Below are 72,089 nucleotides of genomic sequence, written 5' to 3'. Positions count from 1 at the left end.
CATATAAAATGATGTGGCAGGCCGAATTTGTAAGTTGGACGCCCCTGGTGTGTTTGCTGTATGGGATCTCCCTCACTATAAGTTAGTGGTAATGCATTAGGCTTCTCCGCACATTATTATAGTCAGTACAGCATTATCAGAATATACTGTACTTTACAATCTAAAATGAGTTGCAATCACACAACTGTTACTGCTGTGTGTAAAAGCCATGTATTTGGTGGTAGAATGAGACTGAAGCCCGTAAATAGTAGGCCGGAAAATAACTTCCCTGGAAATCTTTAGAAAACGTTTTCCCACATCCCGTTAATGGATTGATGGTATTTATGTAGCTAAATATATGGCATTTACATGAAGCAGGGACAGTCCCATGGCTATAAGGTCTTTATGGGTACGCCTGCATTTAGATACCACTTACAGTTTACTTACTATATAAATATACTAATAAAGGTTAATTTCCAAATACATTGTACATTTTATTGTGTTAGCTGAATTATATTCTAGAGCTGCAATCACTGGCTATTGTGATTTTTATAACCTATTTGGACAGTAAATTTACAGACCAGCTGTCCAGACATTTAGACACCCAATGCATTCTGGGAAATTTCAGCTCTGAAGCCTTGTTGTGATAGCAGCTCTAGACTGTGGCCTTGGCTTTCATGAATGTTCTTCTATGTTCTGGAATAACAGTCCTGTTTCTTCTGTCCGCAGGTTCTATTGTATGAAGAGAAGAACAGCTCCGTCTCCTCCGATGTAACAGATTACCAGTACTCTGAAGCTGTTGTGGAAATTATACATTTCTTTTTAACCTGAGCCTTACAAAAAAAAAAAAACTTGACCATGAATCTTAACTGTACAGATCCATCACGGCTCAAGAAACTCCTGCTTCAAATGTTGCAGGAGCTAGAGCGGATGAATGGCACCAGCACCCCGCCGCCAAGTGACGATGACAGTGATGACGCCTACTTGTATATCCTACTCATAATGATATTTTATGGCTTCTTGGCTGGGGGACTTATTTTTGCTTACACCAGGTCAAGGAAGCAAGAATCTAAAGATGACCCATACCATATATACATCGAGCGAGAATGGGGACGAAATGCTAAGACCGTTCCTCCCACGGATGATGGCCACCACAGGGATAGTGTAGAAAGTGAACATTTGCTGTAAAAGATGTGTATATAGAGGACTGGACACATTTAACCGTTTGGGAACCACCTCTGCTCATAATAAACATTTGTTAGTGCCCATTGCAGTGTTCCATTCTTCAAGAAGTAACATTTACAAGCTCTCATATCTTACACCTGGACGACGCCATGAGTTCCTGGGATTAACACACAGTCATTATTTACCGTCTCTTGCTGTTCTCTAGCGCCAGAGTCTTAAGGTACCATCACACATAACGAGATCGCTAGCGAGATCGCAGCTGAGTCACGGTTTCTGTGACACAGTAGCGATCCCGTTAGCGATCTTGTTATGTGTGACACCTACCAGCGATCAGGCCCCTGCTGTGAGATCTCTAGTCATTGCAGAATGGTCCAGGCCATTTTCTTCAAAGGCGATGTCCTGCTGGGCAGGATACATCGCTGTGTTTGACACTGTGTGACAGGGTCACAGTGACTGCTGAGATCGTTATACAGGTCACTACTGCGACCTGTATTGTTCCTGCATCGCTGGTAAAGTCTGAGTGTGTGATATCTCACCTGCGACCTCCCAGCGACTTACCTGTGATCTCTATCAGGTCACATCGTTTTCGGGATCGCTGGTAAGTCGTTGTGTGTGACTGGGCCTTTACTTGATTTCTGGAGTCATTTGACACCAGATGATTAGTTTTGTACAGTTATGTTACTGCCGTCTGTTGCGTTCTTATATGACCAGTATTATCTTCATCAGTACAAAGTGAAATATCACAAGGAAAGGAGCAGATCTGCTCAGTGAGTTCAGAAAGATTGATCGGCTTTCCTTGGAAATGAATAGAAGGTCCTTTTCCTCGTGGGCGTTTTTAACCCTACCGGTATTGTTCACGACAGCTGAATGTTGTAGGTTTGGTTTTACAATTGGCTGCTGATGTTTGATGGTTGATCGACTTAACTTTACCATTTTAAGCTGAACTAAAAAACAAAATGTTGCGTTCTGAGTGATATCATGAAGAAGCTATACCTTAGTTTATTATCTAGAAAATATGTAATTGTGCTATTCTTCTCATCAAGTCTGCTGTCATCTGTGACTGTGTCGGATGTAGTTTTGAACCACTGCCTTTGGTTTATGGCTTACCTTTTTAAAAGAAAAAAAGGAAAAAAATGTTTTGGAAGCTTTTTTTCACCTAATTGGAGAGGTTGTAAGTAGTTACACTTGTCCAGTCTAATTTTGATCTTGTGATGAGGCCATCAATATCAAAGTCTAGAAACGCCCCGTTAATTCCACTAAACCTATACAGTCAATTGTAGCTTTGGCTAACATTAAATTCACACTCTTCCATAATTAAAAGGGTTGTCCACTACTTGGACCACTCCTCCTCATTCCCTACTTGGACCACTCCTTTCCCATGTTTGGCCACATTAAAATAAAAAAGCTTATACTGGCCTCCCATGCTGGTGCCGTTCCAGTGGTGTTGGTGCTCATGTTCAGGGGCCTCATGTGAGGTTGTGACGTTATGCGAGCCCCACTCCCAGTCACTGCCGTCTTCTCTCTCCCCGTATTTGGACGTATGAATGATTGACAGTAAGTGAGTGGCAGCAGCAGCTCTCACTTTCTGTTGATTACTTACGTCTGTATATATCCAATGATCGTTGTGCACACCATTTTTTGTATTGGATTGTTCCAGTATCATATTTAATCGAGCATGGAAAGCTACCTCAAGGGATTATCCCTAGTGGTGAGCAAATACTAAATATTTGGTTTTGGATTATTCATACCGAATACCTAGTACTATTCCGGTATAATGAGCCTAATGCAAGTCAATGGGGAACCCGAGCATTTTGCTTGAAGATTTCCCAGAAAAATGCTCGGTTTCCCCATTGACTTGCATTAGGTTCATTATTCGTGACGAATACTGGAACAGTACTAGGTATTCGGTGCGAATGATCCGAACCGAATGTTTAGTATTCACTCGTCACTAATTATCATGTGACTGCCAACTTCTTGTCCATAAGCACGGATAGTGCTGCATCCAATTTTGATGAAGGGCAGCATGATTCCTTGAAATTTAGATCACTGGGGTGGTATACATTTTCATAGCATAAAACACTAAAATTGGTAACAAGTTTTACCAAAAAGTGGGTGAAGAATTATTTTTTTTCTTTTTTACTCCAAGGCCCCCTACTGAGCTAGTGTTTATAAAGTCGGGGTCACACTTGTGTGTGACTCGCACAAGAATCGAGTTATCACCTGGCGTGGCTTTCCACTCTCCGGACAGGAGTGTGCAGCTACATAAAAATACATGCAGCTGCACGCTCCTGTCTGGAGAGCGGCTGGCCGTGCCGGGTGCTGCAACTCTATTCTCTCTCGAGACGGCCTACCAAATACAAAAGCGCTACAGTTTACCAACCTTCCCAAACAACTCCCCATATATCACCCTCACCAGTGTCCAGGAGGATGAGCTGAGATCAATAGCAAAAAAAAAAAATGTTTACAGGGTTAGCCTTAGTTTTCTTGCGGAGTTATTAGTTCTGTGTCATTTTGGTTCCCCATAATTGTATAATTAGAAATAGTGACGTCCATGAGATAAGAGACGCGCTCAGGCCAGGATGCTGCGCAAAGCCACATCCTAAGCTGCAGATAACAATACACTGCTCGTATTATTTACTGCACAGGATATAATCCATTGCTAAATAACCTCTTATTTTTCTGACCTTGTAATCTTTTTACCATGTAAATAAACATTTTTTTTTTCTTAAGTGTGGTGTGTGTTGCTTTCCAGGATGTCAGACATATCTTTGGTGTCCACAATAAACAGAACATAAATATTCTTTGGAATATAATCTGCTCTTTTATGTCTCAGGATGGATTGTATATCATGAAAATGCAAAAAGAAAACTACATCAAGTTTTAATTTTATCCTTTATTTGATCTTTAAAATTGCGCAGTGAAACAAATCTAGGAGATTGTTGTGAATGTAGCTGATCTCAGGGAGTCCCTGATCGGAGAACCTCCTGCAGAGGTGATGAAAACCATTGTTTATGCTGAATTCTCCTGCGAGATCGCCCCAGGGAAAACCAAGCATAAAGGGCCATAGAGAAAGTGCAGCCGTCAATGGAGCCCTATTGTTCACTCCTGCATTAAGTGCCCCCTTTATGACCAGCACCTGGACCCTCTCTTTCTTAAGGGCCCTTATTCACAATAAAGGATTACCCCACTCCTCTTTTGGAGGAAGCCATTCTATTGTCACATAGAGATTTTAGACTTAAACCGTTTTAAAGTAGCTCTGATCAAAAATATTTGAGAAAACTTTTTTGTTAGTGGAAGAACTCGCCGTCTGCTGCTCTCATTTTAAAATACTATATATCCGGGACTGTAATGTGTAGACTTATTGCTTTTCTGTGATCAGACCACCATGATATCATACAAAACCATCCAGATATTTAGTGGAAGTGGACGTTATTTTACTAATTTACACCTGACTGCTTTTTATTTTAGCTCCTTGTTTACCCCCACCCTCCAAATCACACCATTTTAAATTTAATTATTACATCCATTTCTCAATTATAATATATATATTAGTGCCCCATTGCATCTAAAATAAAAATATTGTCTTTTCTTGGGTATAAACGTCTTCACATATATTTTACTTTTCTACAGTATGACAATTGATTTTTCTGGCTAACATGGTACTACAATATTACCCTATATTGCACATTGTACGGTATGTCTAGAACACTTGTGTGGATCTTTATAGTTTTCCATGCTAACATATTGCAATTATCTTTTTTTTGTTTTTAAACCGTATTGTCATTCGTATATCTTTTTTTTCTTTTTTTTTTTTTTTTTACATTAATATGATTTCTATTTTATATATCAACCATTTAAAATATAATAGTCCAAATCCAGTTTTCTATGTAAATAAATGACATGGTTTTGAAAAAAAACAAATGCTGTACACACTGTGTCCTTATGGATTCCATTTTATTTAAATTTTTTAACGCTCTCATTTAGCTTAATAGATTGGGGGTGTTTTTTTTTGTAGTTTTACACATGGACCATGTGAGTTGCACTGACAGTGTGGTGTATATATGCTCTGCTTCTTTGTTTTCCATGCGGACAGATATATCATCTGAACAAACCCGTAGTAACATACATTGGACATATTAGAAAATTGTACGTTTTTCAGTTTAACAATCTTCACCCCTCGAAGAGCACTTTAGCCTTAGGAATGTATCTATAAAAGGTTTAAAGAGTAGCATAGCCCCCTTCAGTGCTATTTTGTGCCGTATCTTTACATTAAAGCTGTTTCTACAACTAAACCGCACCAGCTTTTTAGCATCTGAATCCCCTGGGGGGTCTAAGGTGTCTGATCTTCTACTGTTACTACAGCAGCTCTCTGTGCACCAAATGTGTGACTCCTCCCAAACAATACAAACCAATTACCAGGATTCTTTTTGTCCACTTTTTACAATTCTTGATTGGAGGGTCACCCCCCCCCCTCCCAAAAAAAACCCAATATAATGTTCCTGCTAATGGATGTCTATTAGTCAGCTATAACCTGTTAGAGAATCCCACAAGACAGTAAAGGTCCAGCAGCGGTAGAGAACTGATTATTAGCAACATGTTTGCTGGTTGGGGTCATGTATTTGACTGTTTAGATGTGCACAGAGCGATCAGTAATACTTTGTTCTGTGCAGATGGCCTGTTGCTGTTCTCGATTGCATATCCTGTATATTTAGGAAAATGTGCTGCCGAGAATATTGATCTTTTAGGAAAATAAAAAGATTTTTAATCTGCAGAATAAGCTATTTGCTTGTTCAGCGGGTGATTGGCCGTCTATTTGCGATGCATGATTATTGTAAGCTGGAATGCGTTTCCCCATAATCGTGCAGAGTAAATGCGGTATCAGAGAATGTCTTTGAAGCTTCCCATTTCTCTGGCGGCTGAAGATCCTAAAAAGGAAACGGCCACCAGTTTTTTGCTACCTAATCTGAAAACAGCATAAGGCTATGTGCGCACAGTGCGTTTTTCGCAGCGTTTTTGCGTGTTTTTCGGGTGCGTTTTTGGCCTCAAAACTGCAGGACTTTGCTTCCCCAGCAAAGTCTATGAGTTTTTATTTTTGCTGTCCGCACACATCTGTTTTTTTTTACCTGCGTTTTTGAGTTTAAAAAAAAAAATGGACATGTCAGTTCTTTCCTGCGTTTTTCTGCGTTTTCCCCCCATGCAATGCATTGGAAAAATGCAGCAAAACGCAGAGATCAAAAACGCAGCCAAAAACGCACAAAATCGCGGCAAAAACGCATGCGTTTTTTGATGCATTTTTTTCGACGCAGGTGCGTTTTTGTGCGTTTTTAGCGGCCAAAAACGCACAAAAACGCAGCGTCAAAAAGACGCAGTGTGCAAACCTAGCCTAAGGCTAAGTTCACACACTGCGTTTTTTTGACGCTGCGTTTGTGTGTTTTTGGCCGCTAAAAACGCACAAACACGCACCCGCGTCGAAAAAACGCGTCAGAAAACGCATGTGTTTTTAACCGCGATTTGGTGCGTTTTTGGCTGCGTTTTCCTGCGTTTTTGATCTCTGCGTTTTGCTGCGTTTTTCCAATGCATTGCATGGGGGAAAACGCAGAAAAACGCAGGAAAGAATTGACATGTCCATTTTTTTTTTTTCAAGCTCAAAAACGCAGCTTAAAAAAAAAGTTGTGTGAGGACAGCAAAAATGAAAACTCATAGACTTTGCTGGGGAAGCAAAGTCATGCAGTTTTGAGGCAAAAAACGCACCCGAAAAACGCACAAAAACGCCGCGAAAAACGCACTGTGCGCACATAGCCTAATGTAGAGACAGAGATCCTGATTGCAGCAACGTGTAAGTTACTGGGCTGCTTAGTGTAGTTATATATATATATATACACACGCACACATATATACACACACACATTATATATATATATATATATATATATATATATATATATATATATATATATATATATATATATATATATATATATATATATATATATAGTGTGTGTGTATATATATATATATGTGTATATATATATATATGTGTATGTGTGTGTGTGTATATATATATATATATATATATATATATATATATATAATATATGTACAGTTAGGTCCAGAAATATTTGGACAGTGACATAGGTTTTGTTATTTTAGCTGTTAACAAAAACATGTTCAGAAGTACAATTATATATATAATATGGGCTGAAAGTGCACACTCCCAGCTGCAATATGAGAGTTTTCACATCCAAATCGGAGAAAGGGTTTAGGAATCATAGCTCTGTAATGCATAGCCTCCTCTTTTTCAAGGGACCAAAAGTAATTGGACAAGGGACTCTAAGGGCTGCAATTAACTCTGAAGGCGTCTCACTCGTTAACCTGTAATCAATGAAGTAGTTAAAAGGTCTGGGGTTGATTACAGGTGTGTGGTTTTGCATTTGGAAGCTGTTGCTGTGACCAGACAACATGCGGTCTAAGGAACTCTTAATTGAGGTGAAGCAGAACATCCTGAGGCTGAAAAAAAGAAAAAATCCATCAGAGAGATAGCAGACATGCTTGGAGTAGCAAAATCAACAGTCGGGTACATTCTGAGAAAACAGGAATTGACTGGTGAGCTTGGGAACTCAAAAAGGCCTGGGCGTCCATGGATGACAACAGTGGTGGATGATCGCCGCATACTTTCTTTGGTGAAGAAGAACCCGTTCACAACATCAACTGAAGTCCAGAACACTCTCAGTGAAGTAGGTGTATCTGTCTCTAAGTCAACAGTAAAGAGAAGACTTCATGAAAGTAAATACAAAGGGTTCACATCTAGATGCAAACCATTCATCAATTCCAAAAATAGACATGCCAGAGTTAAATTTGCTGAAAAACACCTCATGAAGCCAGCTCAGTTCTGGAAAAGTATTCTATGGACAGATGAGACAAAGATCAACCTGTACCAGAATGATGGGAAGAAAAAAGTTTGGAGAAGAAAGGGAACGGCACATGATCCAAGGCACACCACATCCTCTGTAAAACATGGTGGGGGCAACGTGATGGCATGGGCATGCATGGCTTTCAATGGCACTGGGTCACTTGTGTTTATTGATGACATAACAGCAGACAAGAGTAGCCGGATGAATTCTGAAGTGTACCGGGATATACTTTCAGCCCAGATTCAGCCAAATGCCGCAAAGTTGATCGGACGGCGCTTCATAGTACAGATGGACAATGACCCCAAGCATACAGCCAAAGCTACCCAGGAGTTCATGAGTGCAAAAAAGTGGAACATTCTGCAATGGCCAAGTCAATCACCAGATCTTAACCCAATTGAGCATGCATTTCACTTGCTCAAATCCAGACTTAAGACGGAAAGACCCACAAACAAGCAAGACCTGAAGGCTGCGGCTGTAAAGGCCTGGCAAAGCATTAAGAAGGAGGAAACCCAGCGTTTGGTGATGTCCATGGGTTCCAGACTTAAGGCAGTGATTGCCTCCAAAGGATTCGCAACAAAATATTGAAAATAAAAATATTTTGTTTGGGTTTGGTTTATTTGTCCAATTACTTTTGACCTCCTAAAATGTGGAGTGTTTGTAAAGAAATGTGTACAATTCCTACAATTTCTATCAGATATTTTTGTTCAAACCTTCAAATTAAACGTTATAATCTGCACTTGAATTCTGTTGTAGAGGTTTCATTTCAAATCCAATGTGGTGGCATGCAGAGCCCAACTCGCGAAAATTGTGTCACTGTCCAAATATTTCTGGACCTAACTGGATATATATATATATATATATATATATATATATATATATATATATATATATATATATATATATATATATATATATATATATATATATATATATAATATGTGTGTGTGTGTGTGTGTATATATATATATATATATATATATATATATAATTACACACACAGTATATATAATAAATATATCAGCAGGGGATTATAAGTAGAGGACTAGTAAACCTGCTTGAATATAGTCCTCCATATATATAACCCCCACCACTGATTGGTAGCTTTCTGTGTACACTATGCATAGGCAGAAACCAGACAGTGATTTGGCAGGGTTATACAGAGCTCAGCTAGATCTGCAGTAGATGAAACAGCTTTAAGTCTAAGACTGCACTTTTCGTTCTCTTACTTGCAGTTCTAAATGCACGTTTTGAGCTTAATTGATTTGACCAAAGTTGCCTTTTTCAGAACTTTAGCGCTGAAAACGCATGCGTATTTACCGCTTTTTACATGCTTTTTCACCTGCACTTTGAGAGATGCGTTGTGAACATCAAGACTGCTAAATAAAGATTAAATAGTCAAACATCATGAAAAAAGAGAAAAAAAAGGAAAACCTATATAATTTTGGTATTAATAAAGAAAATATTTATATTTCATGAAATTATAGCGGTTTTATAATATTTAATGTTAAAATAGGAATAAAATAAAAATTTTCTTTAATTTAATTGTCGGACTATGTGTGTGTGTAAAGGGACATATTATTCCATTATTTTAATGTCATAAAAGTATGCGTTTTGAAGTACAAAACGCATGTTTTCAGCACCTAAAAAGCAGGTAAAACGCAGGAAATTTGAAGTTTCTTGTTTTTTGCCATTTCTCATTGACTTCAATGTAAGCAAAACGCACCCAAAATGGCAAAAACAATTGACATGCTCCTTCTTTTAACGCATGGTTTTTGCCACAAAATATGCAAATTAAACGCAGCGTTTTAAAACGCAAAGTGAGGTCTAGAAATCCCCATTTACCATTGACTTTGCTGTAAAATCAAAACGCATGCATTCTGGCATGAAAAAGGTGCTTCTCAAAACGGACCTAAAAAGCAGCAGAAACGCAAGTGGAAACGCAAAGTGCGGTCTTAGCCTTAGGCTTTGTACCCACGTTGCTTTTTACCTGCTTTTTTGCTGCTTTTTCAACTGCCGCGTTTAATGCCAAAATGGATGTGTTCTGCTTTTCAAGCAAAGTCTATGGGAATTTGGGTTTCTTGTCCGCACTATGCAGTTCAAAATTTAGTGCCCAAATGGCTGCGTTTTGATTGTGGTTGATCTGGTTTTCCTGTGCCCACCATGCATTTGAAAACGCTGCGTCAAATTTGCATATTTTTTTACAAAAAAACATGCGTTTTAAAAAGCAGCATGTCAATTGTTTTTGCCATTTGAGGTGCGTTTAGATAACATAGAAGTCAATGAGACACAGGGAGTAACCAAGAAACATCAAAATTCCAGCGTTTTACCTGCTTTTTAGGTGCAGAAAACATGCGTTTTGGACTACTAAAACGCATGCTTTTTGCACATCAAAATAATGATTTCATATGTCCCTTTACACACACACATAGTCCGACAATTTATTTAAAGAAAATTATCATTTTATTGCTATATTTCCGTTTTTTATTAAATAACCGCTATAATTCTATTAAATCTTGCTATTTTCTTTTTTTTCATACAAATATTTATGTGCCCATTTTTTTCTCTTTTTTTCATTTGGTTTGACTGTTGTAACTTTATTTATCAGTGTCTTGATGTTCAAAACGCATGTGTCAAAAAGCATTTGAAAAAGCATTCAAACAGCGCTAAAAACGCATCAAATACGCGGCAAATACGCATGCGTTTTCAGCGCTAAAGTTCTGCAAAAGGCAACTTTGGCTAATTCAATTAAGGACAAAACGTGCATTTAGAACTGCAAGTAGGGAAAAGCAACGTGGACACATAGCCTAAACGCTGCAGTTGAAAAAAGCAACGTGGGCACAAAGCCTCAATCAAACCTGCAGCAAGTAGTAAATGAAGTGATCACTGGTATTAGGCCACTGCATTTTCTTGCTTTTAGGGTTGTAAAAATTTGTGAGAAATTCCCTGAGCCAGAATGTCCTTTTATAGGGTCTAAACCAAACAACTGCTTCTAAGTCCATAAACCAGGAAGATACTTTTGTTTTTTTCTCTTTCATATTAAAATGTACTGTTTCTTTAACCCCTTCACGACCATGGATGGAAAGACCCGTCATGGTGCCCTGGGCCTTAACGACCAAGGACGGATCTTTCCGTCATGGCGTAATCGCGGCACCAGAGCCTCCGGTGACTGCGAAAAGTTAGCATAAACCGCAGATTTGGGGAGGAGGGGACCTGTACCTGACCTCAGGAGGGGTGATGCCTCCTCCCCGGACCTACAGAGGCTGTGATTGGCTGACGAACGCCGCTCAACCAATCACAGCCACTGTAATGTTCCAGCCACTTAAAGTGACTGAAACATTGAAATCCAGCCCTGGCCAGTGCAGCTATAGCACTGGGCATTGGCTGGAGCTGGGTGACCTCACTGGATCACCCTCCCCCAGCTCCAGTAGCTCTGATTGGAGAGATCGGCCTTGTGACCGCTGTCTCCAATCACAGTGGACTTGTTGCCGGTGACCGCCCCATCAGCTTCACTTCCCGTTCCCTGCAGCACGCCAGCACAGTGAGTGTACACAGTGCAATGGCAGGGCGAAAAGCTCCGGTCCCATGCTGTTATGTGACCGGAGCATGGGACCCGGAAGTTGCCGCGCTGCCATTGCACTGTATGAAACCGGCCTCCCGATCCGCCGCCGCTGCCCTCCGCGATCTGCCACCCGCACCCCCACCCCTCGTATCTGCTGCCCGCACCCTCACCCCCACACCTCCCGATCCGCCGCTGCCCTCCGCAATCTGCCACCTGATCTGCTGCCCGCACCCCCACCCCCACACCTCCCGATCCGCCGCTGCCCTCCGCGATCTGCCACCCGATCTGCTGCCCGCACCCCCATCCCTCCCGATCCGCCGCTGCCCTCCGCGATCTGCCACCCGATCTGCTGCCCGCACCCTCACCCCCACACCTCACGATCCGCCGCCGCCGCCCTCCATCTGCCACAGTGCCACCGGTCCCCCCCAATCTGCTGCCCGGCCCCTTTCCCTCGTGATCGGCTGCTCGTCCCCTCACCTCCGTGATGTGCTGCCAGTCCCCTCCACTCGAGATCGGCTGCCCGCTTCCTCCTCCGTTATGTGCTGCCCGGCCCCACCCCCTCTCCATTATGTGCTGCCCGGCCCCGCCCCCTCTCCGTTATGTGCTGCCCGGCACCGCCCCCTCTCCTCCGTTATGTGCTGCGCGCCCCCTCTCCGTTATGTGCTGCCCGTCCCCTCCCCTCCGTTATATGCTGCACGCCCCCTCTCCTCCGTTATGTGCTGCCCGCTCCTCCCCACCTCTCACCCCCGTGATCGGCTACTCGCCCCCTCCCCTGTCACCCCCGTGATGTGCGCTCCCTCCCCTGTCATCCCCGTGATCTGTGCTCCCTCACCTGTCACCGCCGTGATGTGCGCTCCCTCACCTGTCACCGCCGTGATGTGCGCTCCCTCACCTGTCACCGCCGTGATGTGCGCTCCCTCACCTGTCACCGCCGTGATGTGCGCTCCCTCCCCTGTCACCCTTGTGATGTGCGCTCCCTCCCCTGTCACCCCCGTGATGTGCGCTCCCTCCCTTGTCACCCCCGTGATGTGTGCTCCCTCACCTGTCACCCCCGTGATGTGCGCTCCCTCCCCTGTCACCCCCGTGATGTGTGCTCCCTCCCCTGTCACCCCCGTGATGTGTGCTCCCTCCCCTGTCACCCCTGTGATCTGTGCTCCCTCCCCTGTCACCCCCATGATGTGCGCTCCCTCACCTGTCACCCCGTGATCTGTGCTCTCTCACCTGTCACCCCCCGTGATGTGTGCTCCCTCACCTGTCACCCCCGTGATGTGCGCTCCCTCCCGTCACCCCCGTGATGTGCGCTCCCTCCCCTGTCACCCCCGTGATGTGTGCTCCTTCCCCTGTCACCCCCCTGATGTGTGCTCCCTCCCCTGTCACCCCTGTGATGTGTGCTCCCTCCCCTGTCACCCCCGTGATCTGTGCTCCCTCCCCTGTCACCCCCGTGATGTGCGCTCCCTCACCTGTCACCCCGTGATCTGTGCTCCCTCACCTGTTACCCCCGTGATCTGCTGTCCGCTCTCCCTCACCTCTCACCCCCGTGATCTGTGCTCTGCTCACCTGTCTTCTCCGTGATCTGCGCTGCGCTCCCTCCCCCACCTCTCACCCTCCCCGATCTGCTGCCTCCTTCATCTCCTGTGATCCAGCTGCCTAGATCCATCCTGTAGGGTAACTATCCCCAATCTCACCTCCCACTCCCCTTCCCACCCATCCCCCCTCCCCCCATCCGCTGCCGCTCCTGCATCCACTGCGCCCTCTCCCATCCGCCCCCACCCTATCCCAGCCGCCGTCTCACAATCACAGATGCTCCCTTTATATGCCGCTGCCCCCCCATCTGTTGCTGCCCCATCTGCCCGCCCCCCCCCCCATCTGCCGCTGTTTTGTTTTTCTATGCCATGGGGGTCTAGTTTCCAAAACGGGGTCACATGTGGGGGAGCTCCACTGTTTCGGCACCTCAGGGGGTCTCCAAACACAGCATGGAATACGCTAATTATCCCAGACAATTTTGCGTTTGAAACGTCAAATGACGCTCCTTGCCTTCCGAGCCCTGCTGTGCGCCCAAACATTTTATTTCCACCACATATGAGGTGTCTGTGTACTCAGGAGAAATTGCACAATACATTTTATGGTGCAATTTTTCCTGATACCCTTGTGAAAAAAAGCTACCTGGTTGAAGTAACAATTTTGTGGTAAAAAATGTTTTTTTTATTTTCACGGCTCAACTCTATTAACATTTGTGAAGCCCCCAGAGGTTCAAAGTGCTCAATAAACATCTAGATAAATTCCATGAGGGGTCTAGTTTCCAAAATGGGGTCACATGTGGGGGAGCTCCACTGTTTCGGCACCTCAGGGGCTCTCCAAACGCAACATGGTGCGGCTAACGATTCCAGCTAATTTTCTGTTCAAAAAAGTCAAATGGCGCTCCTTCCCTTCCAAGTCCTGCCGTGCGCCCAAACAGTGTTTTTTCGCCACATATGAGGTATCTGCGTGCTCAGTAGAAATTGCCCAACAAATTTTGGGGGTTCATTTAATCCTGCTACCCTTGTGAATATGCAATATTTGAGGCTAAATTAACATTTTTGTTGCAAAAAGTAAAATGTTCATGTTTTCCTTCCACATTGCTTTAGTTACTGTGAAGCACCTGAAGGGTTAATAACCTTCTTGAATGTGGTTTTGAGTAGCCTGAGGGGTGCCGTTTTTGGAATGGTGTCACTTTTGGGTGTTTTGTGTCATGGAGACCTTTCAAAATCGCTTCAAATGTGATGTGGTCCCTAAAAAAAGTGGCTTTGTAAATTTTGTTGTAAAAATGAGAAATTGCTCATAAACTTTGAACCCCTATAACTTCCTTAAATTTTTTTTTTTTTCCCCAAAATTGTTCTGATGTAAAGTAGACATGTGGAAAATGTTATTTATTAATTATTTTGTGTCATATGTCTCGTTGGTTTTAGAGCATAAAAATTCAAAGTTTGAAAATTACAAAATTTTCAAAATTTTCGCGAAATTTCCGTTTTTTTCACAAAGAAACGCAAAAAATATCGGCCTAAATTTACCACTAACATGAAGCCCAATATGTCACGAAAAAACAATCTCAGAATCACCGGGATCCGCTGAAGCGTTCCAGAGTTATAACCTCATAAAGTGACACTGGTCAGAATTGCAAAAAATGGCCTGGTCTTTAGGGTCAAAATAGGCTTGGGGCTGAAGGGGTTAACTTTTATGTCAAGTTTTTTTGTTTTGTTTTTTTGTGCAACCATCATATGACTTAGTTTTCAGAATATCACTTGCACAACAGCAGAGCAGAAGTTTTTATATAGGAATCTTGTATACTCCCACATCACACATTGTAGTAATGTTTTACAGTGGATGTGGTGTGCCTTGGATCATGTGCCGTTCCCTTTCTTCTCCAAACTTTTTTCTTCCCATCATTCTGGTACAGGTTGATCTTTGTCTCATCTGTCCATAGAATACTTTTCCAGAACTGAGCTGGCTTCATGAGGTGTTTTTCAGCAAATTTAACTCTGGCCTGTCTATTTTTGGAATTGATGAATGGTTTGCATCTAGATGTGAACCCTTTGTATTTACTTTCATGGAGTCTTCTCTTTACTGTTGACTTAGAGACAGATACAGTTAGGTCCAGAAATATTTGGACAGTGACACAATTTTCGCGAGTTGGGCTCTGCATGCCACCACATTGGATTTGAAATGAAACCTCTACAACAGAATTCAAGTGCAGATTGTAACGTTTAATTTGAAGGTTTGAACAAAAATATCTGATAGAAATTGTAGGAATTGTACACATTTCTTTACAAACACTCCACATTTTAGGAGGTCAAAAGTAATTGGACAAATAAACCAAACCCAAACAAAATATTTTTATTTTCAATATTTTGTTGCGAATCCTTTGGAGGCAATCACTGCCTTAAGTCTGGAACCCATGGACATCACCAAACGCTGGGTTTCCTTCTTCTTAATGCTTTGCCAGGCCTTTACAGCCGCAGCCTTCAGGTCTTGCTTGTTTCTGGGTCTTTCCGTCTTAAGTCTGGATTTGAGCAAGTGAAATGCATGCTCAATTGGGTTAAGATCTGGTGATTGACTTGGCCATTGCAGAATGTTCCACTTTTTTGCACTCATGAACTCCTGGGTAGCTTTGGCTGTATGCTTGGGATCATTGTCCATCTGTACTATGAAGCGCCGTCCGATCAACTTTGTGGCATTTGGCTGAATCTGGGCTGAAAGTATGTCCCGGTACACTTCAGAATTCATCCGGCTACTCTTGTCTGCTGTTATGTCATCAATAAATACAAGTGACCCAGTGCCATTGAAAGCCATGCATGCCCATGCCATCACGTTGCCTCCACCATGTTTTACAGAGGATGTGGTGTGCCTTGGATCATGTGCCGTTCCCTTTCTTCTCCAAACTTTTTTCTTCCCATCATTCTGGTACAGGTTGATCTTTGTCTCATCTGTCCATAGAATACTTTTCCAGAACTGAGCTGGCTTCATGAGGTGTTTTTCAGCAAATTTAACTCTGGCCTGTCTATTTTTGGAATTGATGAATGGTTTGCATCTAGATGTGAACCCTTTGTATTTACTTTCATGGAGTCTTCTCTTTACTGTTGACTTAGAGACAGATACACCTACTTCACTGAGAGTGTTCTGGACTTCAGTTGATGTTGTGAACGGGTTCTTCTTCACCAAAGAAAGTATGCGTCGATCATCCACCACTGTTGTCATCCGTGGACGCCCAGGCCTTTTTGAGTTCCCAAGCTCACCAGTCAATTCCTTTTTTTTTCAGAATGTACTCGACTGCTGATTTTGCTACTCCAAGCATGTCTGCTATCTCTCTGATGGATTTTTTCTTTTTTTTCAGCCTCAGGATGTTCTGCTTCACCTCAATTGAGAATTCCTTAGACCGCATGTTGTCTGGTCACAGCAACAGCTTCCAAATGCAAAACCACACACCTGTAATCAACCCCAGACCTTTTAACTACTTCTTTGATTACAGGTTAATGAGGGAGACGCCTTCAGAGTTAATTGCAGCCCTTAGAGTCCCTTGTCCAATTACTTTTGGTCCCTTGAAAAAGAGGAGGCTATGCATTACAGAGCTATGATTCCTAAACCCTTTCTCCGATTTGGATGTGAAAACTCTCATATTGCAGCTGGGAGTGTGCACTTTCAGCCCATATTATATATATAATTGTATTTCTGAACATGTTTTTGTAAACAGCTAAAATAACAAAACTTGTGTCACTGTCCAAATATTTCTGGCCCTGACTGTATATATATATATATATATATATATATATATATATAAAATAATATAATGTGACGCCATGGCAAAACCAGGTAGTCCCACATAGGCCCAGTCGACTGACATACAGTGGACCTGAAACCCTAGTTATCCCCCTTAGGGCAAGAAAGGCACACCAGTGGGCGGGACCAGGCGGTAAGGAAACGCCCACCTAGGGGTCTAGACAGCCCGGGGCGGGAAAACAAACAGATTAGCTTTGAGTTCAAGTTAAGAGGAGTGTGAGCTGGAGCTAGGTGTAGCTCCAGCAGAGGAAGTTCAAGTTGAATGGTGCCAGGGTCGGAGCCCTAGTACCTTGGCTAGGTGGCAGACGGTGGTCTCCGTCAGCAGGAGACGGGACCGAAACCAGCGGCCTAGCTAATTAACCGATTGAGGGCAGATATACAGGTCCTGTCCCAACCAAAGTCCCAAAAGCAGACAACCACCCACAGAAAGGGAGATAGGGCAACCGCCAGGGTCTATAGATCCCACGGGTCAGCATCAGCGGGCACGGCTCTTTAGGCACACAGAAAGCCGGGAGCGGACTCCTGAGTTCCAAACCAGGCAGCCCACAATACACAAAAACAGTGCAGAGGAAAGGACAGCGACCACCAGCCCGGATGGGCGGACCAGAGTACAACCGGCCGCGGCGGCCGGCCACCAGCACCTTGGTTTACCAAAAGACTCGCATGATTCATTCAATTGTGAGTAACCAACTATCCCCTGGTCCATCTGGGCGTGCAAGCCCCTACCATCGCCATACCCTGCACAGACACACTGGGCCCCGGGGCAACCATCCCTACCCACGGAGGGGTTAACATCCGGCTGCCCTTACATCTCCCCCGGGTATCCCACAACAGCAGCGGTGGTGTCCCACTTCACCACACACCGTGGGTGGCGTCACAGACATTCTACATTCAATCCTGTACAAATACGTCCCCCCTTTTATTCGGAGTGTCCGCGCAACCCCCAGGTCCGGGGAACCTCTTGAGCCGTACCGTAGGCCCCGGATCCAAGCAGCGCCGGCTGCTGGCACGGGGGCGGCACACCCCAAAACTTGGCGTCACGAACAGGATTCAAACCCATCTACCTACCTGGTGGACGTGCGCCTTGAATTGGACAGTCAGCGGTGATCCGCTGAGAAATTTTCAGAAGTCGCCATTTTTGCCGCCATTTTTAGGCGCGAAAAACTGCAGCCCAGCGTCTTCTCCCCGAGAAAGGGCGCAAAGCTGAAGCCCCGCCCCTTGGGAACACGGCCGGAAGTTAAACCCCGAGGCCGTAAAACGAAACTAATTAGCAGCACAAGGGAGTGCTTGCAAAAGACCAAGGGGGGGGGGCAGGTGAAGAATCTGCAGCATGTGACCCGAGCGGTTAAAGGGCAGAAACGCCAGGACTCTGCCATCTTCTTGTTCCTGGATCCCGACAGAGGAAGATGGCCGAGCAGTCTGGCAAGTCCATCATGGAGAGATTTGTGCCCAAAACAGCCGACTGGGTGGAAAATAGAAAAAAAAAATTGAAGCAAAAAATGTGGTGACTCGTCTTCAGTGTGGCTCGGTCCCGGTGGCTTTTAAAGTGCTGCATGGTTTTCTCTGAAATACTACAGCATTTCTGGGTAAAGCTAGGTTCACATTTCCGTTGTTTTGCATCAGTCACATGCGTTGCTTGACGCTTTTGACTGATGCGTTGTTCAACGGGTGACAAGAATTGGAATTCATTGTCACGAGAAAGTGGATTCCGTTGTAAAACGAGTGACCGTTCACAATAGCCGGCCACCGACTTTTGAGAGCAATCAGATGATCTCCCGGCGGCCGGCTAATGAAAGCGATCAGCTGATCTACCGGCCACCGGCTTTTGACAGCGATCAGCTGATCTCCCGGCCGCCAGCTTCTGTGAGCGATCAGCTGATCTCCCGGCCGCCGGCTTTTGAGAGTGATCAGCTGATGTCACAGCCGCCGGCTTCTGTGAGCGATCAGCTGATCTGAACGCTCTCAAAAGTCGGCGGCCGGGAGATCAGCTGATCGCTCACAGAAGGCGGCTGCCGGGCGATCATCTGATCGTTCGGCCGCCGAGAGAGAGCATGCGCAGCAAAATCAAAAGGATTCCGCTGCTCAAAAAACGCTACATGCTGCGTTCCTGCCGCCCGACGGTCAGTCGTTCCACGGCATCAGTCACAATCTGCTGCTCATACAAGTCTATGGAAAACAACGGAATCCGCCAAACGGATTGCATTGTTTATCAGAGCGGCGGATTGAGACTGATCATAAACAACAGAAATGTGAACCTAGCCTTACACATACGTGACTGAAGTCATACTACCAGTGCTTGTTACACGTTGTGGTTCCCTTTAAGATCCCATAGGTGCCATTCATGTAAAGTGGTTGATCATTATCCTTTTACTTTTGAGGAGCAGTATAACTCTGAGCATGTTCTGCAGATCCTTTGGCATGCTAGGAGTTAAAGTTCACAGGAGTGGGACAGTGCTTTTATTTACAGTACTTTTTTTGTTATTAGTACTTAATTCTTACTTCCTAGTAGCTTCTCCTCTTCTCTGTGTGCTTACATTAATGACTTCTCCCTGGCCCTGCTAGACAGGAAGAAGAGAGCGGTTTCCCATCCAGATCAGGAGCTGCAGTGACCTAGTGAAGAGGCAGGGTCTGGGGACTGCGCGCTGTGCTGCGCTGCTCTATTCTTGCCTCTTCATTACATCACTACAGATCGTGATCTGGACGGGAGACCCCCACTTCCTCCTGTCCAGCGCGGCGGCGACAGTGATTTCAGCAAGGCCAGGCAGAAAGCATTAAAGTGAGCCCAAGACTGATGTTGTCTTGTGAGTTGGCTGCTGAATACAATTTGCACAGCTGCAGTGCTAACAGAACTACCGCCATGGGCAGCCTGCCTCTTGTTAACCCAAAATGAATATTCACTGCTCCCCACGCCCATAATCCTGCCCACCTCTCGGCACCAGCTTCTTTGTCAAGAGGCAGGCAGGATTATGGGTGTGGGGAGCAGTGAATATTCATTTTCTTAAATTGCGGGCACACGTGTTTGCCCTAGCCGCCGGCTTCCTGCAGGCGACCCCCGCTAAACTGCCACCGCATGTTCCATTATTTACAACTTTTTTGGCTCAATTTCCAGCATAAACTAATGTAAACTGATTGATACATGCAGGCCTTTGTCTTTACAAATCTTTTACATATACATTATCAGGATACCTAACTGCTATATGTTATCTTACATTACTCTGTTCCCTCCATCTTCTCCACATCTAATATGTCTGTGAGAAAGATAAAAACATAATTTTTACCGCAGCTTGTACAAATTGATTCAGATCTGATAGAAGTATTTTAGGAACTTTTGTTTGTCATGAAAGATGCTACATCTTTTGTTACATTTTTCTTTGCTCTCACATTTTATTCCCAGCGGGGGAGTGATCACAGTTACTGCGTGTTGACAATACATGAAAAAAGAAATACATTGACAACTATTGAATGTATCAATACAAGTAGGAGAAATATTTGGCTGCTGAGCAGGTTCATCCACGTGGCCTTGATTCTCAGCATTCTGCAGTGTTGTTATATTCACACATAATATAATAGTGACAATAGACATGTACTGTAATATTATCAGTGTAAACTAACCTAATTAATATGCACCGGTCAGCTGTGACATGAAAATAGCTGACCAGGGAAGTAAATAACATTGATTATCTCATTACACTGACACCTGTCAAGGGATCGGATCAGTTACACAAGTGAACATTCTGTTCTTGAAGATGATGTGTTGAAAGCAAAAAAAATCAGTTGATGTAAGATGTGTCCAAACCATGATGGCCATGGGCGTTATTGCAATAGGTGCAGGGTTTGCAATTGCACCCAGGCCCTGGAGCCTAGGAGGCCCAAAAAGTCCCTTTAGCTTATATATGATAAGAGCAATACTATTAAAGACTTGCAAAAATTGGGGGATCCGTTGGAGTTTTTGCATTGCAGCCCACAAGCTTCAAGTTACGACACTGGTGATCTGGTGATGGCTGGATTACATTTCCAAAAAATCAGATCTTGTTTCTGGTATGCAGCGGTGGTTAGCAACTACTAAAAGTGAACTGAGAATGGCCAATTTGTAACAAGGCCATTGTTATGGGCACCCAAAGCATAGAACTAGTTTAGTGAATCATGTTTCTCCTTATATTTGTCACAGGGGATGGGATGACTGGACAGAGGTACCTAGGCTGGCTCTCAGACTGAGGACCCTGCGCTGTCCTTTAGCTCAGAGGAACACTTGATGGTATCCAGGTCTGAGTTGCCAGCTTGACCCTAACTCTTGTCTGAGCCCTAGTGTAATTCCCCTGGCCCTCCTCCACCCAAGGGGTGAGCCGGGACCGTAGTCACAAACCCCACAACTAAACACAGGCCGGGGAAAAAATAAAGCTCGTGCATGCGGCAATCGAACAAAAAGGAGCGACAGTATGTGCACAGGGGTAAATTACATAAAAAGGGAGGAAATAGACAACCGGGAAATGTCAACACCGCACAGTAAGCACACCACAGTTCACCAAAATTGGATCACAACAATAAAACTGGAATCGCTGCACAAGCTAGAGCTATAATCGTCACTGAGCCCCATGATCAAATATCTTAAATAGGAAGGAGATAGCTGTGATTGGTAATTGGTAACCTGAGCTTCTATCAGAGTTCCCCACGTCAGCAGCAATTAATTCCTGCAGGACTGAGGAACAGAGCACATGAAACAGCCAACGCCCAGCTCTGGCTGAAATACTGGTAGACATCAGGTTGCTTGTCAGACTCTGCAGTATGAACAGAGCCTGATACTGCCGTGGCACCTAGTGAATTTAGAACCGAACATCGCAGGACAATATTATATCAACTGTCGACACGTCCAGGGAGATGAGATGCCACCAGGATTCACTAAAGGAAGCAGGAAAGCCCATGAGGCAGTGTGACGTTCTGGCCAATTTTTGTTCCTGGTATTTATTTGGATATTGCTTTGACATTTTTATTTGCTGACATATATAATTTCCCCCATTGTAATATGTTTCCCAGGGACACAGTGTTTCAGTTTCCTTAATATAGCATCATTATTGGTCTTATTGAAGGATTTTCACACTATATTTCCTACAGGCTTTGGGGTTCAGAGGGATATAGACAGAAAAAGGCACAATGGTAAGTCCGGTTGTGTGTGTGTGTGTGTGTGTGTGTGTGTGTGTGTGTGTGTGTGTGTGTGTGTGTGTGTGTGTGTGTGTGTGTGTGTGTGTGTGTGTGTATATATATATATATATATATATATATATATACACAGTATTTTTTTTATATATATATATATATATAAAAATAAATATATATATATATAAATATATATATAAATATATATATATATATAAATATATATATAAATATATATATATAAATATATATATATATATATATATAAATATATATATAAATATATATATATATATATGACTCCAGCTTGACTCCAGCTCTTTGTTGCACCGACCCAAAGACTCCCAAAAATCTAATTACAACAGAACAGTTCATTCATTGGAAGTGACATGCTAATGACCCCCTGCTGCGAGCGTCAGCCGAGGGTCATCCGAGTATGATGCGACCTTGCGATCGTATCACAGCTGCTGACAAGAGGTAGGGAGCACTTACTCCCCATCTCCTCTGCTGCCTCTCTCTGCGTACATCGCACTGCAGTTGGATTACATGCGAGTGCAGTGCGATTTTTCACACGCTCAAATAGACTTGTATGGGGTGCGTGAGCCGAGAATCGCTGCCAAACGCAGCATGCTACAATTCATTCCGCATGCCGCTATGGCATGAGATATCAATTGCAGATGGATACTATCCCATAGTTTTGCATGAGAGTGAGAGCAATCTCATGTTTTATTAGATTGTACTCGTCCATGCAAAATGCAAGTGGAACCAAACCTTAACGCCGAGGATCATAAAGCAATGTGAGTAGTAACTGTTCGTACCTGGTTCTCATTTCCACCTATTGCAGAATAAATATTAATACGTCGTGAGATTATACATAAAACAATACACCTTTTACAAACTTTGCTATCATGCCTATGAGTCATTATACCTCCAATCATAAAAGCCTGATATGCAAAGAAAAACACTGGTATTCTACCTGCAATGACGTATGTAAGGTTCACAGTTGCTATACCCCAGCCATACTCAGATCAGTCTTTCATGCACTTAGCCAAATACTTACTAGAGATGAGCAAGAAATAATTGTATATGTAAGATGCTATAAACAGGCGTTTGCAATCAACCAATGTATTACTTATTTATTGATATTACTTATCATCATGTACATTGTGTCAACAATTTCAGTTTTTGCCGTCTTCAAGATAGAGATATGCCACTTTTGATTTCAGGGTGCCTCTTAAGCGGGCTTTACACGCTGCGACATCGCTAATGCGGAGTCGTTGGGGTCACGGATTTTGTGACGCACATCCGGCCGCATTAGCGATGCCGTTGCGTGTGACACTGATAAGCGATTTTGCATCGTTGCAAAAACGTGCAAAATCGCTAATCGGCGACACGGGGGTCCATTCTCAATTATCGTTACTGCAGCAGTAACGAAGTTGTTCCTCGTTCCTGTGGCAGCACACATCGCTGCGTGTGACGCCGCAGGAGCGAGGAAGCTCTCCTTACCTGCCTCCCGGCCGCTATGAGGAAGGAAGGAGGTGGGCGGGATGTTACGTCCCGCTCATCTCCGCCCCTCCGCTACTATTGGGCGGCGGTTCAGTGACGCTTCAGTGACGTCGCTGTGACGCCACACGGACCGCCCCCTTAGAAAGGAGGCGGTTCGCCCGTCACAGCGACGTCGCCGGACAGGTAAGTATGTGTGACGGCTGTTGTGCGGCACGGGCAGCGATTTGCCCGTGTCGCGCAACAGATGGGGGCGGGTACCCACACTAGCGATATCGGGACCGATATCGCAGTGTGTAAAGTAGCCTTGAGCCAATCAGCATGGGAAGCACTTTATTTAAAGGGGTTGGCCAGTACTTTTTTAATATCTAACTACTATAGTAGCCACGGCCTGGTACTGTAGAGAAACCCTTAATTAAAAGAATAGAGGGCGGATCTGTAGTACCCAGCCACGGCCACTACACTTTTTATGGAGCTGCTGTCTGCTGTGTTCCGGCAGCATCCAAGAACTTCGAGCCGCTGCCGGTAACAGCTGGCCGGGTGTTGTGTCCCCACTGATCACATCTAAAAGATAGTCCATCAATAAAAAGTAGTGACAAAACCTCTTTAATATACGTGGTGCATATTGAGTTGCTTCCATTATTGAGAATGTAGTCTTGAATTATTATTAATACTTTTGGACCACTAGGAAATATTTATACATTCATTTTCCTATAGATTAGAATGATAGCTTCTAAAAATATGTAAAATTGCTTTGACTTTGATGTGGAGGCACCTCATGTCCACTATCCGTATGTATATGTATATCACATGTGATCCTATTATCTATTAACCACTGTGGAGTGGAGTGAAAAGAGTGGCTCTTATTGTGGTGGACTCATCTGTGTATACTGTGTAATTCCATAACTTGGCAGGGGTCAAAGAAATCGAACCCACAGTAGTCATGTCCTAACCATTTATACCACCAATATCTTTAATAAGACAAACCCTTTAAGGCCTCTTTCACACGTATGTGCCTCCGGTACGTGTTTGGCAGTTTTCTCACGTACCGGAGACACGTACACACGTAGACCTAGGTATTCCTATGGCTTTGGACACACGTAAGTATATGCGCACGGAACGTGTGTCCGTTCCGTACTTACGTGTGTCCGTGTGGATCTCACGCCGACATGTCCGTTTTCTCTCCGGCATCATGGGTGTCACACGGAACGCAGACGTGTCACACGTAATGCAAACGGACCACACGGATGTGTTCCGTGTGACACGCACCGGAGAGAAGACATGTGTCTGTGAGAAAAAAACCCAAAAACTTTACTCCCCTTCTCCTGCCCTCCTGTCTCTGCCGCTGCTGTCACTTGCTGCTGACCGCCGCGCATTATGCTCATTGAATATTCACTTCACTGCGGCCTGAAGCAGCAGCAGCGGGGAGTCGGCAGGACTGGAGACCGAAGATCAGCACCACGGACAGCGACACCAGGAACAGGTGAGTAGAAAGTTTCCGTCCTCTGTGTGTTATCACAGATAACACACGGAGAACACACGTGTGCCATACACACGGCACACCGAGGGCAATATACACCTTTGACACGTCCGTGAAAAATGTGCGTGATTTTCATGGAAGTGTAACAGAGGCCTAAAGTACCATTCCAACATTTTGTGTTCAAAGCAGGAGTGGTGTTTAAAATCGAAGTCCCTGCCCCCGTCTTGTACTTACTTTCCAACATTTTCACCTTTTTTCGTCACCGCTCCTGTCCTGCGGCAGCATTTTTGCCTTTAACTTTTTTTTCAACTTTTTATTTTTGAATTTTTTTTTTAAATATTTTACAACCAAAAAACAGTTATACAAGTGCCTTTAACGTTTTACTGGCCGGAAGTCTGAAGTTACATACACTCAGTGCATCTCTATGAGAGCCAAAACGAGGCTCTCAAAGACTTGTTTTGAGTTGTGACCTCCGGCTCTATGAAACACTGGAGCTACCGGCAAGTCACAAATCGCCATAGACCATCCCGAGCAGCGGGGATAGAAAATGAAAGAGCCAGAAGGGGCAGGGGATTTAGATTTAAAGTGAACTTTTCAGAATGAGAAGTTCTGGGTGCATATTTCTAATCCCTGCCTAACTGTTCCTGTATCTAGTAGTATGCATAAAGAGATCCTTAGAAAAAGTATTTCTAAAGATCCTTTATGATATGCTAATGAGGCCAGGGACTAGTCGCAGGGGTGTTATTTCCCCCCACTAGTCCCCCTTCTTAGCATGTTAACACACCCACAAGGGCGTACTAACATGCTATTCAATGCCCATTGCTCAGCATCATCGGGGGTGATGTGCGTACCTGTGACCGTTGTCACCACCTCAAATGCCGGGTTTAGGCTCAGTGCGCATGATTAAAATGTCCCGCACTTCTGGTCTTGCGCACTAGACATCTCTGAAGCTAGAATGTGTACACCCGGCTTCATAGTGTGCATGGCCGGAAGTGCGGGGCATTCTGATCTTGCACACTGACCCTAAGCCCGGCGTTTTGAAGTGGTGACAACGGACACAGATACGTCACCGCTGATGACGCTGGGCAATGGGCATTGAATAGCATGTTAGCATGTCCCTGGGGGCATATGTGGCGCCCCTGAGGCTTCAGCCGCCACAGGGTACTGCATCTCTTTTAAGATGTAGTACTCATCCTGGGTAAGGAGAGGTTAATCGCTTCGCTAGTGATTCTCATATTCACACACCACTAGTGAGTGCAGGAAACATGCGCAACCCGATCCATATTCCACCTACACCGGGATAGGAGGGACCCCGACCAGACAGCACTCACAATGGGAACACCGGCGGTGACCTCGAATTGCTCGGGATCGGCTGGAACCCATCACATTGGTGTCCGGTACTTCTGAAGCGGCAACCGAGTTACTTAAAGAACTGTGAGTAAAACACCTGGCACGCACAGAGACTGTGTCCGCCTGTCATTTCTGACTTCCACCATTATTACTCCCCTCATCATCTGCCCCGGGGCCCATTCTACCTGTGGGGAGCAGAAACACCTTAGCTGCTACTACCATCCGCCCCGGAGGACAGCGACAGCAGCGGCGGCTAATTCCCTGGCCGCATACCGCAGGTGGCATCACGAAATCAACCTCCACCATCATCCATCACCACCCCTCTCCCTCCGTGTACACCTCGGGTTCACAAAACCAGGCAGGGCCACTGGTGACATCCCTCTGATCCTCACCGGTCTGTTGACGAGTATTTCCCCTCGACCCCCTGGGGTGCTACACATACTAACATGCTAAGAGGGTGGAATAGTCGGGGGAACTAATGCCTTCGGGACTAGCCCCTGCGCTCATTAGCATATTGTGACGCCCTGGGCAAGCCAGGGGTCACAGGTCACAACATCACCACACACCCCACATTCCCTGCAAGAACACCGTAGTCAGAACACAAACCCTTGTTGCCCTCCCCCAGGGGCTGGTGATCACACCAGGGGGTGGAGCCAGGCGGTTGGTCTCCACCCACCGAGGAGTTCACAGTCCTGGCGGCGGGAAAACGTGAGACTTGGAGTTTGAGTGTTGAGTTGAGAGGAGTGAAGAGCAGTGAAGTGGCAGTAGAGCAACAAAAAACTGACGGAGAGCGTCCGGGTGTGTGCCCCGGACGAGACAGCAAGGTTGACAGACGGCGGTGACAGTCTGCAGTGGAGGCTGATCGGAGTTGCCGAAAGGACCGTGGACGGGTGGTGGCCCGGCGGTACCGGAGCGGTACACAAAGTGAGGCCAGAACCATTGGCAGGGGCTTTTCGGATCCCGGCAAGGCTTGGAGTCGCCGTACAATTTGCCAAATCCGTCAGTGAAGGGGACCTCCTGGGTCTCTAAACAGCAAAGTCCCGATTGAAGGCAAAGGTCCAACTGTGAGAGAGGGACACCGCCACCGCCAAGGCACCAGTACCTCAGGGCCAGCGCCTGCGGGCAAAGAGGGTCTCCTCCGGCCCATATCCAAGCCGGGGAGCGGGTTACCGGTGGGAACCCATCGTTACCAACAACCGTATTTAGGTGCAGGGAAGAGATAGTCACCGCTAACTTGCAGGGAACATCGACACCGCAGCCGTCCGAGGGACCCGTCCAACCAGCTGCTTGTTTACCGTGAACTGTGTCATCATCCTTGGGCTGAGTGAGTACCTCCGTGCCGTGCGGCACAGCGCTGCCCCTGCGTCCCTGCACCTCAACAGGCCCCCATAACCCGCCTGTCAACTACCCCCATCACCGGGCCCCGGGACAACCAACCCCCTACCCACGGAGAGGAGAAATAACAACAAAGCTGCTCCCTGTCACCGCCCCCGGGATCCCCATACAGAGCAGCGGTGGTGTCCACACAATCACCACAACCGTGGGTGGTGTCACGGACATTAGATAGTCAGCAAAGCAAAGGTACTAAACAATTGTGGTCACAATTAAAATGTAACTTTTAATATTGAAATTTTAAAAGAATTTTTCTTATACCACACAACATAAATGGTTGTAAAACCAACCAACTAATTGGAGCTAGTGTTTAGGCTCCTATCATTACCCAGTTAAGGACACTGTATAACCGGTAGTAGTAGTCCTACCGGAATAACACCCGTTGAGACAAAAGAAAACGTTGTCCCATCATAGCACCTTCTCATTATAGTAAACATCATAGCACCTTCTCATTATAGTGATTCTTATGTGACAAGTTTTTAGCCCAGATGATGGTTGGGGGGACGCAAACTGTTTATGCGTCTCCGGTTCCATTATAACTATGGGCGTTCTATGTACACTGTGACAGCGGTCCTGGTGACCGGTCATGTGATTCGGAGATGGGCGGTGCCCTGGTGACGTTCTGATTCGTTGCTGTGTCGTGCGCCCGGATGTGCGCTGGGTAATTCCGCGCACTTCCGGCTGCTTGGGTGACGCCAGCTTGTTGTCACATGGGCGGATCACGTGACCGCTATGTGTGCCGGGTAATTCTATGTAGTTCCGGTCACACGGCACTACGAGTATTAATGAGACTGGCGTTGCCAGCATGCTGTCAGGCGCCCAGATGTACGCCGAAGAAAAATTCTTTTAAAATTTCAATATTAAAAGTTACATTTTAATTGTGACCACAATTGTTTAGTACCTTTGCTTTGCTGACTATCTGATTTATTGGTAAGCAACGACACATCCTTATCCTTGTCACGGACATTAATCAAATCCCCCACCAACAACCAGCCCCCTTTCACTCACGGGCGATGAGCGCCGCTCGAGTCCCCGGGATCCGGCCCATCGCTCGAGCCACCGAGCAGCAGCGGCCGCAGCAGCAGCGGCAGCCGGACCCGAGCAGTGGGAGAGCGCAGCGTCCCCTCCTCCGCCCGCGACAATATCATAAAGGATCTTTAGAAATACTTTTTCTCTTTATGTATACTACACTAGATGCTGAGACAGGCAGGGATTAGCAATATGCACCCAGAACTGCTCGTGGTTCTGGGTGCATATTGGACCTGACAGGATCCCTTTAAAGCACCATTCCAGCACTACAGTATATAAAAAAAAATAATTGCCGGAGTGGTGCTTTAAGAGGATGTTTTAGTTACCTTTTGTGTGAAGTGCGCCTGTCATTCTGTACTTTATAACAGCATACATGCACGGCTTTTATTAGGAGCCTGTCCTCTCTATATGATACTACATCTGTTCTAACCGCAGAATTCTTTGCTGATTATGCAGTATAATTTTGCTGACATTTTTCCTGCTTTCGTATTTCCAGAAACCTCCAGACTCTTGTTTAGGCTATGTGCGCACACTGAGTATTTGGTTGCAGAAATTTCTGCACTAAATCTGCATCTATTTGCAGAAAATATACATGTTTTTGATGTGAGTTTTCCATGCGTTTTCTATGCATTATGGGGTGGAAAAACACTGCAAAAATGAAAAGAAATTAAGATTCTGCAGATTTATTTCTGCACCAAATCTGCAAGGGAAAAAGCAACATGTGCACAAAATGTCAGGGTTCACATTGACTTTGCTGGCATAAGGATTTGCATGCAATTTTGTGACAAAACTACACTAAAAATGCGATAAAAACACACTGTGCACATACCCTTTTTTCAGGTTGTTTTGCATAGTAGTTCAATCCCATTCACATGGGTAAGAATGATGAGGTTTCTTCTAATGAGAAGCAGAACAAGTTCTTCTAAACTTAGAAAGTAATTTCCATTGTAATAATAATAATAGATTCCCTCCCTGGTGTTCCATGGATTTATGATGACATTCAGATTATACTTTGAGCCAAATGTTGTTTCCAGACTAGACCACATTTATCAGCATCACGTATTATGGCTTTAGTAAGTTATGCATTACTTTTTCAACAAAGAGAGCCGACTAACAAGTTATACAAGTTAAAGGGAATCTGTCAGTAGGATCGATCATCCTAAACCATCTGGAAGAGCATGCAGGTCATAAGAAGCTGAATAAAATGACGCCTTGATATTGCAATCCGATGTCTTATTCCAGTGCAATCCATGTTGTTCTTGTATGTAAATGATCTGTTAATATCTATTGTCCAGACAACGATCTCCCTGAGAATCTGCCTCCAGAGATTATTGTAAATGAAATTAGGCATTACCAGTGTGAGACATGTAATGACTGACAGTCTTTCTCTCCAGATCTAGATGTCTCTTAGGAAGCTGAATAAAATGACACCTTGTTATCTGTGATCCAATGTCTTATTCCAGAGTAATCCACATTGTTCTTATATGTAAATGAGCTGTTAAGATCTATTGGCCAGACACTGATCTACCAGAGAATCTGCCTCCAGAGATTATTGTAAATGAAAGAAGGCATTACCAGTGTGAGACATATAATGACTGACAGTCTTTCTCTCCAGAACTACATGTCTTACACTGGTAACGCCTCCTTTCATTTAAAATTGGTTCTTGGAGTAGATTCTCAAGGAGATCACTGTCACATCCCTAGAAGTTATATTTAAGAAAACATGGATTTCTCATGAATAACACATCGGATCACAGATATCAAGGTGTTATTGTAATCCTCTTCCTGTGACTTACAAGACGGTTTAGGAGGGCTGATCCTACTGAAAGATTGCCTTTAAGGCACATTTACGCTAGTCGAATGCTTCTGTCATTAGCAACCCATCTCTCACGTTAATTGTGTTATATGTTATGTAGGCTGAGTGACCGAATGTTGTGTCCAAAACCGCTCATTCAAAGGGAATGAAATTGTTTATATGAGCAAAATAAATCTTATTAATCTTTCAAAAGCAGTGTAATGTAAATGGAGATTGGACCGGCAAAAAGGAGGAGTGGAAATTCAGGTCCTAAATAGGTACGGCTGGTAGAAAATTGGTTGATCATGTTCTGCGGCAATTGTTAAATTTGATTAGTTTTTCGATGTTTGTAGATATTTCTTATTGGATTTTGAACATTGAAGACACCCACACTTCAGATTATCTGTCTGTGTGAACACAGCACAATGTTACAATGTAATAATCACTATTTAACCATTTAATTTATGATTCTAGTCCTGTATAAACACTTGTCTGAGATTGGTTACTGGTAGTGAGTTATGATTGTAGTGTTCATCGCTTAAATGATTATGTGCTTGAGTAGTAATGATTTTTATTTCTACAGCACCAACATATTCCGCAGCGCTTTACAATTCAGAGGGGACATGTACAGACAATATGAGACATTACAGAGTAACACAATTCAACAGATACTAAGAGGAGTGAGGGCCGAGCTCGCAAGCTTACAGTCTACTCTGTGTGTAGAATTATTATGCAAATGAGTATTTTGATCACATGACACTTTTTATACATGTTGTCCTATTCCAAGCTGTATAGGCTTGAGAGCCAACTACCAATTAAGTAAATCAGGTGAAGTGCATCTCTGTAATGAGAAGGGGTGCGGTGTAATGACATCAACACCCTATATAAGGTGTACTAAATTATTAGGCAAATTCCTTTCCTTTGGCAAAATGGGTCAGAAGAGAGATTTGACGGGCTCTAAAAAGTCCAAAATTGTGAGATGTCTTGCAGAGAGATGCAGATAGCCAACAGGGTTGGAAGAAGCGTGTTGGGCAAAAAAGGCGCAAAATAACTGCCCATGAATTGAGGAAAATCAAGTGTGAAGCTGCCAAGATGCCATTTGCCACCAGTTTGACCATATTTCAGAGCTGCAAGGTTACTGGAGTATCAAAAAGCACCAGGTGTGCCATACTCAGGGACATGGCCAAGGTAAGGAAGGCTGAAAAACCACCACCTTTGAACAAGAAACATGAGATAAAACGTCAAGACTGGGCCAAGAAATATCTTAAGACTGATTTTTCAAAGGTTTTATGGACTGATGAAATGAGAGTGACTCTTGATGGGCCAGATGCATGGGCCAGAGGCTGGATCAGTAAAGGGCAGAGAGCTCCCCTCCGACTAAGATGCCAGCAAGGTGGAGGTGGGGTACTGGTATGGGCTGGTATCATCAAAGATGAACTTGTGGGATCTTTTCGGGTTGAGGATGGAGTGAAGCTCAACTCCCAGACCTACTGCCAGTTTCTGGAAGACAACTTCTTCAAGCAGTGGTACAGGAAGAAGTCGGTATCGTTCAAGAAAAACATGACTTTCCTGCAGGACAATGCTCCATCACATGCATCCAACTACTCCACAGCGTGGCTGGCCAATAAAGGTCTAAAAGATGAAAAAATAATGACATGGCCCCCTTGTTCACCTGATCTGAACCCCATAGAGAACCTGTGGTCCCTCATAAAATGTAAGATCTACAGGGAGGGAAAACAGTACACCTCTCAGAACAGTGTCTGGGAGGCTGTGTTGGCTGCTGCATGCAATGTTGATCGTAAACAGATCAAACAACTGACAGAATCTATGGATGGTAGGCTGTTGAGTGTCATCATAAAGAAAGATCACTAATTTTTTAGGGTTTTGTTTTTGCATGTCAGAAATGTTTATTTCTAAATTTTGTGCAGTTATATTGGTTTACCTGGTGAAAATAAACAAGTGAGATGGGAATATATTTGGTTTTTATTAAGTTGCCTAATAACTCTGCACAGTAATAGTTACCTGCACAAGCAGATATCCTCCTAAGATAGCCAAATCTAAAAAAAGCGCACTCCAACTTCCAAAAATATTAAGCTTTGATATTTATGAGTCTTTTCGGTTGATTGAGAACATAGTTGTTGATCAATAATAAAAAGATCCTCTAAAATACAAGTTGCCTAATAATTCTGCACACAGTTTATGAGGAAATAGGGGTGGCACAAGAGGTAAATGGTAAAAAAGTGCTTGTATTGTCTGGTCCAGCCATCATCATAATAAATAGGGTATTAAAATAGTGCTGCATGAACCGGTCACCAGCCAGTATGTGTACAAGTACAGGAACATAGGGCTATTAAGTGCATGGAGCATGTAAACAGGTGATAAAAAGGACCAGATACGGAAGAAAAATTTGTAAGGACAAAACAGTAATAGTTAGATAAGTGAGGTGAGGTGATAGGCCAGTCTAAAGAAATGCATTTTTAAGGCACGCTTAAAACTGGGGGTATTGGGAATTAATCGAATTGTCCTGGGTAATGCATTCTAGAGAATTGGCACCACTCATGGGAAGTCTTGTAGACGAGAGTGGGATGTTCGGATTATTGAGGATGTTACTCTTGGTTATTAATAGAATAGAGGGCATGGGTAGGCTGATAGACAGAGATGAGGGAGGAGGTATAGGGCAGTGCAGAACTGTGGAGCGCTTTGTGGGTGAGAATGATAAGTGTATATTGGACTCTGTCGGGCATGTGCAACCAGTGCAATGACTGGCACAAAGTGGAGGCACCAGTGTACCATTTGGAAAGGAATATTATCCTGGCTGCTTTATTCAGGATACACTGGAGGGGGGAGTGTTTATTAAGAGGTAGAACGATTAGTAGAGTGTAAAATGAACCCTTAAAGAAAACTTGTCAGCAGGGCTTTGTAATGTAAAGTAAACACATGGCTGTAATGGTGCTGTAATAACATTGATACCTTAGGTGAAGAAATCCGCTTTGTGATTCTTTTTTAATAACCATTAAAATGTTTTCTGTTAATTAGATTTCAGTTCACAGGGTACCGGGTCTTCTCCTCCCTGTCTGTAGATGACCTGCCTCCTGTGTTTGAAATCTTAGTAATGACCGGTCATTCACAGACTGGATGCAGGCGGAGAGGTGGGGAATCACAGAAAGGGAGGAGAAGACCCAGTGTAGAGTCCGGCCCCTGTGCACCAAAATCTAATTAGTAGATAACTTTAAATGGTGATTTAAGAAGAACAACAATGTCGATTTATTCATCAAAGATACAAATTTTATCTGTATAACGTCAACTACAGCCATGTCTTTACTTCATATTATAAAATTGTCCTGAAAGGATTTTTTTAAGGTGTCTGTCAGTAAATTTGCGTGTATTCAGTGCAAAGATATATCTGCACCCAGTGTCATAACTAGAGTTTGATGGGCCCCGGTGCAAAGTCTGGACCGGGCCCCCCCCCCCTCCACTGACACTCGGGGTACGGGATAATGGCACTCAGGGTACAGGATAATGACGCTGACACTTGGCTCTTTCCCTAAGTACCTAGGTTTCCCATCATTTGAAATCCTCTATCAGCACTCAGCTTTCCTATGTTCTGATATCCATCTTGTCCTCGGCACTCAGCTTTCCCATGCTCTGCTAAACAGCTTTCCCTCAGCACTCAGTTTTCGCATACAAGAGCATGGGAAAGCTGGGTGCTGAGAGAAGATGTATAGCAGAGCATGGGAAATCTGGGTGCTGAGGGAAGGAGCCTTTTTCCCTCAGCACAAAAAATTACCATCCCATGCTTGTGTCTTTGTCCCCCCTCGTATATAGTTCTTCAAATACAATAATGGCCCCCACATAGCCTTCCATATAGTATAAAGGGTCTAACATAACCTTTCTTATATTAGAATGCAACCCCATAATCCTCAATGTATTATAATGTATTTCCCATAGTTCTCCATGTATAAAGTAGCCCTCATAACCCTCCAATTATTATAATGCAACTCCCATAGTTTTCCATGTATTATAATTCAACCCACAGAACTTCATATATTATACTACACCACATAGTCCTCCATATATTATAATGCACCCCCATAGTCCATGTATAAGGTAGGCCCCATAGTCCTTCATAGTCCTATATGTATTATAATGAAGCCCCATAGAACTTCATATTGCATTATGCAGCCCCATAGTCCTCCATGTATAATTCAGCCCTATAGTCCATGTATAAGGTGTCCATCATATTACATTATGCAGCCCAATAGACCTTCATGTGTAGTGCAGCCCCATAGACATCCATGTGTAGTGCAGCCCCCTCGACCTCTATGTGTAATGCAGCCCCATAGACCTCTATGTGTAATGCAGCCCAATATACCTCTATGTGTAATGTAGCCCCATCCATAGACCTCCATGTATAATGCTGCCCCATAGATCTTTATGTATAATGCAGCCCCCATAGGCTGCTGGCTATCATGTACTCACTGATTAAAAAAAACAAACAATAAGTCCTCACCTCTCCTCATTCCCATGCTGCTCCGTCCTCACCTCTCTCCTCGTTCCCTTGCAGCTCCGGTCACTGTCCTCCCGCCCTGCGCTCTGCACTGCAGTCGCAGTGGTGACGTCACCGTCCTCGGCTGCACTGTGACAGGGGCAGGCACAGGGGGAGAATGGTAGAGCATGGAGCAAAGCGCTCCATGCTTTACCATTGGTGTATGCAATGACGGGTGAGGGGGGGCCTGATGCCGCCAGTGACACCGGGCCCCCTGACTCATATAGTGGCCGCTTGGCCTGCCACAGAACAGCGCAGCTCCTCTCTCATAGAGAGCTCCTCTCATAGAGAGGAGCTGGCTGCTGATCTGCAGGCCGGGCCCCTAAGCCTGGGGCCCGGTCACGATGGCGACCCCTGTGACCGCAGTAGTTATGCCCCTGTCTGCACCATATCAGGTCTATAAGTGGTCACGAAGAATCATTTTTCATACACCGGGTGCAGACTTATTAGGCAAGTTGTTTTTCAGCGGATTTTTTTTTTTATTGATCAGCAACTATGTTCTCAATCATCCCAAAAGACTCATAAATATCAAAGCTTAATATTTTTGGAAGTTGGAGTGGTTTTTTTTTTAGATTTGGCTATCTTAGTAGGATATCTGTTTGTGCAGGTAACTATTACTGTGCAGAATTATTAGACAACTAATAAAAACCAAATATATTCCCATCTCACTTGTTTATTTTCACCAGGTAAACCAATATAACTACACAATATTTAGAAATAAACATTTCTGACATGCAAAAACAAAACCCAAAAACATTAGTGACCAATATAGCCACCTTTCTTTATGATGACACTCAACAGCCTACCATTTATAGATTCTGTCAGTTGCCTGATCTGTTTACGATCAACATTGCGTGCAGCAGCCAACACAGACTTCCAGACACTGTTCCGAGAGGTGTACTGTTTTCCCTTCCTATAGATCTTACATTTTATGAGGGACCACAGGTTCTCTATGGGGTTCAGATCAGGTGAACAAGGGGGCCATGTCATTATTTTTTCATCTTTTAGACCTTTACTGGCCAGCCATGATGTGGAGTAGTTGGATGCATGTGATGGAGCATTGTCCTGCATGAAAATCATGTTTTTCTTGAACGATACAGACTTCTTCCTGTACCACTGCTTGAAGAAGTTGTCTTCCAGAAACTGACAGTAGGTCTGGGAGTTGAGCTTCACTCCATCCTCAACCCGAAATGTCCCACAAGTTCATCTTTGATGATACCAGCCCATACCAGTACCCCACCTCCACCTTGCTGGCGTCTGAGTTGGAGTGATGCTCTCTGCTCTATACTGATCCAGCCTCTGGCCCATCCATCTGGCCCATCAAGAGTCACTCTCATTTCATCAGTCCCTAAGACCTTAGAAAAATCAGTCTTAAGATGGCCCAGTCTTGACGTTTTATCTCATGTTTCTTGTTCAAAGGTGGTGATTTTTCAGCCTTCCTTACCTTGGCCATGTCCCTGAGTATGGCACACCTTGTGCTTTTTGATACTCCAGTAACGTTGCAGCTCTGAAATATGGCCAAACTGGTGGCAAATGGCATCTTGGCAGCTTCACGCTTGATTTTCCTCAATTCATGGACAGTTATTTTGCGCCTTTTTTGCCCATCACGCTTCTTGAGACCCTGTTGGCTATTTGCCATGAAACGCTTGATTGTTCGGTCATCAAACTTCAAAAGTTTGGCAATTTCAAGACTGCTGCATCCCTCTGCAAGACATCTCACAATTTTGGACTTTTCAGAGCCCGTCAAATCTCTTTTCTGACCCATTTTGCCAAAGGAAAGGAAGTTGCCTAATAATTAACCCCTTCAGCCCCGGGGCACTTTCCGTTTTTGCGTTTTTGTTTTTTGCTCCCCTTCTTCCGAGAGCCGTAACTTTTTTTATTTTTCCGTCAATCTTGCCTTTTGAGGGCTTGTTTTTTGCGGGACAAGTTGTACTTTTAAATGAAACCATAAGTTTTACCATATGGTGTACTGGAAAACAGCAAAAAAATTCCAAGTGTGGAAAAACTGCAAAAAAAGTGTGATGACACAATAGTTTTTGGGATGTTTTATTCACGGTGTTCACTATATGGTAAAACTGATGTGTGGGTATGATGCCTGAGGTTGGTGCGAGTTTGTAGACACCAAACATGTATAGGTTTACTTGTATCTAAGGGGTTAAACATTTTTCACAAGTTTGTCCAATAAAAGTGGCGCACATTTTGCGCCATATTCTGAAACACGTAATGTTCTCATTTTTTGGGATCTATGGCTCAGTGACAGCTTATTTTTTGCGTCTCGAGCTGTCGTAATGGTACCATTTTTGCGCAGATGCTACGTTTTGATCGCCTGTTATTGAATTTTGCGTAAAACTTGCGGTAACCAAAAAACGTAATTTTGGCGTTTGGTAAACGGCGTAGTGGCAAAAAAATTCCAATCAGATTAATTGATTTTATATTTTGATAGATCGGGCATTTCTGAACGCGGCGATACCAAATATCTGTATATTTATTTATTTTTTAACCCTTTAATTTTCAATGGGGGAAAGGGGGGTGATTTGAACTTTTAGGTTTTTTTAAAACTTTTTTTTACTCTTTTTTTTATTTTACTAGTCCCCCTAGGGGGCTATAGCGATCAGCAATCCGATCGCTCTTATCTATCTGCTGATCACAGCTATACAGCTGTAAACAGCAGATTCAGTCACTTTCTTTTTCTCTCTGCTCGCGGCCGAGGGAAAACGAAAGTGAAACTTCACAGCTGCAGGCGTCATCACATGACCCCTTGCTACGATGGCAACCACCGAAAGTCACGTGATCACGCACGTGACTTCTGGTGGGGGCGGTGGTAAGTAAAAAACATGGCCACGCGCATTTAGATCTTGCTGCCAGACTTTGGCAGCGAGATTTAAGGGGTTAATGGCCGCGGGTGGAAGCGATTCCACCCGCGGCTAGCAGGCACACATGTCAGCTGTTGAAAACAAGCTGATATGTGTGCCGACCGCCGGCGCCTGCCCGCGGCAGGGGACGGGGCTTAACAGGACACGCTCCATGACGGATATATCCGTCCATGGTCGTGAAGGGGTTAAGCACACCTTCTATAGGGTGTAGATGTCATTACACCACACCCCTCTTCATTACAGAGATGCACATCACCTGATTTACTTAATTGGTAGTTGGCTCTCAAGCCTATACAGCTTGGAGTAGGACAACATGTATAAAAAGTGTCATGTGATCAAAATACTCATTTGCCTAATAATTCTGCACACAGTGTAGGTCATGACCAATATGATATTACTAATATCTCATTGTCATTTTCTGATCCCAAGGATAATTGAATATCTGCAGCGTTAGAGAAATATATTGAGAATTGTGCACATTTCATAGCTTGCAGATGTGACGTTACTATTCTCGAGAAGCGATGGCACATGAACAGTTATGGACTCAGTAGCGTAGCTAGCGGGGGGGGGGGCAGAGGGTGCCCCCGCCCCGGGCCCCATGCTCAGAGGGGGCCCACCCGGAGCTGCGATACCATTAACTATATCAGCGTGCACAGCGCGCCGATATAGTTAACCTCTGCGGCAGTGCGGAGGAGACATGATCTCCCTGCGCTGCTGCGGATGACAGAGCACACGCAGGACACAAAGTCCCAGCGTGGTGACGTCATCCCTCAGCGCCGAGCGGGGGGGGAGGCAATTTCCCCCCAGGCTGCTCTCCCAGCTATTGTTGAGGGCCGGCCACGGGCCGCCTGCTGCATAATGTCATTATAACACACATGGCCGCGCAGAGTGAATTGCGCGCGGCCGTGTCTCTTGTACTATGATGTGGCTGGCCACACTGACAGGCGCAGACAGTGCTGACCGCCGCATAGTACAGGAGACCCGGCCGCTGGCATGCACAGTGCGCGGCGACGTGCGTTATAATGACATCATGCAGCGCGCGCTGTCTCCATCCAGTGTTGTGGCTGCATCCCAGTGATTAGAAGCTGACTGGGTAGTGGGCGTGACCGGCTTTGTTAGTGGGCGTGGCCATGTTTCCTCCCGTCCACTATAATCATGTAGGCTTCGCCCCAACTCTCCCCCTGCGCCCCCCTGCACCACCCATCTGGAGGTCTTACCTCGGTCCCCGCTTCTATCATAAAGAACTCCAGGACACCTGGAGTTTCTTTCTGTCATCACCTGCGTTGCTGAGGCCCCGCCCCTTCTGATCACATGGGCGTGTCGTCACCACAGGTCCTTTAGTTTAGAGGGATTTACCATGGCATGAAACAAGTCTGTGGCTGCACGAGAGAGAAGAAGTGTCCCCAATCATCAAAAGTAAAAAGCACCCCCAGTATGTGTCTGTGTGTATAGGATTGTGTCTGTCTTTTGTGTATGATTATTTGTATGTGAATGTTTTCAAATATGTATACACTTCTATGTGACTATATCTGTGTATGTGTCAGTATATATGTGTGTGTATATGGCTTTATGCAGGTGTCTGTATGTGTATACGGTTGTACGCAGGTGTCTGTATGTGTATACGGCTGTACGCAGATGTCTGTATGTGTATACGGCTGTATGCAGATGTCTGTATGTGTATACGGCTGTACGCAGATGTCTGTATGTGTATACGGCTGTACGCAGATGTCTGTATGTGTATACGGCTGTACGCAGATGTCTGTATGTGTATACGGCTGTACGCAGATGTCTGTATGTGTATACGGCTGTATGCAGGTGTCTATATGTGTATACGGCTGTACGCAGGTGTCTGTATGTGTATACGGCTGTACGCAGATGTCTGTATGTGTATACGGCTGTATGCAGGTGTCTGTATGTGTATACGGCTGTACGCATATGTCTGTATGTGTATACGGCTGTACGCAGGTGTCTGTATGTGTATACGGCTGTATGCAGGTGTCTGTATGTGTATACGGCTGTACACAGATGTCTGTATGTGTATACGGCTGTACGCAGGTGTCTGTATGTGTATACGGCTGTATGCAGGTGTCTGTATGTGTATACGGCTGTACGCAGATGTCTGTATGTGTATACGGCTGTACGCAGGTGTCTGTATGTGTATACGGCTGTACGCAGATGTCTGTATGTGTATATGTGAAGCCCCTCCAGTGTTGTGTCGGTGCATTACCTTCAGGGACTCCACTCGGCTGGATCTTGTCACAGGTAGGAGATCTTCTTTTAGGATTGTCGTGACGCCACTCTCAGAATTGCGGTCAGTGGGGACCGCCACTGCAGGTTAAGGGATGCCTGGGGCTGATGGTGGGTGCAGCCAGTTGTAATAGCCTCCTGAGAGTGAGGCAAGCCCCAGGGCCCTGTGTAGGTGTGTAGAACCACAAGGCGCAGAATAACTCCACACAAGCAGAATGTCTTTCAGGGGTTTTACTCACTGTTGATGGCAGGGTGAGTAACCCGGGCGTAGCTGGGATGAACCAGGCTGGAACCAGGTATCCTTCAGGCTGACTGATGAGGGTGGCTACCGACTCGCCTTCCTTAGCCCTTCTGTGGTTTGTGGTAACCCCGACTTTTAGTCCCTATGGGGGTCACCCAGGGAAGTAGCTGCTCCCCTCGTTTGTTTGCCGTTTGCTTGTCGCCTGGACCAGATCACTCCAGCTGCTTGCCTCCTGTGAACTATGGGCCCTAACTGTGGCTACGTGGCTGCGGCTTTTGTGGTGTTGTGGCGTGGGCTTTAAGGGCCCCACACCGGCAGGTTTAGCAAGGAAAGGTGGATCTATCCCCGCACCGGGATCTGCCGCCCGTTTGGGCCTGGTACTCCCTGACAGTCTCCTTACTTTCCACTACACTGCTCTCTCTCCAGCTGTGTGTGGTGTTCGGGCAGCACTACCAGGTGACCGTTCTCCCCCGTCGGTAGTCACTGCGCGGACGCTGTTAGACTGCAACAGCTCCAGGGTCTGCTTCTGCTCTTCCTGAGCTGCTGCACTAAACTGGCTCACTCGTGGGACCTGCACTGCTGCTCCTGTCTGAGCTCCACTTCCATGCTCCTCACTCCTCCACACTCTGCTTCAGACTCTTTACTCCTCCTTCTCTTTTCCCCTTGTGCCTGCCTACGCCACCTAGCAACCAGGCTCTCTACCACACCCCTTGAGTGGAGATGGAGGCTTCGCCCCCTCCACTCCTCAAGTGGAGGTGAAGGCTTTGCCCCCTCCTGGGATCCCCAGGGGTCCTCCCAAAGGTACATGTGTGAGACCTGATCACTATGCGCCTGTGTAGTCACACCTCGGTCAGCCTTCTGGATTACCTGTATTGTACTGTCCCCAGCATGGGTGCAGTACTCAGTGGTGCCTGACCAGGTCAGGGGCGCCACATTCCCCCTTAGTTATCACCAGCACGTCCTCGGGCTGCAAGACAACATTTTAAAATGCATAAAACAGTAAAACATGGTAAAACTTTTAAAACCACCAGGTACCATACATCACCACCCTCCACCCACAAGTCCGTTAACCCACCCTAAACCCTCTCACGTTGGCCGCGCCTTCAGCCACTTCTGGCAGGATGTAGAGGCGGCTTTCATGGGCTGGTGGTCTTCAGGGCATACCTGGCCTGGTGAAGCCGCGCCTTCAGCCACTTCTGGCAGGATGTAGAGGCGGCCTCCACAGTTGGTGCTGACCAGGTACCCTCTTTGTGGTGGAGAGCCAGGCCCCATAAACAGGCGTGCTCCCTGGTTGCAGGCGAGCCAAGGCCCCATAAACGGACGTGCTCCCTGGTTGCAGGCGAGCCAAGCCCTTAAACAGGCTGGCTCTGGTGGTGGTACCTCTGGGGTAACTATTTACACTGCGAGAGTTTGTGGCTATAGCCAGTTCATAGCCTTAAGGTTCATGGGTTTCTCACATTAGTTCATGTGGGCACATGCTTAAACTTATAAACGTTGCAAACTGGTCAAAACTGTAACTTGCTGTACTTCTTTCTTTACTTTACATAGATTCCTCCTTACCAGGGCTTGGGCCTGTAGGGCTGCGGCACCTGTTGTTTTCTTCATTTCTCTCATCATCGGAGGTAGTCTCATCAGTGGGTCCTTTATCTTTCCTTTTTTCTTCTGTATCTGTTTCTTTTTCTTGTGGTATGGAGACAACTGGGTTTCTATAGGAATCTCTGGTACATGGCGTAACGTCAAGTGCATACCATCCTCTTTCTCCCTGATGCATTGTGAATTCCACTGTATCTCCCATCTGTAAGTTCCTTCCCGGATGTCCTCTGGGCAAATGGGCTCTAACATCCCTTCTATTCACAAATATGCCTTCTTTTATACCAGGAGCTACTATGAAGCCATATCCACTCTTCAAACTGAAATCCTCTACTACACCACGACAAAGTGGACCTCTAACCTGGGATTTGGCCCTTCTCAGGAACCGTTTCTCTTCCAAGTCTCTGGCCATGACTTCGTCTTTCTGCTCTGGAGACTGCGGTGCAGGGGAAAGCTTGGTTCTGCTACGGCGCCGTGTCCTACGGGCTGGATTCTGCTGGGTTGCGGCTTCACTGTTTGCAGGCTCCCAGGTGAGGTACCTGGACAGATCTTCTTCAGCAGAGGGTGTCGGGCTTTCTTCATCCCAGCGGGAATACGGCAGCATCTCTGGCTCTTGGCATGGATCCACTGCTGATGGCTCCGGGCATGGATCCCCTGCTGATGGCTCCGGGGTCAGCTCCTCAGCTTCCTGGCCTCCTCTCCCCCTTAGTTCTTCGGAGCACTCCTGTTGTGGCAGCGCCGGGGATGGGTGGTCATCAGCAGGCCCGGGCGGGGGACTCTTTGGCGTGGTTGCTGCAGGAGTCGCCTTGGGGGTGTGCGGAGGGAGCAGATACCGGTCCACCATCTCCTGTGGGAACTGGGCCTCTAGATCAGCCTTCAGCTTCCAGTATGCGGGGTCCTCTCCTATCAGGGACTTCCTAGCAGGGACTTCCTTAGACTGGGGAGCGGTGTCTGCTCTGGCCTTGCAGGCCGGGGTAAACAGAGGTACATTCTTGTCTTGGCGGGCCGCGCCTGACATGGCGGCGGCCTGGTCTTGGCGGGCCGCGCCTGACATGGCGGCGGCCTGGTCTTGGCGGGCCGCGCCTGACATGGCGGCGGCCTGGTCTTGGCGGGCCGCGCCTGACATGGCGGCGGCCTGGATCAGCGTTGCTGTCGCAGTCTCACTCAGGGTCGCAGCTGGAGTCTTAGCGGGCATCGCTACTGCGGCCGGTTCTTGGCGGGCCGGGCAGGGCATCGCTGCGGCGGCCTGAATTGGCGTTGCAGCTACGATGGGGTCTGTGCAGGCTGGGCTGGGCGTCGCTGCAGCGATCGGAGCTTGGCGGGCCGCACCTGGCGTGGCTGCGGCCTGGTTCAGCACCTCGCCTTCGGCGTGGATGAGCGTCGCTGCTGCGGTGGGGTCTTGGCGGGCCGGGCCTAGCAAGGCGGCGGCCTGGGTCAGCGTCACACCCGCGGCATGGATAAGGGTCGCGGTGGCAGCCGGATCTTTGCGGGCCGGGCAGGGCATCGCTGCGGCGGCCTGGGCTTGGCGGGCCGGGCAGGGCATCGCTGCTGCGGCCTGGTCCAGCGTCGCCGCGCCGGGCGCCTCTTCAGGGACCGCGGGCGTGGCAGCAGGGGTCGGGGCACTCGCGCTGGCAGGGGCAACACTGGACTCACCCATCGGTGGCACCATCGGGGTCTGAGTCGTCGCCGTCCGGTCTGGCACTCGTCGCGCAGCTTTTTCCTCATAGGCCTGCACCGCGGCAGCCATCTCCAGAAGCTCCATGCGTTCCTCTCTGATCTGCTCCACGACCCGGGTCTCCAGTCGGTCGCAGAACTGGGCAAGCTCCCGATACCACCAGGCAGCGGAGCCTGGTTCTGGGTTTCTGCGTTCAGACGCCATTTCCTCTGCGCCTTCTTCTGCACGATTTCCCAGCAGTGGACTCGTCGCTGCCTCCAGTAGCAGGCTCTTCAGTTTCTGCTCTGCCTCTTCCAGCAGCAGGCTTCTGGCTCCCTTTCTGTCCCGACGTCTCTGAACGCCTCCGCTCTCTTCACTTGCGAGGTCAGAACTCTGCAGGGGATCTCTGGGTAGCCACACCTCTTCGTGGGCGGTAACTTCTCCCAGCGCGGGCTGCTGTTGTTTTTCAGCGCGCTTTTCATGGTGGCAATATGGCGGCGCTTCCAATTTTCCAAGCGGACCGCCCAGGCACATGGTCACCTGTCTGAACAGGTCTAGTCCTTATCCTGTTCGTGACGCCAGATGTGAAGCCCCACAAGTGCAGTGTCGGTGCATTACCTTCAGGGACTCCACTCGGCTGGATCCTGTCACAGGTAGGAGATCTTCTTTTAGGATTGTCGTGACGCCACTCTCAGAATTGCGGTCAGTGGGGACCGCCACTGCAGGTTAAGGGATGCCTGGGGCTGATGGTGGGTGCAGCCAGTTGTAATAGCCTCCTGAGAGTGAGGCAAGCCCCAGGGCCCTGTGTAGGTGTGTAGAACCACAAGGCGCAGAATAACTCCACACAAGCAGAATGTCTTTCAAGGGTTTTACTCACTGTTGATGGCAGGGTGAGTAACCCGGGCGTAGCTGGGACGAACCAGGCTGGAACCAGGTATCCTTCAGGCTGACTGATGAGGGTGGCTACCGACTCGCCTTCCTTAGCCCTTCTGTGGTTTGTGGTAACCCCGACTTTTAGTCCCTATGGGGGTCACCCAGGGAAGTAGCTGCTCCCCTCGTTTGTTTGCCGTTTGCTTGTCGCCTGGACCAGATCACTCCAGCTGCTTGCCTCCTGTGAACTATGGGCCCTAACTGTGGCTACGTGGCTGCGGCTTTTGTGGTGTTGTGGCGTGGGCTTTAAGGGCCCCACACCGGCAGGTTTAGCAAGGAAAGGTGGATCTATCCCCGCACCGGGATCTGCCGCCCGTTTGGGCCTGGTACTCCCTGACAGTCTCCTTACTTTCCACTACACTGCTCTCTCTCCAGCTGTGTGTGGTGTTCGGGCAGCACTACCAGGTGACCGTTCTCCCCCGTCGGTAGTCACTGCGCGGACGCTGTTAGACTGCAACAGCTCCAGGGTCTGCTTCTGCTCTTCCTGAGCTGCTGCACTAAACTGGCTCACTCGTGGGACCTGCACTGCTGCTCCTGTCTGAGCTCCACTTCCATGCTCCTCACTCCTCCACACTCTGCTTCAGACTCTTTACTCCTCCTTCTCTTTTCCCCTTGTGCCTGCCTACGCCACCTAGCAACCAGGCTCTCTACCACACCCCTTGAGTGGAGATGGAGGCTTCGCCCCCTCCACTCCTCAAGTGGAGGTGAAGGCTTTGCCCCCTCCTGGGATCCCCAGGGGTCCTCCCAAAGGTACATGTGTGAGACCTGATCACTATGCGCCTGTGTAGTCACACCTCGGTCAGCCTTCTGGATTACCTGTATTGTACTGTCCCCAGCATGGGTGCAGTACTCAGTGGTGCCTGACCAGGTCAGGGGCGCCACATTTACAGCTGTATGCAGATGTCTGTATGTGTATACGGCTGTACGCAGGTGTCTGTATGTGTATACGGCTGTATGCAGGTGTCTGTATGTGTATACGGCTGTACGCAGATGTCTGTATGTGTATACGGCTGTACGCAGGTGTCTGTATGTGTATACAGCTGTATGCAGATGTCTGTATGTGTATACGGCTGTACGCAAGTGTCTGTAAGGAGCTGTAGGCCCATCATACTGTGAATAGGGGAGGTGTAGAAGTATATTATGTATAGGGAAGGGGTAGAGGCATCTTACTGTGTATAGGGGAGCCATGGGAACATCATACTGTGTATAGGGGAGGTATAAGGGCTTCATACTGTGTATAGACGAACTGTACATGGGAGGGATATTATTAAATGTTAAGTGGACACTTAGGAACCATTATTGTTATAGGGGCAGTCAGGGTATTGTGACTGTGAAAGGCACACTGGGGGCTCTATTACTTTCTAGGAACAATATGTGGGCACCTTTCTAGGGCACTTACACAGGTCATTAATATTTTCTAGGGGGAAATGTTACCATTTAGAGGGCACAAATGAGGCATTTTACCATGTAAAGAACACAGTGGTGGCATTAATATGTGGGGGGCACAGTGGTGGCATTAATATGTCGGGGGAACAGTGGTGGCATTAATATGTGGGGGGCACAGTGGTGGCATTAATATGTGGGGGGCACAGTGGTGGCATTAATATGTGGGGGCACAGTTGTGGCATTAATATGTGGGAGGCACAGTGGTGGCATTAATATGAGGGGGCACAGTGGTGGCATTAATATGTGGGGGGCACAGTGTTGGCATTAATATGTGGGGGGCACAGTGGTGGCATTAATATGTCGGGGAACAGTGGTGGCATTAATATGTGGGGGGCACAGTGGTGGCATTAATATGTGGGGGGCACAGTGGTGGCATTAATATGTGGGGGTCACAGTTGTGGCATTAATATGTGGGAGGCACAGTGATGGCATTAATATGTGGGAGGCACAGTGGTGGCATTATTATGTGAGGGCATAGTGGTGGCATTATGTAGAGGCACAGTGGTGGCATTATGTGGAGGCACAGTGGTGGCATTATTTTGTGGAGGCACAGTGGTGGCATTATTTTGTGGGGGCACAGTGGTGGCATTATGTGGAGGCACAGTGGTGGCATTATGTGGGGACACAGTGGTGGCATTATGTGGGGGCACAGTGGTGGCATTATTAAGTGGGAGGCATAGTGGTGGCATTATTATGTGGGGGGCACAGTGGTGGCACTATGTGGAGGCACAGTGGTGGCATTATTATGTGGAGGCACAGTGGTGGCATTATTTTGTGGGGGCACAGTGGTGGCATTATGTGGAGGCACAGTGGTGGCATTATGTGGGGACACAGTGGTGGCATTATTAAGTGGGAGGCACAGTGGTGGCATTACTATGTGGAGGCACAGTGGTGGCATTATTATGTGGAGGCACAGTGGTGGCATTATTATGTGGAGGCACAGTGGTGGCATTACTATGTGTGGCAGTAAGAGGAGCATGTTTTTTGTGCCACACAGCAGGTGCAGTAATAGGGACACACACGGCAGCAGTGGCTCAGTATTGGGGTGACGGCAGGATGAGGGGTTTGTGCAGGTTGGGATTAGATGGGGTTCGGTGCCGGAAGTGTGAGGAGTCAAATGTGTCTTTGTTGTAATTTCTGCAGATGAGTTGTGGCTGGAAGAAGTCGTCATGTTGGTCTGGGCCAGATGGAAAACACAGAAAAGGTGAACAACTCCATCCGAAAAAACGTCAGCTGTAAGTCACCATCTATAACTGCACTGTGATCTCTTGTATGTGCTGCAGCACTGATATCTACCACTATATAGTCACCATATGGCGGTAATATCAGTGTCATCTGCCGAGGTTCCACTATACCCACGATTAGTCTGCGCCACCATAGTTATCATGGTTACCTGGTAAGGGGCCCACTCAGATGTTTTGCCCCCCCTGAGCTGAAACCCTAGCTACGCCACTGGTTATGGTATATACTTTGGTTTATTCCAGTATTTTACAAAGTACCCACATTGTTTGCTTTAGAGGAGAGCTTTCTAGCGGGGCAATGAGACTGCATTTTCCTTATGTGGTTTCTTTTATTTGTGGATATGTAAGGGGTAGTCGGACCCCTGGTAGTGAAGGAGCGGTTTTTCCCCCCCTGAAGACGCCACAGTAGTATGGTGGCAAATTGTAAATGTTAATGGTAAAATGTTACCTGTCATAAACTGTTTCCCCACTAGGTGCCAGTGTAGAGCAGTGGTTCCCCTGGTAACAGTGGCAGGGAAGGAAGGGGGCAGGGCAGCCTAGGTGGGGAAGGAAGGGAGGTCTCTGAAGGCAGAGCAGAGCAGTGTGCTGGAGATGTAACATGAGAGAGAGCTGAGGAGAAGTGCCGGGGCAGAGTGCAGGAGTGGGTGCTGTGGCAGTGGAGCAGAGAAGTTGGAGCTAATCCAGAGCCGGTGGTGTGTACTAGAGTGGAGTGCAGCTATCAGGGGGATAACAAGTGGCCCCTGCAGGCGAAGGTTAGTGCCCTGACAAAGAAGTGGAGAGGTGAGAACTTATCCGGAGCCGGTAGTCTGTGCTAGATCTGCCCTATAGATCCGGGTTCAGTGTGCAGCTACTAGGGGGTTAACGCATGTCCCCTGCAGGCGAGGGAAAGTTACCGGAGAAAGAGGAAACCGTCAGCAAGAAGTGTAACCTGTAAACCGATGTGACTTGATGCTGAAAGGTGTAAAGAGGAGTGGGAACTCATCCGCAACTGGTAGTGTGTGCTAGATCTGCCCTGCAGTAATTCAGGGTTCAGAGTACAGCTACTAGGGGGTTAACAAGTGTCCCCTGCAGGTGAAGGAGAGTGACCGTCAGCAAAAAGGGGAAACCGTCAGGAAGGAACGTAATCTGTAACGTTAAAGTGAAGTACTGAAGTAACTTGCTGCTGAGAAGTGTAACAGAAAATGGAAGCCTCGTTCAATAAAATGTTTCTTAGTTTACCAGCTGCCTGTCAGTGGCTCTTTTCTGTAACTGATGAAGGGGCTGGCGAGCCGAGGGAAAACGGCGTAACGGAGAACTCAGGTACCGGCACGAACGCGTCCCTGCCACCCACACTCTGCCCCACAAACAACACCCCTGTTTTAACAGTGACGGCCGGGCCGGGGGTCAGCCTGTCGCCCAAAGGGGCTGTGGCGCCCCTGACCTGGTCAGGCACCACTGAGTACTGCACCCATGCTGGGGACAGTACAACACAGGTGATCCAGAAGGCTGACAGGGGTGTGGAACACAGGCGCATAGTGATCAGGTCTCACACATGTACCCATGAGAGGACCCCTGGGGATCCCAGGAGGGGGCAAGCCTTCACCTTCACTGGAATAGTGGAGGGGGTAGAGCCTCCATCTCCTCTCAAGGGGTGTGGTGGAGAGTCTGGTTGCTAGGTGGCGTAGGCAAGAACAGGAGAGGAGGAGCAGTGAGCCAGTTCAGTGTAGAGTCCAGGGAGCTCGAGTGAGGAGCAGATCCCTGGAGCTGTGCAATCTGACAGCGTCCGCGCAGTGGCTATTGACGGGGGAGAACGGTCAACTAGGAGTGCTGCCTGAAAGCCAGCTTCAGCTAGAGAGTGCAACGGAGTGGGAAGTAAGGAGACTGCTAGAGAGCACCAGGCCCAACCGGGCGGCAGATCCCGAAGCGAAGATAGATCCAGCTTTCTTCTGCTAAACCTGCCGGTGTGGGGCTCTTAAAGCCCACACCACAACACTACAAAAGCCGCAGCCACGTAACCACAAGTTAGGGCCCATAGGTCATAGGAGGCAAGAGGCTGGAGTGGCCTGGTCCGGGGAACAAGCAAACGGCAAACAAGAAGGGGAGAGAGGCTTGGAGCATCTTCCCTGGGTGACCCCCATAGGGACTCAAAGTCGGGGTCACCCCAAACCACCAAGGGCTAAGGAAGGCGAGTCAGTAGTCACCCTCATAAAGTCAGCCTGAAGGATACCTGGTTCCTACCTGGTTCATCTCAGCTACGCCCGGGTTACTCACCCTGCCACCTGAAGTGAGTAAAAACCCTGAAAGACATCCTGCCTGTGTGGTCATTCTGCGACTTGTGGTACTACAAACCTACACAGGGCCCTGGGGCTTGCCTCACTCTCAGGAGGCTCCTACATCTAACTGCACATACCATCAGCCCCAGGCGACCCTCAACCTGCAGTGGCGGTCCCTACTGGCCGCAATACTGAGAGTGGCGTCACGATCAAAAACCGAAGATTTCCTACCAGTGACGGAGATCCAGCAACGTGGAGTCCCTGAAGGTAACGCACCGACACCGACACAACACCTGCGAGGCTTCACATCTGGCGTCACGAACAGGATAAGGACTAGACCTGTTCAGACAGGTGACCATGTGCCTGGGCGGTCCGCTTGAAAAATTGGAAGCGCCGCCATATTGCCACCATGAAAAGCGCGCTGAAAAACAACAGCAGCCCGCGCTGGAAGAAGTTACCGCCCACGAAGAGGTGTGGCTACCCAGAGATCCCCTGCAGAGTTCTGACCTTGCCAGCTATGAGAGCGGAAGCGTCGAGAGACGGCGGAGCAGAAGAGAAGCCAGCAGCTTGCTAGAGAAAATGGAGTCCAGACGCGGATACCCAGAACCAGGCACTGCTGCCTGGTGGTGCCGGGAGCTTGCCATCTTCTGCGACCGGCTGGAGGCCGGGATTGTGCGACAGCTTAGGGAAGAACGCACGGAGCTCCTGGAGATGGCTGCGGCGGTGCGGACCTATGAGGAGAGAGCCGCGCGGAGCCTGCCGGATCGAGCGGCGACGACGATTCAGACCCCGATGGGTGAGTCCGGTGTTGCCCCGGCTAGAACAAGAGCCCCGACCCTAGCTGCTGCGACCGCGGTCCCAGAGGAGGCGCCCGATGCGGCGACGCTGAGTGAGGCCGCAGCCACGCTAGGTGCGGCCCGCCAAGCCCAGGCCGCTGCAGCGATGCCCCGCCTGTCCCGCCGGGCTCCGACCACCACGGCAGTGCTCATCCGTGCTGCAGGTGTGACGCTGACCCAGGCTGCCACCCTGCTGAACCCGGTCCGCCAAGACCCCAACGCAGCAGCGACGCTCGTCCGCGCCGCAAGTGATATGCTGAACCAGGCCGCAGCCCCGCCGGGTGCGGCCCGCCAAGCTCCGATCACTGCCGCGACGCCCGACTCAGCCTGCACGGACCCCATCGAGGCTGCGACGCCAAGTGAGACCGCGGCTGCAGTGTCCAGTCCGGCCCGCCAGGAACCGGCCGCGACAGAAACGCCAATTCAGGCCGCCGCCATACAGGGCGCGGCCCACCAAGACCAGGCCGCCGCCATGCCAGGCGCGGCCCGCCAAGACCAGGCCGCCGCCATACAGGGCGCGGCCCGCCAAGAGATTGCATCACTATTTTCCCCGGCCTGCAAGGCCAGAGCAGACACCGCTCCCCAGTCCAAAGAGGTCCCTGCTAGGAAGACCCTGATAGGAGAGGACCCCGAATACTGGAAGCTGAAGGCTGATCTGGAGGCCCAGTTCCCGCAAGAGATGGTGGATCGGTATCTGCTCCCTCCGCATACCCCCAAGGAAATACAGGCAACCCCTGCAGCTGCGCCGAAGAGTCCACCGCCTGGGCCAGCTGAAGAACACTCATCCCCAGCGCTGCCACAACCAGAGTGCAGCGAAGAACTAAGGGGGAGAGGAGATCAGGAAGCAGAAGGGCTGACTCCGACGCCAACCGCAGCAGACCCCTACCCAGAGCCGGAGATGCTGCCCTATTCCCGCTGGGAGGAGGAAGACTTGACACCGTCAGCAGATGAAGATCAACCCAAAGACCTCACCTGGGAGCCCACAGGCATGAACCCAGCCCGCAAGACACGGCGCAGCAGATCAAAGTATCCTCCAACACCACAGTCTCCAGAGCAGAGGGAGGTCACAGCCAGAGACCTGGAGGAGAAAAGGTGCCTAAGAAGGTCCAAAGCCCAGGCTAGAGGACCCCTTTACAGAGGAATAGTAGAGGACTTCAACTTGAAAAGCGGATACGGCTTTATTGTAGTAAAAGGAATAAAAGAGGGCATATTTGTAAATCGGAGAGATGTTCAAGCCCACCTGCCCAGAGGACATTCAGGCAGAAATTTGAAAATTGGGGACTTAGTACAGTTCACCTTGCATCAAGGAGAAAGGGGCTACTATGCCTTAGACGTAGCACCATGTCCCAGACAAGAAAGAAAAGACAGAGATAAAGACCCAGATGTAGAAACAGACGAAGACCAAGAAAGGAAAGATAAAGAACCTACAGATGAAACAACCACAGACAAAGATCCTACAGATGAAACAACCACGGACGACGACGGAGAGCAAGAAAGTCACAGGTGCCGGTGCCCTACATGCCCACGCCCTGGTGAAATGGAGGAGTAAAGTAAGAGAGAAGTAAAGAAATCCAGCAAGTTACCAGTTGAAGTTTTGACAAGTTTTGTTTGCAACGTTTAAGAAATGCGCCCACAAAAACTATTGTGAGAAATAAACTCTAAGGCTATGAACTTGCTATAGCCACAAACTCTCGCAGTGTAAATAGTTACACCAGTGGCACCACCACCAGGGCCAGCCTGTTTAGGGGCTTGGCTCGTCTGCAACCAGGGGGGCCCGTCCGTAGAAAAGGGCCTTGGCTCACCTGCGACCAGAGAGCACGCCTGTTTATGGGGCCTTGGCTCACCACCACAAAGAGGGTACCTGGCCAGCACCAACTGTGGAGGCCGCCTCTGCATCCTGCCAGAAGAGGCTGACGGCGCGGATCCACCAGGCCAGGTATACCCTGAAACCACCAGCCCATGAAAGCCGCCTCTACATCCTGCCAGAAGTGGCTGAAGCCGCGGCCAACGTGAGAGGGTTTTGGGTGGGTTAACGGACTTGTGGGTGGAGGGTGGTGATGTACGATAACTGGTGATCTTAAAATGTTTTACATGTTTTAATGTTTTATGCATTTTAAAATGTTGTCTTGCAGCCCGAGGACGTGCTGGTGATAACTAAGGGGGAATGTGGCGCCCCTGACCTGGTCAGGCACCACTGAGTACTGCACCCATGCTGGGGACAGTACAACACAGGTGATCCAGAAGGCTGACAGGGGTGTGGAACACAGGCGCATAGTGATCAGGTCTCACACATGTACCCATGAGAGGACCCCTGGGGATCCCAGGAGGGGGCAAGCCTTCACCTTCACTGGAATAGTGGAGGGGGTAGAGCCTCCATCTCCTCTCAAGGGGTGTGGTGGAGAGTCTGGTTGCTAGGTGGCGTAGGCAAGAACAGGAGAGGAGGAGCAGTGAGCCAGTTCAGTGTAGAGTCCAGGGAGCTCGAGTGAGGAGCAGATCCCTGGAGCTGTGCAATCTGACAGCGTCCGCGCAGTGGCTATTGACGGGGGAGAACGGTCAACTAGGAGTGCTGCCTGAAAGCCAGCTTCAGCTAGAGAGTGCAACGGAGTGGGAAGTAAGGAGACTGCTAGAGAGCACCAGGCCCAACCGGGCGGCAGATCCCGAAGCGAAGATAGATCCAGCTTTCTTCTGCTAAACCTGCCGGTGTGGGGCTCTTAAAGCCCACACCACAACACTACAAAAGCCGCAGCCACGTAACCACAAGTTAGGGCCCATAGGTCATAGGAGGCAAGAGGCTGGAGTGGCCTGGTCCGGGGAACAAGCAAACGGCAAACAAGAAGGGGAGAGAGGCTTGGAGCATCTTCCCTGGGTGACCCCCATAGGGACTCAAAGTCGGGGTCACCCCAAACCACCAAGGGCTAAGGAAGGCGAGTCAGTAGTCACCCTCATAAAGTCAGCCTGAAGGATACCTGGTTCCTACCTGGTTCATCTCAGCTACGCCCGGGTTACTCACCCTGCCACCTGAAGTGAGTAAAAACCCTGAAAGACATCCTGCCTGTGTGGTCATTCTGCGACTTGTGGTACTACAAACCTACACAGGGCCCTGGGGCTTGCCTCACTCTCAGGAGGCTCCTACATCTAACTGCACATACCATCAGCCCCAGGCGACCCTCAACCTGCAGTGGCGGTCCCTACTGGCCGCAATACTGAGAGTGGCGTCACGATCAAAAACCGAAGATTTCCTACCAGTGACGGAGATCCAGCAACGTGGAGTCCCTGAAGGTAACGCACCGACACCGACACAACACCTGCGAGGCTTCACAGGGCCACGACTACACCCCCTGAGGCGCCCCCTGCCCCCGTTACAAACTGGCGTAGTCGGCAGGATGCCCTGCAAGAGACCCCGACTGAAAACTGTGAGGAAGATCAAGTGGTGCCTGACGTGCTGAACAGGCCACAAGATGGCGGCAAGATGGCAGCCGTCCTCATGGACTCAGCGGAGGCGCGAAAATTTGGCGTCAAACGAAAAGTGCTGGGCTGGCCTGGGCAGAGGAAGAAGCCCAGAGTGCACTGCCCAAAGAGGGGAGGTACCAGCCCCAAGAAGACCCATGATGCCCATTGTGAGCTGCAGAGGTCCGGAGATGTGGGCGGCGCTGCAAGAAGCAGAAGGCGTCGCCAACACTGTGCGGACCTGGTGAGTGAAGCCGGGGGCGGAGGATGGGCCAAAATGAGGAAAGAAGCACTGGAGCCACAGCCATGTTATGAGCCGTACTGTAGGCTACCCCGCTTACCTGGGCAGTCCCTCTCCAACCATGTGAGGGCCTAGCGGGCCGAATGGCTGCATGCATATCACCCAGTGTGAAGAGGTGGTCGTCCGGAAGAGAGTGATTTGTTTGCCGTTGAAAGCCGGTGAATGTTTCCAGTTACAGTAACGTTAAAAGAACTGAACCCGGGAATAGAAGAATGCAGGGGCTATGCATGGACTTCTCCCGCGACTGTTAAGTAAAGAACCCTTTTGTTTCTGTTGGTCGCGGCTCATCTAAGACCGGGAGTGCTTGAGGAGAGCCTCCGGGCAGAAGGTCAGCTAAGACCGGGAGCGCCTGAGGAGGGCCTCCGGGCAGATGTGCGACTAAGACCGGGAGCTTCCCTGGAGGGACTCCGGGCTCCAAACTTGTGTGCCAGTCTGTGTGTTTTCCTACATGTGTTGTTTTGCAGGTACGAACCTCGCCAGGAGGCTGAGGTTAAAGAGGGGAGGAATGTAAGGGGTAGTCGGACCCCTGGTAGTGAAGGAGCGGTTTTTCCCCCCCTGAAGACGCCACAGTAGTATGGTGGCAAATTGTAAATGTTAATGGTAAAATGTTACCTGTCAAACTGTTTCCCCACTAGGTGCCAGTGTAGAGCAGTGGTTCCCCTGGTAACAGTGGCAGGGAAGGAAGGGGGCAGGGCAGCCTAGGTGGGGAAGGAAGGGAGGTCTCTGAAGGCAGAGCAGAGCAGTGTGCTGGAGATGTAACATGAGAGAGAGCTGAGGAGAAGTGCCGGGGCAGAGTGCAGGAGTGGGTGCTGTGGCAGTGGAGCAGAGAAGTTGGAGCTAATCCAGAGCCGGTGGTGTGTACTAGAGTGGAGTGCAGCTATCAGGGGGATAACAAGTGGCCCCTGCAGGCGAAGGTTAGTGCCCTGACAAAGAAGTGGAGAGGTGAGAACTTATCCGGAGCCGGTAGTCTGTGCTAGATCTGCCCTATAGATCCGGGTTCAGTGTGCAGCTACTAGGGGGTTAACGCATGTCCCCTGCAGGCGAGGGAAAGTTACCGGAGAAAGAGGAAACCGTCAGCAAGAAGTGTAACCTGTAAACCGATGTGACTTGATGCTGAAAGGTGTAAAGAGGAGTGGGAACTCATCCGGAACTGGTAGTGTGTGCTAGATCTGCCCTGCAGTAATTCAGGGTTCAGAGTACAGCTACTAGGGGGTTAACAAGTGTCCCCTGCAGGTGAAGGAGAGTGACCGTCAGCAAAAAGGGGAAACCGTCAGGAAGGAACGTAATCTGTAACGTTAAAGTGAAGTACTGAAGTAACTTGCTGCTGAGAAGTGTAACAGAAAATGGAAGCCTCGTTCAATAAAATGTTTCTTAGTTTACCAGCTGCCTGTCAGTGGCTCTTTTCTGTAACTGATGAAGGGGCTGGCGAGCCGAGGGAAAACGGCGTAACGGAGAACTCAGGTACCGGCACGAACGCGTCCCTGCCACCCACACTCTGCCCCACAAACAACACCCCTGTTTTAACAGTGACGGCCGGGCCGGGGGTCAGCCTGTCGCCCAAAGGGGCCACGACTACACCCCCTGAGGCGCCCCCTGCCCCCGTTACAGATATTTTTGGCTTTAATGATATTTTGACTAAACCTATTCTTGCATTTCAGAAGAATGCAGAAGCACATCAGCACAGGAAACCTATAGCCATGGTAACTACTGGAAGAAGGAAGCCTGGAGAGATGTATGATCATGTAAAGCAAAGAGCAATCTCCTTTTTTATTTTAGGTAACACATGCCATAGCCTTCTGCATAGTCTGCTCATCTGTCCCCATATGTTTTGAATACATCTCGTGCATGTGTTTATAATCCAGGAGGGAGGTGGATTGGCTGAAACATTCTAGCATATTATCCCTTATTCACATAAATGGAAATCTTGCATTGACATCACCTAACATTTGTATACATAACATGACTTAATCTCAGATTCTAACAGGATTCTTGTGGTGCCACATAGGCAGGAGCGGTCTGTCACAGATTACAGGCTTGTAGTGTTTGTTTTTATATGTACCCCAGGGGCTGCAAAACAGCCTAAGGCCACATTCACACATCCATGTCTCCAGTAGGTGTGACATCCGTTTTCACAAGCAGGGCCGCCGTCAGGGCATTACAACCATGACTGGTGTATGGGGCCCGGAGAAGGGAGGGTCCGGGGTAATTACTTACCTTTATTAAAGCACACTAATCACCGAGATTTTCCTATATAACCTAAAGCCAGTGCTATACTGGGACTGTCAGGCTGATTATATACATACGTTTAGGCGGGCTTTGCACGCTGCGACATCAGTAACAATGTGTTACCGATGCTGCAGCGATAGTCTCGCCCCCGTCGCACGTGCAATATCTAGTGAAAGCTGCCGTAGCGATTATTATCGCTACGGCAGCTTTACACGCACATACCTGCCGTGCGACGTCCCTCTGGCCGGCGACCCTCCTCCTTCCTAAGGGGGCGGGTCGTGCGGCGTCACAGCGATGTCACACGGCAGGCGGCCAATTGAAGTGGAGGGGCGGAGATGAGCAGGATGTAAACATCCCGCCCACCTCCGTCCTTCTCATTGCAGCCGGCGGCAGGTAAGGTGAAGTTCCTCGCTCCTGCGGCTTCATACACAGCGATGTGTGCTGCCGCAGGAGTGAGGAACAACATCGCACCTGTCGCTGCACCGGCATTATGGAAATGTCGGAGGCTGCAGCGATGATACGATAACGACGCTTTTGCGCTCGTTCATCGTATCAAAAAGGTTTTACACGTTGCGATATCGACTGCGACGCCGGATGTGCGTCACTTTCGATTTGACCCCATCGACATCGCACGTGCAATGTCGCAACGTGCAAAGCCGCCCTTAGTTGTCAGCTAGGATGTATAGGTTTTGAAACACAAGCAAGTAAAGTTTGTAAAATGAGCAGCGTTTTGAATGATAGCAGCTGCCGTTCAGCTGATAGCTGGGGTGGTATTCATAGTGATTCCGGCCCCCTGCCTGTCCATCCTCACCCTGTTATTATGCTAATAATTGCTGAAAAATGTGGTACAAGGTGATTTGCATGAAAGAATGGCAAATATAAGGTGAAAAATGATATATATTTGTATATGTATTAATTGAAATACTTAAGTGGATACGGAACACATATTAATAAAGCATGGCATGAATGAAGGTACAAATATTGTACTGAGCATGCGTCAGTCAGGTTACCATAGTTCAAGACCGTGGGAACAAGACTCAGAGCGCATGCTGACAAGGAGAAAGGCTGGCCGAGTCATTGTATGGGTAATACAAGCTCACAAGCGTGGGAAAATTTGTTATGCGCATGTGTTAGAGCTGAAGATTAGAAAGAAATATGTGGCTACCAAAGAATGTTTAAGGGAAGGAATAAAAATTCATAGAAACATAAAAAAATTATAAAAACATGGAGACCTGTAAAAATAAAAAAAAAGTGCTAAATATAAAAATAGTCGTTACTTCAACACATATAGAAAGTTAAATATTATTAATAAAATTAATAAAATAAATCCGTAATCTCATTTAGCCCTACTGGTTTCAGAGTATTCAATTTGTAGATCCAGTAAGGGCTCATGCGCACGTTGCGTAATTACAGGCATTTATGCTGCGTATTGCACTGCAGCGTAAATGCATGCATCCTGCGTCCCCTGCACAATCTATGAAGATTGTGCATGAGACGTGCGCACGTTGCTTTTATGAACGTAGCAATTTGGGTGCTAAAATTTTGACCCAAATCCGTGCGTTCATAAAATGAGCATGTCAATTATTCCGTGCGCTATGGATGCAGCTCATACTCTTTCTATGGTGGGCGCAGCAGCCATAGCGCATGAAATCGGCTTTTTTTTTTTTTACAGAAAAACGGCATCCATTATGCAGTGTTTCTGCAGCAATTTGACGCGCACATGTGCTGTCAAATCGCTACAGAATACTCAGCAGTTACGTGCATATGAGCCCTAAGGCTGGCGTCACACGGTACGATCTATTGTGCGATCGCACGAGCGATCGTACCCGCCCCTCTCGTTTGTGCGTCACGGGCAATTAGTTGCCCGTGGCGCACAAAGTCGGTAACCCCCGTCACACGTACTTACCTCCTGGACGACGTCGCTGCGGCGAACACCCTCTTCCTGAAGGGAGAGAGACGTTTCGCGTCACAACGACGTCACACAGCAGCTGGCCAATAGAAGCGGAGGGGCGGAGATGAGCGGGACGTAACATCCCACCCACCTCCTTCCTTCTGCATTGCCGGCGGGACGCAGGTAAGCTGTAGTTCGTCGTTCCCGGGGTGTCACACGGAGCGATGTGTGCTGCCTCGGAAACGATGAACAACCGGAGCACAGAAGGAGGAACGACATTTTGATAATGAACGATGTGTCAACGAGCAACGATAAGGTGAGTATTTTTGCTCGTTCACAGTTGTTCGTAGCTGTCACACGCTACGATATGTCTAATGATGCCGGATGTGCGTCACTAACGACGTGACCCCGACGACATATCGCCCGATATATTGTAGCGTGTGACGTCGGCCTAAAGGCAGCTTTACACGCTGCGATATCATTACCGATATCGCTAGCGTGCGTACCCGCCCCCATCGGTTGTGCGACACGGGCAAATTGCTGCCCGTGGCGCACAACATCGCTCAGACCCGTCACACTACTTACCTGCCTAGCGACGTCGCTGTGACCGGCAAACTGCCTCCTTTCTAAGGGGGCGGTTTGTTCGGCGTAACAGTAACGTCACTAAGCGGGCGCCCAATAGAAGCGGAGGGGGGAGGAGATGAGCAGGACGTAACATCCAGCCCACCTCCTTCCTTCCGCATTGCCGGCGGCCGCAGGTAAGGTGAGGTTCCTCATTCCTGCGGTGTCACACACAGCGATATGTGCTGCCGCAGGAACGACGAACTACATCGTACATGCAGCAGCAACGATAATTGAGAATAGGAGGGCATATCACCGATTAGCGATTTTGAACGTTTTTGCGACGATTCAAAATCGCTAATAATATGTATTAATGTAATAATATATAATGGTATATCTGCCTGTTATTGTATATCCTATGATGCCTATATTATCTATGTGCCTACTAATGGGGGTCATGTCTGTTATGGCGTCTATAATCTACTGTATCTAATTGTATATCCTATGATGCCTATATGATTTATGTGCCTACAAATGGGGGTCATGTCTATTATGGCGTCTATAATCTATTTACATCAGCTAAACTAAATATATCATATTTATATTCCTATGAATGGGAGCCCCCTATAATATGACCTTTTCTTTAAAGTAACCTTTTTTCAACAAATATATATTGCAGCGGGTGCTTTATATTAATGTTAGACGTGCAGTAAAGCACTAAGTACTTCCCTTGCTTTATTGCGCATGCGTGGGCACACGGTGCTCTATATCATCTTACGATTTGTATGCAGACGCCGTAGTACTTAAGACCCCTACGCATGCGCTGTGCTCTTGTTTATGTCCATCTGATTATGGCATCTCAGGGCCTCCGTCCACACGTGCGCGCTGCCTGCTGTCTGGGCAGGCGCGATGGGGATGTGGACGGCGGCGTTTCCATGCAGACGCCATAACATTCAGGACCCTCACGCATGCGCTGTGCTTTTGTCTATTTCTATCTGACTGTGGCACTTGAGGGCCTCCGTCCATACGTGCGCGCTGCCTGGGAGGTTCTGGGCAGGCGCAATGGGGATATGGACGGCGGCGGTCTAACTATATCGGCATCCTGGGCTTTCCCAGGTGTGTGCAATGCATTAGGCATGCGCATACGTGGCGGTGCCGGCATCTGCATGATTGCCCTGACCGCTTACAGCTGATTATGGGATTACAGGCTATTTAAACCTCATGGTGGTATGCAGCTCCATGACGCCTCTCTGGACTATGGCAGTACTATCTCTTTAGCATTGTCTGATCGGCCGTGGATCCTGTTTGATGGGCGCCATGGATCTGCATAATACCTCATCTCCCTGGGCAAGTACTCTTGTATCTTTGATATTGTCTCTTTATCTTACATGCCTTTCTGTGGTGTAGCTTATGAATGTGCAATCTATGGTTAATACTATTACAACTTGTTGCTGATAGAGCTTGTCTGTTTTATAGCCTCCTGATGAACCACATGTATAGCATGTGGGGAAACGCGTCGAGGTGGAGACTGTTGTAAATCTACCATGAAATTGATGGCTCACTTCTGCTAAATTGAAGGATTTGATGTCTCATCTCTGTTATTATAAGAACTAAGGGGACTTTTGGAGAGCACCGATATACATCGATCTGGACGTTTATGGACAGCAAGCATCCTATTTCTTTAATTGTGTGGCGCTGCCTGAATGAACCTAATATGGTCTCAAAGTTAAGTCCTGAGCCTCTATTTGATCCCCTATATTTGTAACCTCTCTTTTAAACATTGTATGTCTATATTGTATCATGTTTATTGTGACGTGATGGTCAAAATACTTTTTACACTGCTGGTGTGTTTTTTCTATATCCTAATAAAATTTGTTAATGGGAATAACGCATCTACTTTTTGACGATTCAAAATCGCTCATAGGTGTCACACACAACGACATCGCTAAAGCAGCCGGATGTGTGTCACAAAACCCGTGACCCCAACGAGATCGCTTGAGCAATGTCGTAGTGTGTAAAGCGGTCTTAAGTCTCCTTCTTGCTGAGAACTTCTATACTATTTGGAATGTTAGCAGAAAATTGTTCAATGGGAGTAACCTTCAAGGAAATATACTTGTTATGGAACATAGCACAATGTCTTGAAAGTCTGTGTTGTAAGAACCCAATTTTTATATTGTGCCTATGTGAATTTAAACGATTGTGCAAGACTTGAGTGGTTCTCCCAATATATTTCTTCCCACAGTCACAATCTATTAGATACACCACAAATTCTGATTGATATGTAAGCCGGCTTTTGATCGGGAAGACTTCTGTGCAAGCAGGAGACGTAAAATTGGACCTCTTGTGCTGTATAGATTTGCAACAAAGACATTTATTAGACATTTGTTTATTATTTATTCTCCTTTACTGGAGAGACAATTTGAATATTTCTTAGAGGGGCGTGGCAGCTATAAGTCCCCTTACTTGGCAGCCAGACTGGCTTGCAAAGTCTCCTTAAGGAGAATAGTGTTCTCCCGTGGTCCCCACATAGCTTTCTCATGAGCCAGATCAGACACCCCCATACTTTGCACTGACGAGGGGCAAGCACCCCGAAACACCGTGTCTGCAAATTGGAATTCTGATCTGGCTTATATATCCTGAGTCATATTGCAAAGGATTGTTGAAAATCCACTTGTGACTTTTAGGATCGCTACTTCCAATAGGTGGCGCTGTGCTAGAGTTTGTCTCCTTTACTGGAGAGACAATTTGATTTATTAGTGAAACATTTGTAGGAACCAAAAGGACCTACATGTTGATAATCACTTCCTGTCCCTCTTAATCTGTTGGGGGCTATAATGTTTCTCACAGTAGGGGCTCTACGGAAAGTGATACCTGGAACTCTAGGGATAACATCTTTGAGAATAGTGTCATTCAGTAGGATATTCCAATGTTTCAGACGAATTTTCTTAATAAGGTTGTGAGCACTAAATGTTGTAATAAAATTGGAGGCAAAATGAGCATTAATATTAGTTGTAGATACAACTGGTTTATGTTTAACCAAATCCATTTGTTTCAGGCTTGTAGTGTGATTATATGCTTTTTTTCAAAAGGGATCTTGGATATTCTTTATATAGAAATCTATTTTTCAATATATTAGCCTGTACTTTAAAATAATCGTCTTGAGTGCAATTTTTTCTAATACTTTTGTACTGATTCAAAGGGATGTTGGTTAACCATTTATAGTAATGGTTGCTAGTAAAGTGAATGTAGCCATTACTTTCAACCTTCTTTAAAAAGGTACTGGTGTAACCTTTTTATGGGTATTTTTGAATTAATATATATCTAAAACTCAATTTTTTCCAAATATATTATTATTTACAAAAGATATGTCGCGCCCCTGAGGCTTCAGTCGCCACAGAGGTACTGCACCACAGCCAGATGTGTGGTATTCCATCCTGGGTAAGGAGGTGGTCAATGCCTAGAAAATAAAAAAGCGGGCAGCACTCTGCAGGTAGCTTCAGACAGCTTTATTTTTCGATGCTGACAGGTGTAACAGACATGTCCTCGTGCTCCCCTCCCTCCACTCCCTCATGTCTGTTACACCTGTCAGTATCGAAAAATAAAGCTGTCTGAAGCTACCTGCAGAGTGCTGCCCGCTTTTTTATTTTCTATGAATTGATGGCTTCGTCTGGGCAATAGCACCACGGTTGAGACAGCAGCTTCCATCATACCAGGAATTTTTTCAGGATTGTGCCCGATGTCACAAAGCAACAACCACACTGCTTAGTGGTGAAACGGGATCATCTCACTACCTCTTGAAAGGGTAAGCAGTGCTGTGCACTTTTCCTTCTATGTTATTTCAAATTTATATACAGAGGTAGTCAATGCCGGTTCATGCAAAAGCACATCACACTCACTTAGTAGCACATCACCAAACATGGTAAGGGTTTTATTATACCCGAACCAGACCGGGGGTGGAGACAGCTGAGTGGGATCAGAGGTGTCGTGTGGAGAGAGTTAGTTGAAAGTTGGAGAGGAGCAGTGCAGGAGCAAAGACCCGCGGTCTGGAGCTGGTACTGCTCAGCCCGGGCATAGATAGAAGGGTCCCAGAGCCCACGGGAAACACTATACTACCCTGTGGCCTTGTTCCATATATGATCAACGAGTGGAGGGACACGGTCGCAACTTGGGGACTTGTCCCCAAGCTAGAGGAGATTAAACCCACGGACACCCTAGTAAAACCAGTGGCTGAGGTGACTTTAAGTACTGAAGCTACAACCGCACACAAATTCGTTGGAAAGTGACCCAAAAAGGACCAAAGAGATAGAATTTAACGCCGCCCAACAGGGTTCACAGGCACTGGAACAGGATTCAGTGAGCAAGGGTGCAAGGCAGGAGGACGAAGGCAGCACAGAAGTCGGCCAGGGAAAGAGTACACCGGACTCTACCTCCGTACTACCTGGCATCGGCTGGAGCCCATTACAGTGAATCAAGGCACTCCAAAGGTGGTCTACGGCATGTGTGTAACCGGCAACAGTGGGTAAGCACCTTAAGACTGCACCCCTGAGTGCGCCCGCCATCATAGACTTCTACTACTACTACCACCACCATCCGCCCTCGGGCCCAGCTCTACCTATGGAGAGCTACACCATCTAAGCTACGTCGCCATCAGCCCCGAGATCCCTATCCCGCAGTGGTGGCACCAAACTTGCCGCATACCACATGTGGCGTCACAAATCAATCATCATCCTCATCATTTCCTTATATCTTTATTAAATGACATCGCCGGGATCACAGAACCGGGCCTAGCCACCGCGGCGTCCCAGCAGCAGCAGAACCAGAACCGTGGCCCGGTAACGAGTCTCCCCAGGCCCCAGTGGGTGCGTCAGATACATAGACGATCTCTTCTTTATATTTGATAATAGAGACAATAACATCAATGCTTTCCTCAAATCTGTGGAAAATAATGAGTGGGGATTGACTTTTACACCGATTTTTTTATGAAAATAAAATAGATTTTTTGGATTTAGTCATAACCCATTGTAACAAAAAAATTGTCACCAGTACCTTTTTTAAGAAGGTTGACAGTAACGGCTACATAAACTTCACTAGCAACCGTTACTATAAATGGTTAACCAACATCCCTTTGAATCAGTACAAAAAGGATTAGAAAAATTGCACTCAAGACAATGATTTTAAAGTACAGGCTAATATATTGAACAATAGATTTGTGGCGCCCCTGAGTACATCAGGGTGCCACAGGGTACTGCATCCTTACCCAAGGTGCAGGGCCTACCCCCCATGATCCCAAGTTCCCAGAAACTGGTGTCACCTCCTTCAGCACCACAAATCCCAAACAACACCTCACATCATGACCTGTCAGACACACCAGTGGGTTGGTCCAGCTGGAAAAGGGCCACCCACCTAGGGGTCAGGCAGACTGGTGGGAGGGAAGTAAAGAGAGTCGAGTGAGAGCCCTCAAAGAGAGAGGAGCTGGAGAGAGTGAGCTCCCGGGGAGCTAGACCAAGGTTGGGTCGCAGACGGTGGTCCGGCATCAGAGGAGTCGGGGACCGGTAGCAGGGACATGGGGATAAGGGTGCGACAGACATGGTCTAGGAGGACTGTCGGCACCAGCAAGCCCAAAAGAACTGACCGGCACTGAGCACGACGGGGTACAGAACCCTAGGTCAGGAGCCAATTCAACATCCTGGCAATTAACCTGCAGAGGAAGGGGACCTTCAGGGATCTTCCTAGAGAGCTCAGAGACTGAGGGCATCAGCACACCGCAGGGGACAGGGTTTTCCAGAGAAAGCAACCCATTAAAGTCCCAAGTGCCAGTCCTTGGGAACACATCTTCACTTAAAAACTGAAGAAGCGGGACCTTATAGTTTCAGGCTATAGTGACCCACATGAACACGAAACTGTGCACGAAGGTAGGCTCCGGATTACTATGTGACACCGGTGGGACCGGCTACTTGGACGGGCTTCCTGCAGCGGTACACAGAGAATTTGGTTTACTTGCAGCGTGTGTGTCTCCTTTATAATCCTCATCCAGCACCACGACAACCCACAGTGAGTACTCTGGTCCCCTGTATTCCTGCGCTCCCAAATAACCACCAACATCCTGAGACCAGGGCTTTTCCTACCTGTGGAGGGACTAACATCTGGCTGCTTAACTCCATCTGCTCCGGTACTCCTTTCAGCAGCGGCGGTACTCGCATTACCGCAACCCACAGGTGGCGTCACAAACTTATCCCCTGTAAATATCCCCTTTTACGGATCAAAGTGTCCGCCAAGCTGGGTCCGGACGACCCCCCTCGAGCCACGATCCCGGATCCGAGCAGCCCGACTAACACTGGGGTGGTACAGATTTCTATATAAAGAATATCCAAGATCCCTTTTGAAAAAAAGCATATAATCACACTACAAGCCTGAAACAAATGGATTTGGTTAAACATAAACCAGTTGTATCTACATCTAATATTAATGCTCATTTTGCCTCCAATTTTATTACAACATTTAGTGCTGACAACCTTGTTATTAAGAAAATTCGACTGAAACATTGGAATATCCTACTGAATGACACTATTCTCAAAGATGTTATCCCTAAAGTTCCAGGTATCACTTTCCGTAGAGCCCCTTACTGTGAGAAACATTATAGCGCCCAACAGATTGAGAGGGACAGGGAGTGATTATCAACATGTAGGTCCTTTTGGTTCCTTCAAATGTTTCACGAGTAAATGTCTGTGTTGCAAATCTATACAGCACAAGAGGTCCAATTTTACGTCTCCTTGCACAGAAGTCTTCCCGATCAAAAGCCGGCTCACATATCAATCAGAATTTGTGGTGTATCTAATAGATTGTGACTGTGGGAAGCAATATATTGGGAGAACCACTCAAGCCTTGCACAATCGTTTAAATTCACATAGGCACAATATAAAAATTGGGTTCTTACAACACGTACTTTCAAGACATTACTGGATCTACAAATCGAACACTCTGAAACCAGTAGGGCTAAATAAGATTATGGATTTTATTAATTTTATTAATACTATTTTACTTTCTATATGTTTTGAAGTAATAACTATTTTTATATTTAACACTTAATTTATTGTTTTTTACAGGTCTCCATGTTTTTATAATTTTTTTTATAATGTTTCTATGAATTTTTATTACTTCCCTTAAACATTCTTTGGTAGCCACATATTTCTTTCTAATCTTCATTTCTAACACATGCGCATAACAAATTTTCCCACGCTCGGCCAGCCTTTCTCCTTGTCAGCATGCGCTCTGAGTCTTGTTCCCACGGTCTTGAACTATGGTAACCTGACTGACGCATGCTCATTACAATATTTGTACCTTCATTCATGCCATGCTTTATTAATATGTGTTCCGTAGCCACTTAAATATTTCAATGAATACATATAATATATAATTTTTTAACCCTTTAATTAGCTAGGTCTATATACACAATGTCTCCAACACTTTTCCCATGGTGTAGCGGTCTGTTATATACATGTATTATTTCTCCACGTTTTTACAGGTTCTAATCACTCGAGAATACATATACATTTCATACACATTTTTTAACACATTATATATATTTTTTTTTTTTTACCTATATATATTTTTTACCTACATATTTTTTTGAGAAATGTAAATTTATACTCTTAATAATCACAATTACTCTCTTCACTATTTAATTATTTTATTTCATTACTTTAATATATATGTTACAGGCAATGTATGAAAATCCGACATTCTATAAAATACCTAGGCAATGTAAACAATCCTTGTCGTTTTCAGGCAATGTATGAAATACCTGCGTTGTGCTCTACATTTCCTAGGCATTACATAAAATGTCTAAGTATTATAAACAATGACAAGAACTGCTCAGGCAAAGTCTGATATAATGCCGAGATTGGAAAAGTCTTTAGTAACAAACAGTCAAAAAACTAATGAAAGAAGAAATCCTAAATGAACAACAGGATATCTTTACTGGGAAAAACACAAAGAAACAAAAGTGTCATTCCTGACTTTTAAGGGTGCTTTACACGAGACGATCTATCGTGCGATAGATCGTCGGGGTCACGGTTTTTGTGACGCACATCCGGCATCGCTTGTGACGTCGGGCTGTGTGACACCTCCGAGCGACGCAGTATCGCTCACAAATCGTGAGTCGTGTACTCGTCGCTCGGTTTCATAATCTCATTTAATTAAAATGGCGCCAGTTGCTCATCGTTCCCGGGGTAGCACACGCCGCTCCGTGTGACACCCCGGGAACGATGAACATCAGCTTACCTCCGTCCTGCGGTACCCGCCGACTATGCGGGAGGAAAGAGGTGGGCGGGATGTTTACGTCCCGCTCATCTCCGCCCCTCCGCTTCTATTGGGCGGCCGCTGTGTGACGTCGCTGTGACACCGAACGTCCCTCCCCCTTCAGGAAGAGGATGTTTGCCGCCCACAGTGACGTCGCACAGCAGGTAAGAGCGTGTGACGGGGGTTAACGACTTTGTGCGCCATGGGCAACTAATTTCCCGTGACGCACAAACGACAGGGGCAGGTACGATCGATCGTGAAATTGCACGATAGATCGTGCAGTGTAAGGGTATGTGCGCACTAGGCGTTTTTGCCGCGTTTTTAGCGGCGTTTTTTACCACGTTTTTGTGCTGAAAACGCAGTGACATTGCTTCCCCAGCAATGTCAATGGGTTTTCATAAGTGCTGTCCGCACACAGCGTTTTTTTTTTAGCTGCGTTTTTGTGGTGACCACAAAAACGCAGCATGTCAATTATTTCTGCGTTTTTCACTGCGTTTTTCACACATTGAGTTCAATGAATGTTCAACAACGCAATGAAAAACGCATATAGCTGCGTTTCTATGACTAAAAACGCAGCTATAAACGCAAGGGGTGGGTACTACAGTGACGTGTACAGGAAGAGGATTCCTTCTGTTGGTAAACACAGAAGCATGAATCCTCCCGGTACCGTCACCGCTGCGTCCACAACCCGCCCGGTGCCATGTCAGCTCCGTGTGGCGCCAAGTCTGGGTGGGAGGTGGAGGCAGCGGCGAAAACCAAAGTGAACAGTAGAAAAAAAAAAATGTCATATATACTCGCCTGTCTGCAGGGTCCCGGTGCCATGCCCGCTCCCAGCTCCTGTCCCGGTACCGCCACTCTGGCTGTGTGCAGTCTCCCCGGGGCAGGACCTTGCTTGCAGGACCTGGCGGTGGATCACCTGATGCAGTCACCTGACGCATCAGCTGATCGTAGTCTCGCCGGCTTTTTTGCGCCCGGCCGGCTATCAGCTGATCCTGCCGTCAGGGGACTTCATCAGCTGATTACCAGCAGCTCCTGCAGCGATCGGACGGGATCAGACTCCTGTCCAATCGATCGCTCCAGGAGCTGCCGGTAATCAGCACAGCACATAAGTGAGTATTTTTTTTTTTTTTTCTACTGATGCATCAGCTGATTGTATAATCGGCTTTTATACAATCAGCTGATGTGTTATGTGATTCAGGCACTTGATCCTGACACATCATCTGATCGCTTTGCCTTCCAGCAAACCGATCAGATGATATTGGATCCGGATTGGACGGCGTGGGACCCTGACCCAGGATTACTGCGGAGGGGGGTTTTTATTTCAATAAAGATGGAGTCACTAATTGTGTTGTGTTTTATTTCTAATAAAAATATTTTTCTGTGTGTTTGTTTTTTTTTTTTTATCATTACTAGAAATTCATGGTGGCCATGTCTAATATTGGCGTGACACCATGAATTTCGGGCTTAGGGCTAGCTGATAATATACAGCTAGCCCTAACTCCATTATTACCTAGCTAGCCACCCGGCATCAGGGCAGCTGGAAGAGTTGGATACAGCTCCAGAAGATGGCGCTTCTATGAAAGCGCCATTTTCTGGGGTGGCTGCGGACTGCAATTCGCAGTGGGGGTGCCCAGAAATCTTGGGAACCCTGCACTGCGGATTCCAATCCCCAGCTGCCTAGTTGTACCCGGCTGGACTCAAAAATTAGGCGAAGCCCACGTCATTTTTTTTTTTTAATTATTTCATGAAATTCATGAAATAATTAAAAAAAAAGGGCTTCTCTATATTTTTGGTTCCCAGCCGGGTACAAATAGGCAGCTGGGGGTTGGGGGCAGCCCGTACCTGCCTGCTGTACCCGGCTAGCATACAAAAATATGGCGAAGCCCATGTCATTTTTTTTTTCTTTTTGGGCAAAAAACTGCATACAGTCCTGGATGGAGGATGCTGAGCCTTGTAGTTCTGCAGCTGCTGTCTGCTCTCCTGCATACACTAGTGAATGGAGGATGCTGAGCCTTGTAGTTCTGCAGCTGCTGTCTGCTCTCCTGCATACACTAGTTCTGCAGCTGTCTGCTCTCCTGCATACAATGAACATTTTGAAGAAGGAAATGACATCAGACCTTTTTTTTTTTTTGTTTTTTTCATCAACAATCTTTAATGGCATTGTGCACTGATTAAAAACGCAGTGAGCAGAAACGCAGCAAAAAACGCACCAAATCGCCGCAAAAACGCATGCGTTTATGCCGCGTTTTTTTTAGCCGCGGGTGCGTTTTTTGAGACAAAAACGCACATAAAAACGCAGCGTGAAAAAAACGCCTAGTGCGCACATACCCTAAAGCAGGCTTAAAGGCCCTGTCACACACAGAGATAAATCTGCGGCAGATCTGTGGTAGATCTGTGGTTGCAGTGAAATTGTGGACAAGCAGTGCCAGGTTTGTGGCTGTATACAAATGGAACAATATGTCCATGATGTCACTGCAGCCACAGATCTGCCAAAGATTTATCTCTGTGTGTGACAGGGCCTTTAGTAACAAACAGTCAAAAACATGAAAGAAGAAATCCAAAATGAACAAAAGGATATCTTTGCTGGGGGAAAAAAAAGAAGGAATCGGAGGTGTCATTCCTGACTATTTGTTGCAGCATGGAAGGCTAGACTGGCATTTTGAATTGCACTTTTTTTTTTTTTTTTTTTTTACGCAAAGGCATTTGTTAGTTTGGCACTTAGGGGTACTTTGCACGCTGCGACATCGCTACTGCGATATCGTCGGGGTCAAATCGAAAGTGACGCACATCCGGTAACGACGTCGCAATGTGTAAAGCCTAGATGCGCCAATAAACGATCGCAAAAGCGTCGGAAATCGGTGATCTGTGTAGCGTCGGTCATTTTCATAATGTCGCAGCAATAGGAGATACGATGTTGTTCCTCGTTCCTATAGCAGCACACATCGCTGTGTGTGAAGCCGCAGGAGCGAGGAACATCTCCTTACCTGCGTCCACCGGCTATGCGGAAGGAAGGAGGTGGGCGGGATGTTTACGCCCTGCTCATCTCCACCCCTCCGCTTCTATTGGCCGCCTGCCGTGTGACGTCGCTGTGACGTCGCACGACCCGCCCCCTTAGGAGGCGGGTCGCCGGCCAGAGCGACGTTGCAGGGTAGGTAAGTACGTGTGAAGCTGCCGTAGTGATAATGTTCGCTATGGCAGCTATCACAAGATGTTGCATGTGCGACGGGGGTGGGTACTATCACGCTCAGCAACGCTAGCCGATGCTAGCGATGTCGCAACGTGCAAAGTACCCCTAAAGCGGGCTTTACGCACTGCGATATCGGTCCCGATATCGCTAGTGTGGGTACCCGCCCCCATCTGTTGCGCGACACGGGCAAATCGCTGCCCGTGCCGCACAACATCGCCCAGACCCATCACACATACTTACCTGCCCGGCGACGTCGCTGTGACCGGCGAACCGCCTCCTTTCTAAGGGGGCAGTCCGTGTGGCGTCACAGCGACGTCACTGAGTGGCCGCCCAATAGCAGCGGAGGGGCGGAGCTGAGCGGGACGTAACATCCCGCCCACCTCCTTCCTTCTGCATAGCGGCCGGGAGGCAGGTAAGGAGAGGTTCCTCGTTCCTGCGGTGTCACACGGAGCGATGTGTGCTGCCGCAGGAACGAGGAACAACCTCGTTACTGCTGCAGTAACGATTTTTGAGAATGGACCCCCCATGTCACCAGGATAGAGCATCTCAGTGGGCATAGAGAACATCAGCAGAGGATAGAGCATCTCAGTGGGCACAGAGAACATCAGCAGTGGGCACAGAGAACATCAGCAGTGGAGAGGGCATCTCAGTGGGCACAGAGAACATCAGCAGTGGAGAGAGCATCTCAGTGGGCACAGAGAACATCAGCAGAGGATAGAGTATCTCAGTGGGCACAAAGAACATCAGCAGAGTATAGAGCATCTCAGTAGGCACTGAGAACATCAGCAGTGGAGAGAGCATCTCAGTGGGCACAGAGAACATCAGCAGAGGATAGAGCATCTCAGTGGGCATAGAGAACATCAGCAGAGGATAGAGCATCTCAGTGGGCAGAAAGAACATCAGCAGTGGAGAGAGCATCTCAGTGGGCACAGAGAACATCAGCAGAGGATAGAGCATCTCAGTGGGCACAGAGAACATCAGCAGTGGGCACAGAGAACATCAGCAGTGGAGAGAGCATATCAGTGGGCATAGAGAACATCAGCAGAGGATAGAGCATCTCAGTGGGCACAAAGAACATCAGCAGAGGATAGAGCATCTCAGTGGGCACAGAGAACATCAGCAGTGGGCACAGAGAACATCAGCAGTGGAGAGAGCATATCAGTGGGCACAGAGAACATCAGCAGTGGAGAGAGCATCTCAGTGGGCACAGAGAACATCAGCAGAGGATAGAGCATCTCAGTGGGCAGAGAGAACATCAGCAGAGGATAGAGCATCTCAGTGGGCAGAAAGAACATCAGCAGAGGATAGAGCATCTCAGTGGGCACAGAGAACATCAGCAGTGGAGAGAGCATCTCAGTAGGCACAGAGAACATCAGCAGAGAATAGAGCATCTCAGTGGGCACAGAGAACATCAGCAGTGGAGAGAGCATCTCAGTAGGCACAGAGAACATCAGCAGAGGATAGAGCATCTCAGTGGGCACAGAGAACATCAGCAGTGGAGAGAGCATCTCAGTGGGCACAGAGAACATCAACAGAGGATAGAGCATCTCAGTGGGTACAGAGAACATCAGCAGAGGATAGAGCATCTCAATGGTCAGAGAGAACATCAGCAGAGTATAGAGCAGTCATGGCGAACCTTTTACAGGCAGAGTGCCCAAACTGTAGCCCTAAACCAATT

The 72,089-nt window shown here is 47.3% G+C and overlaps 1 long non-coding RNA gene across 1 annotated transcript; it reads left to right on the top strand.

The window, feature by feature from the left end:
• The first annotated feature begins 21,668 nt into the window (after nucleotides 1–21,668).
• Nucleotides 21,669–60,773, top strand: LOC142250530 (uncharacterized). Its single transcript, XR_012725210.1, has 4 exons — nucleotides 21,669–21,899; nucleotides 47,315–47,406; nucleotides 55,907–56,024; nucleotides 60,403–60,773. It is a non-coding gene; the product is annotated as an uncharacterized LOC142250530 (long non-coding RNA).
• The last annotated feature ends 11,316 nt before the right edge of the window (nucleotides 60,774–72,089 follow it).

The sequence above is a fragment of the Anomaloglossus baeobatrachus genome, chromosome 9, assembly GCF_048569485.1.
Source record: "Anomaloglossus baeobatrachus isolate aAnoBae1 chromosome 9, aAnoBae1.hap1, whole genome shotgun sequence".
Lineage (NCBI taxonomy): Eukaryota > Metazoa > Chordata > Amphibia > Anura > Aromobatidae > Anomaloglossus > Anomaloglossus baeobatrachus.
This window is presented reverse-complemented; position numbering and strand designations above follow the sequence as displayed.